Source organism: Garra rufa, chromosome 8 (genome assembly GCF_049309525.1).
Source record: "Garra rufa chromosome 8, GarRuf1.0, whole genome shotgun sequence".
NCBI classification, from domain to species: Eukaryota; Metazoa; Chordata; class Actinopteri; order Cypriniformes; family Cyprinidae; genus Garra; species Garra rufa.
In genome coordinates, this window is record NC_133368.1 from 1973286 (window position 1) to 2036905 (window position 63620).

The 63620-nt window shown below is 38.2% G+C and overlaps 3 protein-coding genes and 1 long non-coding RNA gene across 4 annotated transcripts in view; 2 read left to right on the forward strand and 2 right to left on the reverse strand.

Annotated features, from left to right (window-relative positions):
* lims2 (LIM and senescent cell antigen-like domains 2) overlaps nucleotides 1-5698 on the reverse strand; it is a 13640-nt gene extending 7942 nt beyond the window's left edge. The window contains exon 1 of the mRNA XM_073845208.1: nucleotides 5502-5698. Coding sequence (XP_073701309.1) covers nucleotides 5502-5632 — 131 coding nt within the window. The 5' untranslated portion in view covers nucleotides 5633-5698. The remainder of the gene's footprint in view (nucleotides 1-5501) is intronic.
* Nucleotides 5699-11704: 6006 nt separating this feature from the next.
* LOC141340486 (GRIP and coiled-coil domain-containing protein 2) lies at nucleotides 11705-39493 on the reverse strand. The gene is made up of 23 exons (XM_073845478.1): nucleotides 39358-39493; nucleotides 37825-37881; nucleotides 36428-36512; nucleotides 36277-36344; nucleotides 35496-35600; nucleotides 33317-35287; nucleotides 33174-33237; nucleotides 32988-33088; nucleotides 32477-32575; nucleotides 32260-32379; nucleotides 31074-31238; nucleotides 30799-30903; nucleotides 27609-27771; nucleotides 27396-27496; nucleotides 27202-27279; nucleotides 26986-27123; nucleotides 26471-26592; nucleotides 21500-21676; nucleotides 15426-15643; nucleotides 15136-15330; nucleotides 14067-14206; nucleotides 12388-12589; nucleotides 11705-12236 (listed from the first exon to the last, which is right to left on the reverse strand). The coding sequence occupies exons 1-23, from the start codon at nucleotides 39361-39363 to the stop codon at nucleotides 12163-12165; spliced, it is 4554 nt and encodes a 1517-aa protein (XP_073701579.1). The 5' UTR covers nucleotides 39364-39493; the 3' UTR covers nucleotides 11705-12162.
* A 3008-nt stretch (nucleotides 39494-42501) lies between these two features.
* Nucleotides 42502-46192, forward strand: LOC141340825 (N-lysine methyltransferase KMT5A-A-like). Its single transcript, XM_073845912.1, has 5 exons — nucleotides 42502-44016; nucleotides 44284-44440; nucleotides 44901-45093; nucleotides 45245-45340; nucleotides 46085-46192. The coding sequence occupies exons 1-5, from the start codon at nucleotides 43908-43910 to the stop codon at nucleotides 46190-46192; spliced, it is 663 nt and encodes a 220-aa protein (XP_073702013.1). The 5' UTR covers nucleotides 42502-43907.
* Nucleotides 46193-49474: 3282 nt separating this feature from the next.
* Nucleotides 49475-60600, forward strand: LOC141340276 (uncharacterized). Its single transcript, XR_012356547.1, has 4 exons — nucleotides 49475-49573; nucleotides 50814-50930; nucleotides 55265-55363; nucleotides 59951-60600. It is a non-coding gene; the product is annotated as an uncharacterized lncRNA (long non-coding RNA).
* The last annotated feature ends 3020 nt before the right edge of the window (nucleotides 60601-63620 follow it).

Sequence of the window (63620 nt, forward strand, 5' to 3'; positions counted from 1 at the left end):
AACAAAGTGCCGACTGATTTACTCTTGTGTTTTGCTAGGAGGTGCTTATGCAGACGCCATTGTTGTTATACACTTTTGCAACCTTCGTGAACGAATTACTGACTTACTGCTTGTTCTCCCTCTTCTTCTTTAACTTTCAATGCTGGTTATTTCAGTGACTGACTTGTTGCACGCCAGTCTGTTGTTGTGGGGGCATTTCCACGCCCCGAAACGTGACGTTGAACGAAACGAACTGTGATTGGTTGTTTGACATGTCGGTCAAACGGTCTTATGGGCGGGCCTTGGCCAATGAAATCTGCCATGAATTCCAGACCTTCAGCCATCAGTCTGAAGGTCTGGCTATGCGAGACTACTAATTACCTGTCTGTACCTAAAACATGCTTAAACTGGCTTAATTCAGTGATTGTAAAACGGGGTGCTGCCCAGCCCACTGCTCTACAGATGTCTATTAGAGAGGAGCCATTTGTTAGAGCCCAGGAGGATGTAACTTTTCTTGAGGAGTGTGCTTAGATTCCAACAGAGCACAGCAAGCCTTAGGCCTGGTATACCAAGACAATGGCATCCACAATCCACTTGTCCAGCCTCTGTTTGGAGACAAGCTTTTCCTTCTGCTTGCAAGTTCACCACTTGGTACCTAAAAAGGGGTATTGGGAACATTGAGCACGTAGCCTGGCTGGGGTCTCAGGATCATGTAAGAGTATTTCCGACTGAACTTTAGACACGTTTCACTGACAGAGAATGCATACAGGTCCACATCCTTATCGATGAATGTGAGTATGGTCAGGAGGACCATCCTAAAAGAGAGGGTCCTTGGCTTGGCTGACTCCAGGGACTCAAAAGGAGCTCTCTGTGGGCATGGGAAAATTACAGAAAGATCCAAAGATGGGATAAGAGTTGGCTTTGGATTATTTCTCCTTCTGGCAGCTCTGAGGAACCTGATGATCAGGTCATGCTTCCCTAAGAACTTGTCATTCACTGCATCATGTTATGCGACTACAGCGGACATATACACCTTCAAGGTGAAGGGGAACAGCTGTCTCTCTAACCTCTCATGCAGGAATGAAAACACTGGCCTGACTGCACAAGTCTATGTGCCCGTCTCACAGAGGGATTCTAGACTGAGTGATAGTCTAGTTAAGTCTTGCATGTCCGGTTCAGGGGCCAGACATGGATGTTCCAGAGGCCGGGGTGTCAGTGGACAAAATTCCCTTGGATTTGACAGGGAGGAGCATGAGCTCTGAGAACCATGTCTGGATTGGGCAATATGGTGCAGCCAGTAGGACCTGTTTTGTTCACCCCTCCGGGGGTGATGCTCTGCTGGCGACTCAGACATGTGTAGATCGGCCAACTTGTTTGTTTTTGTTGTGGTTTTTAATGTTGTTTTTAAATTAAGCTATACAGCAAAAAGGCCAGAGTTAAATTAACTATCTCAGGAGTTTATTTGCATCCACTCTCAAGAGTGTCAAGTGTTAAATTAACACTGAAGCAGATAATTAGTGATTAATTAAGTGGTGATTGATCATTATTGAAGACACCTGATGTTAATAAGCAGAATCACCAAAGGAGAAAATCACATTTTTAAGCAACCATTACAGTGGTCAGTGTTTGCATTAGTTGGTCTCTTGACCCTGACATCTTTACCATTAGATCTTGCTGGGCTGCTTTATTTGGGGGTAAACAACCAGACAAGCCAAGACCACAAGTCATCAGGGGGTGATGATTATGTTTTAATGTAATCGTTGCTTAACCTGAATCAATGAACTCAACTTAGAGTTGAGTCAATTTCAATTAAAAGGAACTGTAACTGAGAGTTAAGTTTCTAAAGGAGTTCAGTCAAACAACGGTTGTAAATATTTAGTCTTGTGAGTCCACGACAACCAATCCTGTCCATCTTTCTTTAAAATACATTCACAAGTCTAAGCCTTGTAAAGTAAAATAAATTAGACAAAACAAAGACAATTCAGCCCATAATTTATTAATGCCGCAATGCATGATGGGAGTCATAGATGAGTTTCGATTGGCTACAACATGCTTCTCCTCTAACCAGAAAAGAGAGTTGCTACTGCAACGCTGCCACGGTCATGTTCTCACAGTGAGAATATAAACCAACCAAATATGCTTTTTCAGCATTGGCACAGCCCAAATTAGGCAGAGATTGTGGCCATCCGATACTTTTCTCGTTTGGGGCTCCCATGTGTGACCCCTAGTGTCAGGACATCACCACAATGTCAAAGTGACTGGAACAACAGTAACCAAAAGCAGTGCCCGTCAAAGCATATACAAATCAATAGAAATCAGAAATGTGAACTGCACATGCAAATGCATCATTATTTGTCCAAAGGTGAAGATTAGTATTCCTCATGGATTTGTAAGGTCATCATATCTCTTGCCATGTTAACATGGTTTTGCCTACACTTTTTAGTGTTTTAGTCAGGTGGACAAGTGAAATCATGACCTGTCAACTTGCAGTGTCTCAATAGGGTGAGTTATAACGACCTAAACTTGAAGATTTAAAAATTTAACTAACATGTTTATATAACAACAAAACATAGGTTGGGTCAGAGGTGGGACTTTCAATCACAGGCAAGTCTAAAGTCATATCCCAAGTCCTCAAAAAATTAAAGTTAATGAGATTACTCAGACTAATTAAATGAGACACTTGATGAATAATTAAATGATGATTGTGCATTAGCGATGAACACCTGCTGTTAATGAGAATTACAGAGGATCAGATGTTGGTTTTATTAGTTATAATGATGCTACCATCATAGAGATCAGTCTCTGCTTTAGTTGGGCTATTGACTCTTGACTTCTGTTTAATCTCTCTTTATAGCAATGCATGTTGTTTTGTAAAGCAGAGAGACAGCTGTTTTAACATCTCTGTGTTACCTGACTGCCTCTTTTAATGCTGGTTAATAATAAGCTTCCATCAAGAGCATGTGTCATAAAAATAATTGATCAAAAAGATGAAGAAATAAAAGACAAAGTCCTGAAGGAAACCAACAATGTAGTTCTCACCAGCCTCGCAACAAAGTCATACCTAGGGTGATGTGTTATTTTCTTAGAGAGGATTGGGAAATTAAATATTACAATGTCTTTACAAGACAGACACACCGCTACAAATGTTACTGAGTGGCTGGAGGAAGTCGTAGCTAATTTTGAGTTGCCCCCTCAAAAGGTTAAAGCTGTTGTTCATGATAATGGATGCAACATTGTAGCCACAGTGAAGATTTTGAAGGAGACGTATGGATGGGTTTCAGTGCGATGTGTAGGCCACACATGAACTGTTGCTGGTCCACCATGCATTAAAGAACCAGACTATCAGCAAAGGTTAGGGTGGTGCTCTGCACATTGTTGAGCTCTTTAAGAAAAGTGAACTGGCTTGTGTCAAGCTGAAGCGGAAACAGCAAACTGGAACAGCTAAAAAAAAATACTAGTTGATTGCTTGATTAATCTATATAGAATAATCAACCGATTACTCGATATCCAGAATAATCATTAGTGACAGCCCTAGACTGAAGCATTTCTACGTCACTAGATCCAAGTCTACTCTTTCGAAGACAGTCCTGTTTTTTCAAAAAACTGAAAGCAGAATCTTGTTCCATAATATGCAAAAAAAGCATACTTCTAAACACAAAAAACAGACTATCCAAATAACACTTCCAATATGCCCACCAATACACAATTACAGTCGAAGGAGAACAGACAAGCCATTCTATTTGTACAATCTGCCCATTACGCATTAAAAGCGTGAACAAGGTTTTGCTCAAAACAACCCTCTTCTGGTTGTTGTAGAATAGCTCTGATGCTTGGAATGGTGTGTCTTTATTTTGATATAACAGGGATGCTTTTCACGCCCTTGCTAATGCAGAGACAATACATGTTTTCTGTGATAGAATCCATAAAGCTACATCAGTGGATGTAATATGTGTTTCTGCTGGAGAAATCTGTTGGCTTGTTTCGGTCAAACCACCTGATTCTGAAGTGTTGTTTGACCTGATAAACGGCACTTTATTTTTTTTTTTAATTGTATAAAAATTTCTTTTTTTGCTTTAGTTCCTCTTTTTAGCACCGATGTCATATTTTCTGATGTTATTGGTTCGACATGTTGTTGAGGCAACCTTTGGGTTACAAGTCTGACTAGAGAGTAAGCATTAAGCCATGGCTGTCCCATTTACTGTAAATGACTCTGTAAGTCACTGTGGCTAAAAGCATCAACTAAATACATTTTTATTAGGCCACGTTATAGAGAATATGCCAGTTGTTCTTCAGTGTTTGGCTGTGTGAGTGTGTGTGGCCTGCTCTTTGTAAAGCTCAGACCAGCGGCATGAGGAATGTGTGATCTGCTCTCTGGAGACCCATGTGAGGCATGTATATTTGTGGAAGTGCTGGATTCATCTGTCAGACGCACAGCTGTCAGAGTCACTGTTAACTAGTCTGAGCCTCAGACGTCACGTCCATGCAACGCAGAGTGACTGATACCTCACAACAAATCACCCTACAGGCTGGAAGATTGCAAATCATGCATTTATCAGTAATAGCCTCGTCTTATTTAGATTCACAGTTTTGGAGTGCTTCTTTGAGATTGTGAGTAGCCTACAGAATGACGTGTCAGTGTGTGAAACATTTCTTCTGTTATTGCCTGGGGAAAAAAGGCACATGCTGACCTATGGCAGGGCATGAGGTCACAACATATGAACTTTGAGGTATGAACTAATCTTTTAACTATCTTTTAACTTTCTCGCAAACTGTGAGCTATCCTACGAACCCTTTAGCAAACCTTCAACAGCTAAAGCACTTCACAAAGCAGAAACATGTAAAAGGTCATGCTGTTTTGGCTGTCAGTATTGCAGTGAATCAGCTGCAAGGTATCACTAGTATTTCCACTGCTCTCTCTGTCACGGCTCTGACAGAATGAGAAGCTCTAAATTAGCACAAGAACATGATGCATGTATCGTCATCAGTCTAAGTCAAGCTGAAAGGACAGAACCACATCACAGATTTTACAGAGCTGGTCCTCGTCTCTACACATTTACTGTTCTTTACTGCTGAAGACCCATGTGAAATCCATGGACATTCATCAAAAATTGACATTCAAATTAGCTGCTTTCAGGACACCTATGAACATTTACGTTTAGCAGATGCTTTTACCCTTCTGAAAAAAACAGCATATGCTGGTTAGGTAGGTTTCAGTGCTGGCATGCATGAGCTGGTTTATGCTGGTCCTTGACCAGCAACATGACCAGCAATGGACCAACCAGCTAAAACCAGCATCAAAACCTACCCAACCAGCATATGCTGTTTTTTTTTCAACAGAGTATCTATTATAATCCTACTATAATCATGCAGTGATTTACAAATCTTAAGGGCAGCAACACTTGAGTACAGTTGTCATGAGCTTATGAATGCCTTCTTTCACTTGAAACATTTACTAACGTATTGTAATTAAATACCCAGAAGCCATATGAACCCAAGAGGAAATGTTTTAGCCTCACACTCACAAGCGAACGTAGAAATCACAGAACTCCTTGTAGACTTTGACATCGCTGCGTTTGGGAACCTCAGGCCCCTCACAGATCTCTGTGTCCTCCTGATGTCCGTTGATATTCCTCGCCTGAATTTCTACTTCCATGATGATTACAGAATGAAACTGGACAGACTCGTGAGAGAGAGCTGCGGCTGTAACAGACTCAGAGCGAGTCAATAATAGACTGAGAGAGTCTCTCCTGCTGCCCTCATCCTCATGTGTCCAACTCAAGCCAATACACCACACTTCACTCACTAGAAATGCTTAGTTCGTTTGCAATTTAAAAAGAAAAAAATGCTAACAAACAACTACAAACCGTAACATTCCTCATAACAAATATTTTGATTAAAGTCATGTATTTACTAAAAAAAACTGATGACAGATTTTTCAAATAGACGGTTTCTTTTTATTCGCTGATTAACTAAAAAACATACGACTTTCAAATCATAATGTAGTTAACAAAACAACATTTTTTTTCTCTTGCTCAAGCAAAGATGGTGTTTGATCTCATGCTCTTTAGCCAATCACAAGCCAGGGCAAAAGTTTTATTTAACACTCTTCAAATTGTGTAATGCTTAACATTATACAATTTGCTTTCAACCAAGAATACACAACAGGCAACAGAGTGTTTGCTCTTCACCCAGACTCTCAGCTTGATTTTCACAATAAGTAGAAGTAACCGTTTAGCATGCTGTTGGACACTAAACTTGGTACGTAACAGCACACAGTTAAGTGGCACTCTACAGCTCTCTGTCTCTATAAATAAAGTTTAGCACATTTCCAAAGCTGGCAGCTGCCTCTGTGGTATGAAAACAAACTGAGCTAAATTGGGAATTTGGCCCATGGAAGCTCTTGACCTCTTTGAAATATGTCCTTCTGCTCTCTAGTTGTTGTGTGGCGAGAGTCTACCACTAAACCTACTCATTCTCTTTAAACTGTGCCATTGTACTGGAAAATCTCATGCTTTTTTATTTAATAAAGGTGGTTCCCTATCGAAAGGTAACTCGCGTTGCGTCGTCATTTTTGACGACTGCTTATGGGGAAACTCCTGTTTACTCCGATACTGAAGCCTGATTTGTTAACATTTGTGAAGTTGCACAAACCAATGGCACTTTAGCCCGCCAAGAGGGGCGGAGCTGACTGCTATATAAGTCGGCGAAAAGCACCATTTCATCAGAATCTTCTCCTTCAGCGACAAGACATCTCTCCGCTGACTCTGCTGCAAGAAGCCGAAGAAGCAAGAAGAAGCTTACCTGTCCACTCAGCGCTCTGCTATCCCACCGTGGAACTTGCCACCTGCCACCTGCCACCTGCGGCTATCCGGCCAGGAAAAAAGAGCTAATATGAGCATATTTCCAAGCGAGTGTGGTTCATGCAAAGAGCCTTTGAATGAAACGGTTGGTCACAGTGAGTGCGTCGCCTGTCTGGGGACTTCCCACGCAGAGGCTGCGCTCGTTGAGGCTTTATGTTCTCATTGCGAGAACATGAACCTCTCCTGGCTTCGCACGTGGATCACCTTTTTTCAAAAGTGCGGTCCCCCTCGCCATGTTCTCCCACCTCTCTCTCCACAGCAAGTCGTCCAAAGACGGCGTCCACACCGCGGCCTGCAAAGCCAGTGCAGCCTCGGCTCTCACAAAAGCTGGAGCCTGGCCTGCAACAGCACCCCTGAACGGCAAGGAAATATCCTTTTCCAATGTGCCAATGTCCCCGCCCTCGCATAGTGCTGGAACCTGAGGCTCAGAAGCCATCCTGATATGCGTGCAGAGAGGAAGAGGAAGGTTCTCGCAGGTGCTGGAATCCCCTTAAAGAGAGCCCGTACTTATTTCCCGCTACTTCGAAAACTTCTGGGTGTTGGAGGTTTTCTAACCAGGCGCGTCCTGCCAAGGCAGCGTGTGCCTCAAACTACCACTGTGATAGCGGACCCACTAACTATAAAGAGCAATTTTCCTCTCCCTACACTCACACATGTCAGTGCGCCCCCGTCGGGCGACGTACTGACATTACCAAAAACACTCAAGAATGCCAAGTGCTCCCTCTACAGGTGGCGAGCTAGCATCAATAAAATTAGAACCCCTTGCCACTCGGCTGTTGGCTTGGATTGGGATCTAAAGACCTGTACTCAAAGGTATCGTTTAGACTTCGGTTCCGGATAATGAATCACATGTTCTTTGGGCCGAAGTGCAGACAATGCTTGCAAAGGGTGCCATGGAAAGGTCCCCATAGCGAACAGAGAGTCAGGCTTTTACAGCCGATATTTCCTCGTACCAAAGAAAGATGGTCGACTCAGACCAACTCTCGATCTTAGACATCTGAATCGAGCTCTCATGCGACGGCCGTTCAGAATGTTAACTTTGAAACAGATCCTCGTGCAAATTCTCTCCGAGGACTGTTTTCTGTCTGTGGATCTGAAGGACGCGTACTTTCACATCCAAGTAGCGTCCCGTCACAGACCATTCTTGAGGTTCGCTTTCGAGGGAGTGGCTTACCAGTATACAGTCCTTCCTTTTGCCCAGCCTTCATGTCTGGTCGCTCGACGGGAGTCTAACCAACTCCCTGCGAGAGTCTAACCAACTCCCTGCGAGAGTCAAAAATACCATTTTAGAAGCTAGAGCTCCGTCTACTAGACGTCTCTATGCTCTTAAGTGGTCAGTCTTCAGTGACTGGTGTTCAGTACGTAATCAGGATCCAATATCATGCGATGTGTCCCATGTGCTGACTTTTTTTACAAGAGCTACAGGACAAGGGCCTTTCCCCGTCCACGCTCAAAGTTTATATGGCAGCTATTGCAGCGAACCATTCTCCCGAATCTGGCCATACGATTGGCAGCAACAACTTAGTCATTAAGTTCCTTAGAGGTGCTTGACGGTTGAACCCTCCTCGCCCTAAAACTGTGCCTACATGGGACTTGTCTGTAGTTCTAAGAGTCCTCAAAGGGCCCCCCTTTGAGCCGCTTGCATCGTTCAGCTTGAGGGCCCTGACATTAAAAACTGCTCTGCCCTAGGCTCTAGTGTCGGTCAAGAGAGTGAGTGACTTGCAAGCCCTGTCTGTCAGTGCTGCCTGTCTTGAGTTTAGGCCTAATGACTGCAAAGTCATTCTTCAGCCATGCAGTGGCTATGTACCAAAGGTGCTCTCAATGTCATTTAGAGCCCAGGTTATTTCCCTTCTGGCCCTCCCTACAGTGGATGGCAAACAGGATCCTAACTTGCTGTGTCCTGTAAGGACACTGAGAGTCTACTTTGAGTGTTTTGCGCCTTTTAGACGATCAGAACAGCTTTTTGTATGCTTTAGAGGCCGCTCTAAAGGGCTGCCAGTTACAAAGCAAAGACTGTCACGTTGGATTGTTGATGCCATAGCCTTGGCTTATGCCTCGACTGACCTACAGTGCCCTATCGGGGTGAAAGCCCACTCCACTAGAGGGAAGGCCTCATCCTGGGCGTGAATCTCTATTGGGGAGATCTTTACGGCCGCCGGCTGGTCATCGCCGTCTACCTTTATTAGATCTATGAGTTCTTGAGCTGAGCCGCTGAGCAGACTAGTTCGGTTCTTGCTTTTAGCATGGCATGACTGGATACGTTCCCCATAAGCAGTCTTCAAAAATGATGACGCAACAAGAGTTACCTTTCGATAGTGAATGCTCCAGTTTCTCACATAACCTTCCCTGAGATAAGGAAACGAGTGTTGCGTAAGCTGCCATGCTAAAGTTGCACACGAGTCAATGGCTGTCGCTTTAGTCGTTTGATTCTGATGAAATGGCACTTTTTGCCGACTTATATAGCAGTCAGCTCCGCCCCTCTTGGCGGGCTTAAGTGCCACTGGTTTGTGCAACTTCACAAACGTTAACAAATCAGGCTTCAGTATCAGAGTAAACAGGAGTTTCCCCATAAGCAGTCGTCAAAAATGACAACGCAATGCTCGTTCCTTATTATCGTTATCTCAGAGAACCGAGGTTACGTGAGTAACTGGAGCGTTTTCCAAACAAAATGGATTTTAGAAAATAACAATGACCATAAAAATATTTGTAATGATGACAAAAGAAGGGGATACAAACCAGGTAAAGTCCATGAAAAAGAACATAACACTAGAGCTTTTGTAGGTAGGTATCCCGCTAATTAAATTAGTAGTAATTATTTTAATATTAGTAAATTAGTTTAATAATCACTGAAGCTGTCAATCATCTCAGTTCTGCACTTCCACAGATTCCTGATATCAACCCTGTTGAAAAAAACACATGGTTTATGCAACATGACCAGACTAGCATAAACCAGCAAAGCACCAGCAAAAGCCAGCTAAAACCAGCATCCCAGCAACAAAAACTCAGGTGTGCATTATCAATAGTCATAGTTTTTCACTAAACACACCCAAACCACAAAGAATGGAACCACAGAAGTCTCTGTTTATGTGATAAACAGAGTCACAGTGATGTGTCATGTCTGTTTCAGTAACACTTTAGAGTCTAGACGGTTGCCTTTATGAGTGAGTTTAAACATTTACTGTGGCTCAAAAGCACTAATTGATTCAGGAACAAAACATCACCACTATCATGTTGCTGTGTGATGTTTAATGGTTAGTCCTGCTGTCTTGGTTCGGCCGTTTTCACTGCTGTAACAAAAACAGACAAGATAACTGGCAATACTGTGTAGAAAATATAAGCTATTCAATATTTCATTGTTGTTTATTGAACTGTTGTAAACAGCAATATCACAATCACAACTATGCTGTTGATCTGCACAGGATTTTGGCTTGTAGGATATTGCTCAAATTAATACTTTATGTGATTAAAGTAATATTGCTGTAGATGTAGATCTATCTGTTTATGTAATTCTGGTGTTGTTAATGTTAAAACACGGTCAGCAAATGTCTGTAGTAGAGCAGATTGTGTTTGAATCACATTTAGCTCTTGTCCTGTAAATTTATGGCTTGGGACAACTAATTTTGTCATGGTAAAAATATCCGCAGCTCTCTGCCGAAGCAGAAGCTTCCTACAGGACAAAATGCGATAGTTTGTTCATTTCAAACACACTGAGAATGATACACGATTAGAGAAAGGTTTGCGAGCCGTGTGTTTGCAGAGGCATGTGTGTGTAGAGGTGGGAATCCAGTCCTAAACATGGACGAGGAGACAGGACGTCTCAGTCATGCAGCACACTGAACACACAATCAGTCACTGCGGCACTATGACGAAAACTTTTGTTACGTGAAAACTCAATAGATAGCTTGACCTTTGCATATTACTAATTCATTTAATTCCCATTTATTTGTATATTCATTTGGCGAGAAAACAAATCAATACATTATAAGTGTTGTCTAAAAAAAATATTGAAGTTTTAACAATAAAATATCCCCCTTAACCTAACCTAATAGATTTAACAGGACATTTAACATAGCACTACTGTAAAATACTGGTAATTGTACAGATTTTGGAGGTAAAAATAACAAGTCATCTAAAAATTTATAACGGAAAAAATGTAAACTGGCATTCCCAGAATTGTGATACTTTACATGTTTTCTTATGAACTTTAGAGTTTTACATTACATATGTTGTTTAATGAAGGTTTACAGCATTATTTTAGTATGTTTTACCATCATGTTTTGTGTTCGTGACACTGTCAGCACCTATAGTAGCGCAGGGGTTCTTGGGCCTCATTTATAACGTGTGCACAGGCACAGATTTGATCTTAAATCCACACCAACACTCATATTTGTAAAATCAGCCTTTGAAGTGGAAAAGTGCTTTGTGTCACATACACACTGCAGGTTTTTGGAAATGTAAGCTGTTCTAAATTAAAGAATATCTTAGTAACTTTCTATCGATCCTGAAGACATTGATTGATTGTTCAGGTGTGTTAGCAGAGTTTAGCTCCAACCCTAATCAAACAAACCTAAACAAGCTAATCAATGTCATACAATGAAATAATAGAGTCGAATGATATGATTATCACTATTATTAATTTCATATTTAATGGATCACACTATGTGTAGCGTGAGGACCAAACCAAATCTCCTTTCCCTGATCTGAAGAGTTCCACATTACTTTGAGTGTGATTAACTTGCAATTACCATTTGTGCGTAAATGAACTCATGGCACACACAAACGCACAAAAGGTACTAATAGAACAAGGATTAGGCTCAGCTTAAATCTCATCTTCATTTCGAAGAAACTTAAACCAATAAACAGAACAGCTCTGAAAGTAGTTTAATTAGATGATATTCTCTGACAGACAGACACATTTGAGACTGACAGCCCATATTTACACTCCTTCATGTGAACGTTCATTCAATGAACCTCATAGACCAACGCAGCCATAAGACAATTTGTGGAAAACTGGTAATGATATAATTTATAATAAAATACGATAAATACGTCCCAACAGTTCTCACGTGTGATTTACAGCGCAAAACAATCTTCAATAGCCCAAATCAAAAAATCTCATTAGGACTGATAGTTCTAACTCAGTAGAAAAGTAAGAAGGCATTGATTTAGAGATGATCTGCTGATATGGTTTGCTGTGATACTCTGACCGGACAGCAGCTCGTCCTCCAGCGTTTGTGCGTCCAGACTCGAGGAATTAAGCCGCCGCACAGCCGGACGCTGGACTGAGGTCAGTGTGTGACTGAGGTGCGGTCAGGTCCTGGTTTCATCTGATGCCTGACCAGCTGTGCAGATACGACGTCCAGCCTGATCCCCGTGAGAGCGCCGACTCCTCCTCACCTGCAAACAGACAGGAAACATGCATGATCACAGCTGAACCCGATCACCTGAGAGCTCCTCGCCTCTACTATAAAGACGGACAAACCCTTCTCCATTCAAACCTGGTGAACATGTACACGGCTGTAGAGAAATGACAGACAGGTGAACGCACCTTGAGCGATGGCGGCCAGCTTGCTCTTCTCCTCTGGGCTCAGTTGCAGCATGGTGTGAATGACAGGAAGTAAAGCCTGCCGCTCGCTGCCGGAGCGCAGGAAGATGAACTGCAGCAGCACGTTTTTAAGGTACTCCAGGTTGGCCACGGATTTCTCCCGCTCCTGATTGCGCTCGAGTCGACGCAGCTCACTCTTCAGAAGCTGCAGAGACAGTGTTCAGACAGATGTGAGAGAGCTGAACCACAGGGGGTGTGTGTGTGTGTGTATTAGGGCTGCGTGTTCATTTTAAGCATTAGTCGACTATTGGTTGCACGTTTATTAATAAACCATATAAATCATTATAATGAGCATTTAATTGCCCACATAGCCTAATTCATCGCATTCTGTATTTTATTTTAATGAAAAGTCTGCATTGTCAAGTTAGCAATGCTTTACTGTGTATGTGCGTGCAACGCCGGCGCAATCACTTGATTTTTCCCCTACTGTGGAATAAGCAATAGTTTGTCTAATGTTTCTAAAAGTAGCCTAATTCCAGTAGCCTAGGATTCTAAAATCCTGTAAAGATTGACCGACTTTAGAAAGTGTTTCTTTTATTAACTCCACTAAATAATTCTTTAAGTGCATTTCATATTGTGTGTGCTTTTCATGGGCCTGATAAGCAAGGTGTATTTTGTGCAATTTTATGTGCATTTTATCTTGTGTGTGTGTGTGTGTGTGTGTGTGTGTGTGTGTGTGTGTGTGTTGATGTTTGAAATGCTCTGGCATGACCACCGCAAGTGACTTTTAACAAGATTCACTAGTTAAAAACACCCTAAATTGTATTAACATTTACTATATAGCCATTATTTCGCTAATATACATCTGAATAAATACAACTCTATGGAAATTAATTATTTATATTATACATAATATATATTATTATTTATATTACTGAGTATAGTTCTGTGTAAATGCATAGATAAACAGCGCTTTGTCAGAATCTAGAACGACAAAACATTAGTAATTGTGATATAACATAGCAGTTGAGAAATGCAATAAAATACAATGTTTTGTTATATTCCAATATTCCAGAGAATACAATTGAGTGAATTAACATTATCCAGTCATTTATTCTTCAGTCTGTATAGTAAACAGCTTAATGTTCTACGAAAACTGTAGTTTAAAATGAAGTTGATATGACTCCTTCTTTATTTATTTTCTCCATTTGAAAACATTATATATTTTACATTTATTTAGCTTGTTAGTGTAGCAGCTGATGTTTTTTTATAAATGAAATGTTTTTTTTGTTGTAATATAAATATGAAAAATCTGGCCTATGGATTTACTTCACTATTATTACAAACAGTAAATAAATATCGGTTACTTATGATTATCGGTTATCGAGCACATAAACATGCAAATAATCTGTATCGTTATTGGTTCTAAAAAAATCAATATCGGTCGATCACTAGCCTATATGCATGTTTCATACATTGCATAATCTGAGAATATTTGTTTTCTACTTGAATTGATTCATTTAAATGTAGACATTTCACTTACTGTAGATATTTTTTCATGTCTGTAAGGCAAGTATAAAATTTTGGTCAACCAAGTCTCTTTTCGTCGACTATTAGGGGGCAGCCCTAATGTGTGTGTGTGTGTGTGTGTGTGTGTGTGTGTGTGTGTGTGTGTGTCTCACAGTGATCTGCTCCATCAGGACAGCATTGGTGGCCTCGGTCTCGTGCAGCAGACTGCTCAGGTGATCAACGCTGCGGGCGGCAGTGCTCAGCTTCTGACTCAGCTCCTCTTTACTGGGCTCCATGTGCCAGACTGCAGGCTCTAAACACACAGGAAGAAAGAGTCATGCAAAGCTGATGTTTGGATCATTTCAATCTTATCTTACTAAGACATATTATTGAAAATATAGACTGATATTCATATTATTTTATGTAAATATCTGCTTTACTGTTATAAAGATCTCATTGATTTACATTACAAAGTGTCAGAATTTCATCATATATATATATATATATATATATTGAGTCTAAATAAAACTGAGACATTTTTTTCTCCATATTCTCGCTACAGACTGATGGATTAAATATGATACTCAACATTTTTTACAAATTTTCTTTTACATTTTGTCTGAAGGTTAAATAAATTGTTGGTTACACTTTTACAATTTTGATGGTCCACTTTAAACATTCTTCTAACTATAAGTAACTTTAAAACTACATCAATTAATTCTTATTCATTTGCAACTACATGCAATGAGTAGAGTAGACTGTTAAATTAGGTTTAGGTTTAGGGTTTCTTATGGTCAGTATGTTGTGGACTATCAAATAAAAATCAATGTGTTCATCCGTAGTTGATGCAATGTTGAAATACGTCTTGAACCTGAAATGATTTATGTAAATCCATTGGTCAAATGCTGTGTCACCACCTGACTAATGACTAGTCTATGTGTGAATGTCCACAAAACTGGACTTTGAGTGTATATAAGCAGTAGATAATTTTAGAAAGGAAATTTTAAAAAGATGAAAAAGAGGAATTAGGGACAATCAATAAAGTATTAATAATAAATTAATCCATTGTGTAAATAACATGCAATCATGTAATCCATAAAAACGTAACTGTAGTCTGCTTGCAAGCATTTCAAAATGTAATTTAATCTAATTACAAGTACTTAATTTTTTGGAATCTGATTATGTAATCCAGATTACATGTAATCAGTTACTCTGCAATCACACAAGTAAAGAGTGCTGTACCGTGTTTGAGGTCTGCGGTGGTGAGGAGCTGCTCCAGAGAGGGCAGTGTGGTCCCGCTGGACGACAGTGACTCCGTCTCGGTGGTCTCCATCCCCTCTCCCTCCTCTCTAGCCATGCCCTGCAGATCCACCTGAGGAACGTCAGCAGGCTTCCTGTCCATATGACTCTTCCTGCTCTGCTGCACAAGCACTGCGCCTACAGCAGACAGAAACACACTCTCATCAAAACATGCTCCTGCAACCAACGTCTACGATTATCAGTGTCAGTTATACAGCTGCTGTTCCTCTGACCTGTGCTGATGGGCTCTTTCTGCAGCTGGAAGAGCTGGGCCTCCAGTCTGCTGATCTGCTTCTGCAGCGTCTCTACGGTGCTGCAGTGCTCGTCCTGCAGGTGGCGCGTTTGCTCACGGAAGCTGCTGCGCAGCGCGTCGGTCTGGGCGCTCAGATGAGCCGCGCACTGGCCGTGTTCAGACTTCAGAGACACATTCTCAGACTGCAGCGACAGCAACCTGTCAGAGACACAAAAACTCAGATTATGAAAGGTACATATACTTTTGAATAAACTCTCTGAAATGAATCAAATAAAACCATCAGTTTCAGTTTGTCAATGGATTTTTAGAGCTTTGCATCAGTGGCTAGGTAATGTATGGTGCAGTATCTTTATAGGACAACAGATGTGATAGACACAATAGAACATATGAATAAGTCAAATATTAAACTTAAATATTGACTTTTTAAAACTATCATAGTATGAATGATCAATAGTGTAAAACTGAAAATTAATGCAGACTCTGATTATTACAGTTCAAGTAGACTGATAACTAATATTTTGAGCTGATATGTATGAAAATGAATGGCGATGCCAATACTGATTATTACAGATCAAGTAGACCGATAACCGATATTTAAAACCGATATATATGTCTGATGTAGAAATGAAAATTAATGCTAATGCCGATTATTATTAATCAAGTAGACCGATAACCAATATTTTAAACTGATAAATATATGTTTGACGTAAAAATTTAAATTTTCGCAAATTCCAGTACTGATTATTACAGATCAAGTAGACCGATAACCGATATATGTCTGATGTAGAAATGAAAATTAATGCTAATGCCGATTATTACTAATCAAGTAGACCAATAACCAATACTTTGAACTGATATGTATGAAAATGAATGGCGATGAAAATACTGATTATTACAGATCAAGTAGACCGATAACCGATATTTTGAACTGATATGTATGAAAATGAATGGCGATGAAAATACTGATTATTACAGATCAAGTAGACCGATAACCGATATTTTGAACTGATATGTATGAAAATGAATGGCGATGAAAATACTGATTATTACAGATCAAGTAGACCGATAACCGATATTTTGAACTGATATGTATGAAAATGAATGGCGATGAAAATACTGATTATTACAGATCAAGTAGACCGATAACCGATATTTTGAACTGATGTGTATGAAAATGAATGTCGATGACAAAACTGATTATTACAGATCAAGTAGACCGATAACCGATATTTTAAACCGATATACGTTTGATGTAAAAATGAAAATTAATGCTAATGCCGATTATTACTAATCAAGTAGACCGATAACCAATATTTTAAACTCAAATATATATGTTTGATGTAAAAATTACAATTTTCGCAAATTCCAGTACTGATTATTACAGATCAAGTAGAACGATAACTGATATTTTGTACCGATATGTACAAAAATCAATGTCGATACCGATTATTACAGATCAAGTCGACCGATAACCAATATTTTAAACTGATATATATGTCTGGTGTAAAAATGAAAATTAATGCAGATGCCGCTTATTACAGTTTAAGTAGACAGATAACCAATATTTTGAACAGATATGTATGAAAATGAATGCTGATGCCAATACTGATTATTACAAATCAAGTAGACCGATAACCAATATTTTAAACTGATATACGATAGATGTAAAAATTAAAATTTTCGCAAATTCCAGTACTGATTATTACAGATCAAGTAGACCGATAACCAATATTTTAAACTGATATACGTTTGATGTAAAAATGAAAATTAATGCTGTTGCCATTTATTACAGATCAAGTAGACTGATAACCAATATTTTGAACCAATATATACGTTTGATGTAAAAATTTTAATTTTTGTAAATTCCAGTACTGATTATTACAGATCAAGTAGACCGATAACTCGTATTTTAAACCGATATAAAAGAAAAAAATTATATCAGTTTAAAAATTAAAATTAATGCTGATGCCATTTATTACAGAACGATTTGCCAATATTTTGAACTGATATATATGCCTGGTTTTAAAGTGAAAATTAATGCTGCCTAAAGACTGTAATATTGAGCAGCACAAATTAATTATGTATAAATAAAATAATAAAATAAATATCAAGCCACATGTCTGTGAGCTGAAGCTGAAGTACAGCATCATGCAGCAAAACCATGATCCCAAACAAACAAGGCAGATGAAAACAAGAGAACAGCCTATATTTCATGCTCCGAGGAAGACAAATGTCAATGAGCTGAACCAGTTGTGGAAGGTGAGGCACTGAAATACTCACAGAAGACTACAGGAAGCTTTTGTTACATGTAATGATGTTAATAGGGCTAAACCTGTTATTGACACTAAGATGAAGTCATTTTGTATATAACTTTCAGTAATAAATGCATGAAAGATGCATTTCATTCCGTTTTGTGTTCATGATTTATGTATTCACAGGCTTTGCTAAAACAGCACAAAATAAAGCACTTTGTTTGCATAAATAATGTGAGAGTCTATATTACTCAGACAGACACTGTCTGGTCGACTGAAAGTGGCTTTGTACAACAATAGCAGCATTGTGTGCATGTGTCTGTCAGACGGTAATCATTCTGAGTGTCATGCAGCGGGTGGGACGCGTGCTCTTCGACAGCATTCATCTATAGTGTGTCACTGAGCCACCACAGCAAAAACAATGACCAAACTGCTCGTCCATTCAGGATAAACTGTCCCACCACTTCTATCAATACTCTGAGCCAGAGACAATGCATGAAAATAACAGTCAGACACAGGAAACTCAAGGCTCAAGTCGAACTGTTTTATAACGGTTACAGAGGTTTTAAAGAAAACATTTGCTTTCAATCCCATGTTTAAAAAAATATTTTAAAATATAGCTGCAAGCAGCGATTACCAGGGTTCAAGCACTTTAAGGCATTCAAGCACACATGAAAAAATCCAGGTAATTTACCATAGAAATATTATGTTTTTAACATTTAAGACTGTTATAGCCCCAGCTGTGGTCTGCTCTTCTTAAAACTTTGCATGCTTGTTTAGAGGCCCCTTTTCTAAACGACCACATTATAGCCTCCCAAAGAATACATTTCAACATTTTTTTGGATAATAATTATTGACCTAGAGAGTCCAGAGAATTGCACAGCAGTGTTTTTTTTTTCCAGACTGAGCCAAAAACCTAGGACTAGTTCACAAAAGTAGTTTTTTTTTTTTTTTACATCTTTGACTGCAGTGGTTCTAGAGGCAAAGTTGTTCAGAATGAGGAGTTCTATCAAATGATATGAATATTGCGTGTATGTGTGAAAAATCGTACAATGTACAATCGTTTACGCCCTTAAAAAATGCGATATCACCCCACCGTGGCCGATTTCTTTCAAAGTTTCATTCTGAACGGTTAACCTTGTCTAACAGGGGCTCAAATTTTGTCAGCCAATGGTGGCAACCTTTTTTTAGATACAATGTCCTTATAGACATTAGTTGCAATTTGGACCAAGACTGTGCACACCAATTTTCATGTTGAAAGAACAAATGGTTGCGCAATTATAGACATTTTTATGTCTAATAGTGCCAAGTGGCCAAACTCCGATTTTTGTCCTGTGACCCCAGATTGAGCTCTTACATAAGTGTTCTGAGTTTGGTGAAGATCTCTCATTCCGTTCAAGAGTAATAAGCATTTTACTAAAAGTGGCCCGGACCCTTTCGAACGTTTTGACGCCCCTTTTGTGACGGTGAGTCAAAAAAAAAAAAAAAAAAAAAAAAAATCAACTTTTTTTCGATAATTATTAATATTCGCTCTCTCAAGAATCGAAACCTAGGACTAGTTTGCATATGTAAAAAAAAAAAAAAAAAAAGAAAGCCAAATACCTGGAATACATGGATTCCTACCACATTAGACACTTGAGCCTGCGATTGATGATTTAGGAGTTATTAGTGATTTCATACTTTTGATCGCTGTTGCGCCCCCATCGGGCTGATTGGGGTGAGCCTTGGTCACGTTGGTCACATTGTCAGTGGTGTGAGTACTACCATCTCTCCTAGTTCCTAAGTAAGTCTCTACGACTAACGGTTTGGTCTGCACAATCAGTTTTATGTGGATATTGCTGATGCGTGACCATTCTAACAATTACATTAGAGTTTCAGCGCTACACGCTTGAACCCCTAATTACACGAGATGTGCTTAGGCCTTGTCCACACTATGTTTTTGTGTGAAAACTCATCGTTTTCTTTCCATTTTAGCCTTCTGTCCACACTGAGACAGCGTTTTTGTCAAGGAAAATGGAGCTTTTTGAAAACGCTCTCCAAAGTGGATAAGTTTGAAAAAGCAGTTTCCTCGTTGTATTGTGGACTGTTTGAAAACGATGACGCATGTTTGGTCATGTGACGCATATTGTACCAATAGATATCGAACGTTTATAAAATTGTGCCTGTTATGTGCTATTCACTTTCACACAGTGACTGAGCCAGGATGTTTTCATAGGGCTGGCCAGGGAGGGTCATAATCTTCATTATTTCAATATAAACATGTGTTTTACTATAAAGTACTGGACTGTTTTAGTGACTAAAACAAAACTTAATACAATTAATTTTCACTTAATTGTAATTGAGATATTTATTTTTTTATTAGACCAAGCAGTACTGAGTGAATTTGACTATTTTTGTAGGGGCTCAATATTGCGCAGTCAGCTTGGTTATGGCTCTCAAAAGCCCTAAAGCTTGTTCTCCTACATTGCATACTCATGGATGAGACATGCAAATAGTGATAAGAATGTGAAAACCCGGAAGTCAAAAGCACATAAATGCCAGAATGTAAAATTAGTTATTTTATGCATTTAAATTGTTTCATTTTAGTTTGTACTTTACAAAATTAATGAGAGAAAAACAATTTGGTGCATATTTTCTAACATACATGCACTGTGCTCACATTTACTTGTGCACTAACTTACAAAAAAAATGTACATAGTCTATCAGCTTGTGCCTTGTATTGTGATCTGGAATTGTAGAATATATTTTAGTGCATGCATTTGAGAAATGTTCTTTAATGTGATGCATATACGTGCGTTCACAGTTTGCAGCTTTAATCGCGTTTTTGGTCATTTCATGACTAAACTGACGACAGAACTATGCTTGTAGTTTCTTGTGTGCTTTATTTTTGATAAAGCTTTTGCGGGGCCTCATTTTCGCATAAAGAGTTGAAGAGCACAGAGAAATACTGACAGGACAGAAAAGTTTGTTTTACTGACATATAGCCAAACGACATCTCATCAGACCACAGTTCACTGCTGTTCTACTGAAGCTCATTTGGCTCCTGTATCTTTTCCGCGCACGTTTGAAGTACGCGTCTCAAAAGTTTCCCGTTTAATGTGGTCGTAAAGAGATGCGGCAGTTTCACGTCTTAATAAATGCACTTCTTGTTAAGAAAAAAAGGCAGTTTTGAGTGGGGTGACCAAAGGGGTGGCCAAGCCCTGGCTGTACCACTGCTTTCACACTTTAGCTAAAGCGATGTTACTTTGTACACTCTTCATATCAGTCCTGCAAAGATGACAGAAAATATACTCACAATTGCTGTTTGTAGCAAAAACATGAGGGCAGTTGCTTTTTAGATCAGACATACAATCGGGAGTGATTGTTGTGAGACTTTCCCAAATAAAATGATCCTGCCAGAAGAATTGCATGAAAACGCATCGTCTATTTCATTGGTATCGTCTCGGCGAGTTTTTTAGTTTAGGCGGTGCACATGCGCATTAAGCGAATTCAGCGTTTTCTGATGTTTCAGTGTGGATGAGAAACTTCTGGAAAATGCCTAAAAATGCTAGTGTGCATGGAGAGCATTTTAATACGAAATTGCCAATTTCAAATGTATCCGGATTAATGCAGACAAACAGAGAAAGTCCTTGAGAAACTGGTCTACCCTTCAGTGCCTTAACTATCTGCAGCTGTGCAGTCAGGAGGTGTTTTTACTAATCAGAGACGTTGAAATGTTGAAATCAAATTAACAAATTAACAGAGTTGACCTCATGTGACCCCTATGCAGTTTGAGTGCAGGTTCACGTGTGTGTGCTGGTACCTCTCTCGCAGCTCAGCCTCTTTGCTGACGGTCTCCTGCAGGATCTTGTTGTGTCGCTCCAGCAGCATGTCATGCTCCACCTGCAGCTGCTGCAGCTCTGATGTGCTGGACTGGAGGCTCTGCTGCGTCTCCTGCAGACGGCTGCGCAGCTGCTCCACCACGGCCTCCAGGTGCTCCCTAACACAACACAAACACATCAGCAATGAGCGCTTACACACCCAGACAGTGTGAGCTACAACCCTACACTTGCACTAGACAGAATAACACTAATTATAACATAAACACTCACAGGGAAACAGTAGCCACATGTAATATTTGGCATTTGAATTTAACATGTACGAACAAGAAACACTATTTTTTTAATTAGACTTAAATGGAGTCACAGTAGTCTGGAACGTAACTGCATTACGATGTTCTTATGGAGCAGTAGCTCTCTGAAACTGATGCTGCTTCCTGATTAAATTATTCAATTACTGATTAAATGTAATCGATTATTCACCATTAATGACACTTTCATCACTGATCTTATTGATGGTTTGGATCTATTGTGGATTAATCAATTCCAGCACTCATTTGTATTTAGGGGAGCAGACAACAAAAAGTCTCACTATGCAGTCATCAACACTAGAGTGTGCACTAGAGCTTGTGTGTTGTGTGCTCTTCATGTCCACAAAACAAACACAGAACCCTTGGCTTGCAATTGTTCACTACAAACTCAGATTAAATCACTGAAGACGTGGTTGGTTACAGTCAGTTTGATCACCATGGTAAATTGATACGCTGCCGTCATTGTAGTTCATGCACACATAGTCAGTCGCTTACACACACACACTCACTCACTCTCTATTGAGAACTATAGTATTTGTGATCAATTTTAGGATTGAGGCCCTATCATAGCACAGAGACTGCTCTTATGCACTTATTCATCCATTCGCACTTTATTTAAACTAAGAAACGTCATATCAGTCAAGTTAAGTAGGGTGTGCCACAGGGCTCAGTGTTAGGACCACTACTTTTCTACTTGTATGTGCTTAACTATGGAGACTTTGCCTGGAAACATGACTAACCAATTATGTCAGTGACATTCAGCTTAATAATTCCTTGAGATCTGATGAAATTACTGATGGCTAGTAATTTTCTTCTTCAGGCATTAATTACTGGACTAAAAAACTGGACTTTTCGACTGAAAGTCACATTTCCAGTGTTTGTAAAAGTGTTTGTAGAACTAACCCTAACTTATAGTAATCACTTATAAAATAGTTAATATCACACCATAGTATTAGTGTACTACAGTTGAAGTCATAAGTTTACATACACCTTGCAGAATCTGCAAAATATCAATTATTTGAACAAAATAAGAGGGATCATACAAAATGTATGTTATTTTTTGTAGTATACTGAGAAGTTTACATAGTCCACAAGAGAAAATAATTGTTGAATTTATAAAAATTACCTTGTTCAAATGTTTACATACAACTAATTTGTAATATTGTGTTGTAACCTGAATGATCCACAGCTGTGTTTTTTGTTTAGTGATAGTTGTTCATGAGTCCCTTGTTTGTCCTGAACTGTTGGCTGTTCTTCAGAAAAATCCTTCAGTTCCCACAACTTCTTTGGTTCTTCAGCATTTTTGTGTATTTGAACCCTTTCCAACAATGACTGTATGCTTTTGAGATCCATCTTTTCACACTGAGGACAACTGAGGGACTCATATGTAACTATTACAGAAGGTTCAAACACTCACTGATGCTCCAGAAGGAAGAACATGCATTAAGGGGGGTGAAAACTTTGAAGCATTTGAACCTTCTGTAATCGTTGCATATGAGTCCCTCAGTTGTCCTCAGAGTCAAAGATGGATCTCAAAATCATGCAGTCATTGTTGGAAAGGGTTCAAATACACAAAAATGCTGGAAAACCAAATAATTTGTGGGACCTTACCTTCAGGTAACAACACAGTATTAACAATCAAGTGTGTGTAAACTTTGAACAGGGTCATTTTTTTAAAATTCAACTATTATTTTCTCTTGCGGACTGTATGTAAACTTTTATGTGAAATATGTTATTCAGGTCAGTACTAAATAAAAAAAACAATGCATTTTGCATTTTGTATGATCCCTCCTATAATTAACATTTTGCAGGTTCCGCAAGGTGTATGTAAACTTCAACTGTATATCATGTTGCGAAATGTTGGTCAGGTGATAATACCTAGACTATAAAAACCCTCTGCAGGAGACAGATCCTTTTCCTAATTGGCTCAGATTCAGATTCAACTCTTTAGTCAAGCATAAACCTTCTTCCATTACCTAAACGCACGATTATGCTGCATTAATAAATTTGGCCAGAAGCCCAAAACACTTCTCAATTAATATAAATCTAAATGATTATATAAACGGTAACAAGTGTCTGTTTAGTTTTACTGTCTTGAGGATATGAGAGACTGACTATGTGACCAACCCCATAGTGGAGGAGTCCCAGTAATCGCTGCACAGATCTGTCAGTCTTCATTCAGGAGGAACTGCTGCTGAGCTGGACAGCTGTCATGCCATCAAACACACCTTTGGACTTTGCCAACAGCAAAATCTACATGCACCTCGGCAAACAATATGGCATAAAGCTTTTAAACTCTTAATTACTACTTTTACAGTTTGATTAATATCCGTCAGCTAAGGCTACATTTTTCCTGAAGTGAAATTAAACAGTATGCTGGAAACGTGAAAACGTTTGTGATTCTGATGCAGCACTAGATCACATTATTTTGTGTAAAATAATTTCTCTGTAAAAGTAAACAAAATCACTATGGTTTAAATCATTGTGCTGTTGAACTGCAGAACGCACTCTATTCTCCAGCTCTATCCAAACAATAAAGTTTGTTTGTTTATGGGCGTTTCTTCAACTAGGTGCACTTTTAGCCTTGAGAATTTGAAGAAAAAAAAAATTGTTCAAAAGTCACATAACAGTCTCATAAGTTTAAATAATTTGTCTAGTTTTAAGGTCTGTAAGAGGACAAACTTAGATTACAAGAGAAATAGTTAATATTTTACTTTTTATTTTTGACCTGCAATGAACAAATGTGCATCTCAATATACAGCTGTTATTTAAAAAATAGAATAACTTTGGTTTTTATATTAAGTAGAGCATGGTTCATAAATTGTGGATCATTTTTTTAATGTGTGATAAGAACCTTTTAAATATTTTTTAAAAAATGTGTGTGTGGTGGAAATGACATGGTGGTGGTGGAAATGACAGCGTATTGTGGAAATGACAAGAAATTAAGGTAAATATAGAAAAGCTTCGTCCCTATGCTGGAACATGACTGTTTCTGGATTGAAACATTTGCAGATCATGCAAATCTATTTTCACAATCCATATAAATTGTACTTTGTAACCATAAATGTCATTTCCACCACAGAGGGCAGTGTGGTGGAAATGACTGTGGTGGAAATGACATTTCTGTAGTTTTTTGTGAAAAAATGGAAGATAGCTTCACTGACTGGCTTTGAATTATTACTTAGCATTTTGTGTATGTAAAATACTCTTATTTAACTTAAAATTTTTAGCTTTTTAACAACACCCTTGATGGTACAGTATGTGGTGGAAATGACGTAGAATAAATATATTCACTGATCAAGCAATATTTACTTTGATTTTTCTTCATTTGTTGTTGATGAAAATTTAAATTCCCTCCATGTCCAACATGTGCTCTGATGTCCCTGAACATTTCCATTGAAACCACCTAAAAAATCTTTCACACAAACTTTTTAAAGATACATTACAGTGCTGTGGTGGAAATGACACCAATACTGTGCGACAGCTATATTTTGTATAAAAAGAAATATTGATAGAGGTCTCACATTAAACACTATAATGTATTTTAATTATTTTACTAGTGCTTAATTCAGGTACATTAATAGTTACCAGATAAGTCATATTTTTAAACTCTATTTTCATTGTTGAAGTTTAAAAGTCTGGGTGTGCGACAAGGAGAAAACAGTGATTTTGACACCTATAAGAAGGTTGAAAAGTATGAAAAAATCATAATAGAAAGGTAGTAAAATTTTTTTAGGTTGGTTTTATTGTTAGCTTGACAAATAAAGAGGAATTTGTCCAAAATTGTATGTATTTTTAAAAATATGACCAAAGTACATAAAAGTGCCCATAGTCTAAGAATCACCCTTATATGCAAAAGTGCCGTAGCACAATATCATAACTGGACTGTGAGTGAAACTGTGAGAGTGAATCTGCCAAGAGAAAGAGAGCGAAAGTCTTAAAGAAAACTGGAGCTACTTCTATGTGCAACTCCTAAACAGCTGGAGAAAATAACATGAGTGTAGTGTTGCTTTCATCAACCAAAATTATGACTAAATATCACTGTGAGACGTATCGTTTTTGGTTCAGGAGCTTCGAAGCTTCTGTGTCGAACGTCACATCACTCATTTTTAGTATGTTATTGTAGCTCGAGCATCCAAACAGCTCGTTTCTCTTTGTTAAACTTGTGTGTATTTTTTTTTTCTGGCATTGTCATGTGATGCTATTTTATTTCAATCTATGTGTGTGTACTTCTAACATGTTTGGTTGGTAAAATAAATGTTGTAAATTCAAATTAGAGCATCTTCTGTGTCTGGAATGGATGTATTCTTGAGTCTATAAGGTAACAATAATATAATAAGACAACCTTGTTTGAAATGGGTTTGGCTAAAAGAAAACTTTAGTTTCGTCTATACTAGGTACTTATACTATATTGACTGGGTTAAATAAAATTGCATTACTAAAACTAGACTAAAATAGTCATGGGTAATCCTGACTAAAATAAGACTAAAATGCTCAGATTTGTAGTCGACTAAAACTTGACTCAACTAAAAAGAGTGTGAACGTGACTAAAACAAATACAAACTAAAATGACAGCTTCACACAAAGACTAGACTAAAACTAAAATTAAAATCGGTGCCAAAAACAAGACCACATGAGCGTCACCTCTCCTGTTTGAAAGCATCGCCGTCGCTCTGGGCTGAGCTCTTGTGTTTCTGCTGCTTGAGGACATTGTGGACTCGCACCTTATAACTCTCAAACTCAGTCACGGTGGTCGCAAGATCAGCCTGCAATCGAGAGACAAACATGAATAAGTAACAACAGCTACAAGCTGACATGAGCTCCAGAAGCTGAAGGTGCTCAAGCAAACAGCGCTCTATTGGATAAAATCATGTGCGAGTTTCCCCTGAGCAGGAAAGCATTTCCTCTCGCTTCTGTTGCGCACGATTTATTAGGAGCCGCTGGGGCTGATGGCCGAGCTATAATTGTGTTTTGCTAACAGGACTGCAGACTAGAAGATGGCGACGGAAATGGAAAATCTATAGCGTCCTGTGGAAAACATCCCGCTGTCAGAGCTTCAATCTGTCTGCTGGAATGAGCAGATCAACATGCGGCTGAATCTAACAGAGATGCAGCACACAGAGAGCATGAGGAGGCAGTTCTAGGGTTCGTTGAAGCACCTTAGCGGCTGTGCACTCGTCCTGCAGCGTGCTCAGACTGAGCTGGTAAGAGCTGGATGTCCGCTGGTGCTGCTCGCTCATCAGCTTCAGCTGCTCCTGCAGCCGGTGACGCTCAGCCGTCAGCTCACTGCTCTGGATCTGAGACACACAAACACACACCCCAGTGAGCCACAGCAGAGAATACAGACATCCAGAAGACCACCACAACTAACACACCTTCAGCTCCTCCAGCTGCTGCTGATGGGCCTCCAGATCTCCTCTCAGAGCCGACTGGGAGATCATCTGCGCCGCTTCCTGTGGTGAACATACACAACATCATAGCTCATATCGTTCCCTTCATCTTCTTAAATAAGAGCAAGGCGACTCCTGACTAATTAAAGAATTAATTAAAAAAATTTCTCAAGCCTCACTTTCTGTTTTGCGTCTGCCAGGTCTTTCTTGGTTTTGACCAGCAGTTGTTTCATCCTGGAGGCTTTGTCTTCTGTCTGATCCACCTGCAGCTTCAGAGACTCTGAGAGAATAATGAGACTCATCAGCGTTTGATCCTGTAGAGCTGGAGGCAGACTGTTTCACACAGATTACAACATCAGCCGGCTGCAGACGGACAAAACTCTTATTAGTACCGATTTCCTCGTTCAGACGCTGCTCTCGTTCTTTCTGCGTCCGGATCTGCGACTCCTGCTCCTCCGTCTGCTTGTCTTTCTCACAGAGTTTGAGATTGAGCTCTTTCACCAGCTTCTCGTAGTCCGCCATCTCCATGTCCAGCAGTGTGTTCTGCTGAGCGTCCTACAGAACGACACGAGGGAGGAGATCAGCACTCCTTACACGCGTCACAAACTCAGCTCAGCACTAATGAGTCCGCTGTTTGGGCTAGCGGCGTTTATGAATGAAATGACTTCATTTAACTCTTAAACATAACCTGCATCATGCAGGAAATGCATCAATATAGTAAAATGGAAGTGGAACAGACAGTGGGCCATATCAGCAACACATAGTTAGAAAATACCACTTAAACAAAAACATCTTCAGTACTTGAAATAATTTCATGAATTTAAAAAAAAGGTAAAGGTTTGAATATATCTGCCCCCAACCACTAGAAATGTTCTTTACACAATGAAAAAGTGCTTTTATTACTTTCTCGCTTAGATTGTTTGTCTTGTTTCCAGCCAAAATATCAAAAAACTCTCAAATCAAGAAAGATTTTGGTAACACTTTCTATGAAGCCTGTATTTATAATGCATTATAAGAACATTCTTAATGCATTATAATGCATGCATAATGCCTTATAAACAACATTATAATATGTTATATCATTTTATAAATAATCATAACAACAGTTAAAATGCACTATAATACTTACCTTTTTGTGCTTATAACTTTGATGAGTACAATGCATTATAACACCAGATGAAGTCTGCATTTATAATCCTTCATACGGGTATTATTAATGTATTTTAGTGCACGTGTAATGCCTTATAAACACAATTATGATTTGTTGTATAATCTAATTAATAATTATAAAAACAGTAACAACGCATTATAATACTTACCATTATAACACCAGATGAAGCTTGCATTTACAATGCATTACAAGGGCATTCTTAATGTATTATAATGCATAATAAGAACATACATATAAGAACACCCTTACAATGCATTGTAAATGCAGTCTTCATCTGGTGATATAATGCATTGTACTCATCAAAGTTATAAGCACAAAAGGTAAGTATTATAGTGCATCATAACTGTTGCTATGATTATTTATAAAATTATATAACATATTATAATGCTGTTTATAAGGCATTATGCATGCATTATAATGCATTAAGAATGTCCTTGTAATGCATTATAAATACAGGCTTCATAGAAAGTGTTACCAAGATTTTCTAGACAAGTAAAAATTATTCAGCAAAAACAAGTCAAAATTAGAACAAGGAAAATAATCTGCCAGTGTGGTAAAGAAAATTTACTTTGCTTGTTTTATTCTGAAAAATATTTTTTACTCGTCTAGAAAATCCTCCTTGATTTAAGAATTTGTAGATATTTTGGCTGGAAACAAGACAAAAAAATCTAAGTAAGAAAACCATTTTTTTGCAGTGTACTTTTGATCACATTTTTGTCTTGTTTTCCAGTGCATATGTTTGAAGATTCTTAACTCTCTAGTATTGTTCATTTAGGAGTCACACTCGTGTTGTTCACGGTCAAAAATGACTGAACACCTGAACTTTTTTTATTTTTAGTAAAATCAGTGTAATCATTTTTTTGTTCCATAATATTTTTTTTATTTTGAGAGAATTTTATGGCACTAATTAATATTTACACAATAATTGTGATCGATTTTTATATTATTTTTTAATTATGGCAGTATTTCATATTAAAATAGAGACAATGCCTTCAAAATCCAATTTTAAAGTCAGATTAGTGCCATCTGGTGGGAGTAAAAAACAAAAACATCTTCAAATCCATAGTTTAGCCATAGATTTCTATATAGCTATAAAAGGCTTATAAAAATTATCTAGTTGTTTTTATACATAATGACTTATTTTTATTAACTTGTGGATTTGGATATACATTTAGACATTCTTAAAGACAACTTTTTAGTTTAAATTTAGTTTTGAAATGTCAGTTTTTGTATTAATTTTACACCAGTCAATATTGCTTTGCACTTTTTTCTGCATTGTGAATGATTTGTAGATTGCACACACAAAAAACATATTTTTGTGTGTATTTCTCATTTTTGACCACAAAGGTCCACTAATTTTTTTGTGGTCACATAGTGACTGCCATAAATGTAATTGAGTTTCATACCATTCCATTCTAATGAAGTAGCGATTTTAGAAATTCAAAAAAATTATTCTTCTGGTCTACAAAAATACCAGATAATTAAATCAAGGTGCATTTACTAGAGAAGCAAAATGACTGAAGATAAGAAGTCTTGTTTTCTCAGAGCTTGCTCAAAATTAAGAGAGTTTATGATTAAAACAAGAAAAATATCTGACAACTGGGTCAGAAAAATTACCTAATTTAAAGGAAAAATATGTTTTCATACCTTATTTACAGATATCTTTTCTTGTTTTAAACATTTACACAATTTTGTTCAATTTCTCAAAGAACGAGACTTCATATCTTAATTTTCCATCTCAAGTAAATGTGTCTGATTTAAGTATGTTTAGATATTGTATTAAAAAAACACTGCCAAAAATGCTTTTCTTAGATTTTTTTGTCTTGTTTTCAGACAAAATATCTAAAAATTCTTAAATCAAGAAGCAGTTTCTTGTTTTAGAAAAAAAAAAAAAAAAGTCAAAATAAAATGTGTTTTAGCTTGAAACGAGCAAAATAATCTGCCAATGGGTAAGAAAAATAATCTTGTTTGCTCACCCCATTGGCAGATTATTCTGCTTAATTTTGACTTGAAGAATTTCTAAAAATGTAAGAATTTTTAGATAATTTGGCTGGAAACAAGACAAAAAAATCTAAGTAAGAAAAGCATTTTCTGCAGTGAGAATACTGAGGAAGATATTCTTGTTTTGCAGTGCATGCAAAATTTTACATCATGACTTTATGAATTTAAGGCTTTCTGCACTGATTCCAACTTTTTAAGACCTGCAGAAACCCTGATACTGTTTTCAAACCATGACAAAATGGGCAGTGATATCGAGCTAAATCCAGACTCTAGCCAAAACACTGCCCATAATAATAATAATAATAATAATAATAATAATAATAATAATAATAATAATAATATATCGGTCTATATAGTAGTTCAGGTGTTAGGATCAGGATGTGAACTGAGTGAAGAGGTTTTGATCATGCCTTTCGTAGCTGCTCGAGCTCCTGAGCGGTTTGCTGGAGCTGATGTTTGTGTTTGCTGAGCTGAGCCTGAAGCTCCTCCACCTCCCTGACTGCAGACTGATGGTCCTGGAAGAAAACACACGCACACAGATAAATTAAGAAGCCAGTCACAGCTTTAAAACCTCTTACAAACCTCAAAAATGCTGTCACAATAGCAGTGACAGAGATATATACATAAATATACACAGAGAGAGAGAGGTTTTGCTGCAAGGACGCATCAGAAAGCTGAGCTGTACCTTAGACTTCTGCTCTCTTAAAAGCCTTTCTGCCTCCAGGTCTCGCTCCAGCCCACATTTCAGCTTCTGCATCTCCAGTATCTGTGCCTCCAGCTGAGTGACGTTATTCTGCAGCGTCTCTATACGGGCCGCGAGATCCTCTCGCTCTGACGACAGCAGCTCGTGCTGAGACACAGTCACACAAAACACTTGAAAACACAACCCCTGTCTCTTTCAGCTCTCACTCAAACCACTCTTTCTGCTACTGTTGTCGTTATAAACGTGTGAATCTCTTTAGATACAAGGGAAGCAGTCACAGGCTGCAGAAGCTGCACTGCAAAAAATGCTTTTCTTACTTAGATTTTTTTGTCTTGTTTCCAGCCAAAATATCAGAAAATTCTTAAATCAGGAAGGATTTTCTAGACAAGTAAAAATTATTATCTTGTTTTTAGTAAAAACAAGTCCAAATTAAGTGTGTTTTTGCTTAAAACAAGCAAAATAATCTGCCAATGGGGTAAGAAAAAAAAAATCTTATTTCAAACAGACAACTAGATTATTTTTCTTACCCCATTGGCAGATTATTTTGCTTGTTTTAAGCAAAAACACACTTAATTTGGACTTGTTTTTACTAAAAACAAGATAATAATTTTTACTTGTCTAGAAAATCCTTCCTGATTTAAGAATTTTCTGATATTTTGGCTGGAAACAAGACAAAAAATCTAAGTAAGAAAAGCATTTTTTGCAGTGTGTTCTCACAGCTAGATTCACGTCAGTCATTTACAGTGTTTTGCTGATTTTTAAAGACTGTATGAAGTCGGTTCTTCTCACGTTCACACGGGTGTCCAGCTGAGGAATCACTATAACACTTTTTGTCTTTATGTGTTGACTACACATCTATTCTGCTCATAAATAACACACGATTTCACATGATAAATGGACGGATCACTGCAAAAAAAGTCTTAGTATTTTTGTCTTGTTTCTAGTCAAAATATCTAAAAATTCTTAAATTGAGATTAATTTACTACATGAGCAAATTGACACAAGATATTTGGTCTTGTTTCCAGGGGGAGAAACTAAATGAAGTAAATTTGGCTTAAAAGAAGTAAAATGATCTGCAAGTGGGGTAAGTAAAATATTCTTAGAACAAGAGTATTTTATTTACCCCACTGGCAGATCATTTTACTTTGCAGTGATATTACTGAAGTACCTGCTGAACTGCATTTTGAAGACGTTTGGTTAAATCCTCGTTGTGTTTATTGGCCTGTTCCAGCTTCTCTCGCTCCTGATCCAGCAGCTCAGTCTGCTTGTCATAATCCACCATCAGGTTCTGGAAAAGGGTCATTTAAAAAAAGCATTATTTTTACACTAGTAAATCTCTATATCTACAGATGAATTCAACTAATATTTGAGGAAGGAACTCAAACCTTATAGTCCTCTGCGCCATGGATTATGCCCTTCACAGATCGTGATAATTTGTCTCTTTCGTCCTTCAGCTGGTCCAGTTCCTCTCTCAGAGAGACAACCTAGTGTGTTAAATAAATAACAAATATATTTTACTGTCTTAATGGTTTAAATTATTATAATGGATTATCTTCTTGTCAATCCACTAGTTCACATTTGCATGTTTGCAGCATAAAAACATGGGTTCATTTTCACATTGGTTTGAACAAAAACAGCAGACATGCTTATTGAAAAAAAACATTCTCTGCCAGCAGGTGTCGCTTTTGGGACAGCAAATCAGCATCTTTTAAAAAATGAATTCAGCCTTTTGAAGTTCAAAGGTCACATTAAGCCATATCGCAAATCTCGTCTTTCCATCCCCAAATTTAAGACCTCTTGAAATCAAAATGAGGACTTTCTTACACAATACGGTTTTTGAGTTCTTGTTTAGGACCTGTCGAAACCCTGTCTTTAGGAGTAAAAGACATGTCAAACCTCTTTCTTGCTGTTGTCCAGTTCCTTTTTAGCCTTCACAGCAACAGCTTTGATTTTGTTCATGCGTTCATCCTTATCTTTGCTTTCTTTCTTCAGCAACTCTACATGACAGAATCATCAAGAATGTAAAATAAACAGTTCAGACATTACGAAGAGAAATTTTTAAAGTAACCTAAATGAACATACCAATTTCATTAGTTAACTCCTTCAATTGTTCATTTTCATCAGACACCGATGACTCTTTGCACATCTGAAAATGGACAGATATACACTCATCAGCATCTACAGAAAAAAATAAATCATTCTAGTCTGCTATAAACACATGATACCTGTAAATGACCGACTTCTTCTCTGAGCTGGGATATTAGAGTGTCTTTGTCTGCAAGAAGCTGCTGGAGCTCAATGGCCTCGTCAAGCGGTGCATCGGTTTCATCCGGTGACTCTTTTTCCTTTTCCTCAGGCGCCTCCTTGTCTTTTTCCTCTAAACTCCTGCTCAAGTCAGCAACTTGAGTGAGCAGACTGTGGTTTTCTGCCCTCAGCTTTTCATTCATGGCTTGTATTTCTCTCAGGTCCTTCTGCAGTCCCTCAGTGTCTAACACCACATCATCCAGACTGGCCTTCAGGAGGTCCTTCTCCCGGAGGAGGTCGTTGATCCGCGCCTGCAGCTCAGCCGCCCGCTCCTCACCCGACCGCCTCACGCTCTCCAGCTCAGCGGTGAAGTGCTCGACTCTCTCATCCAGCTGCTGGCTTAAGACTGCTTTCTCCTCCTGAGCTTTAGTCCAGAGGCCGTCTATGAGGGTGGAGATATCAGACGTGCCATCGACCTCAGTCTCAGAGAAATTCTGCTTGAGGATTTCCGTGATCTGGCACTGAACAGCAGAGAGATGTTCCTGATTAGCATCCATGTCTCGCTGAAGGGCGTCTCTCTCTTCAGACAGACTGGTGATCTGAGACTGGAGGAGTTTGATGGTGTCTTGACACTCCTCCTGTCTGGTTTGAAGAGCAGTGAAGTCCTCCTCAAGGGTCTTTATGCGCTCATCCTTTTCTTCAGTCATGGAGGACAGTTGATTCTCCAGGTTGCTGATCTGCTCGTGCTCTGATCGAGATGCAATGAACTTCAGCATCTCCTTGAACTCTACCACAAGAGTCTCCTTGTGTTGAATATTCACTAAGATTTCTTCATTTTTGTTCCTTAGGTCCTCAAAAGACATCTTCAGTCCCTCTGCCGCTGGGTCTGATGTTTCTTCTGCATTTCTAATCTGCTCTAACAAACGGTCCCTCTCCTGGAAGACGCTCTTGAGTTTCTCCTGCATATCCTGCAGCGAGGCAGCCGTGCGCTCCTTCATGGCTCTGTACTGCTTTATAAAGTGCTCCGCTCGGTCTCTGAGATCCACGTCCCGATCTGTGATGATGCTCATAGTCTGCTCAAAGGTGTTGGCTGTTTCTTCAGAAAGAGCTGAGTGTCTGTCTCTCTGCGTTTCTTCTCGTTCAGCACTAGAGCAGGTTTCCTTCAGGTCGTCGTTGAGGGACTCTTGTAAGGTTTGGACTTCTTCAGAGACGCTGCATCTCTCCGCACCTCTGTCCACAGATGCGTCTTTATTCATCTGAAGCTCGTTGATTCTGAACTCCATTTCTTCCTTTTCCACGGTGAAGTCCTCTCGCACCTGCTTCAGCTCAGACTCCAGCTCCACTTTCACATTTCGCAGGAATACAAGCTCTTCCTGAAGCATCATGTTTTGAGACTGCAAATCCTCCAGGGCCAGTTGCATCACGCCACCCTCGTCACCAGAGTCGTCCGATGCCGGGACGTCTGACGTCTTGGCATTTGGGGATTGTTTCGGAGGCCCTGCTCTATTTGCATCCTCTTCTTCCTCCTGGACGTCCTGCAGGAAGCCCTCCTTCAGTGCCAGCTGCTCCGAAAGCTCGTCCTGGAGGAGAAGCAGCCGCTCTCGCTCCCTCTCGAAGTCTGCCGTATTCACCTCCAGCTGCTCCTCCAAGTATCGCAAGTCATCTTCGTACTGTTTGGTCAGTTTTTCGATTTCCTTCTGGAGGTTCTCAACCTCTTGTTGGGATTCGGTGAGGCTCATCTGGTGAGAGTCTTTGAGATCCTCCGTCGCTGCCATCCACTGCCGCTTGGCTTCTGCCAGCTCTTCTTGAGTTTGAGATATTTTGGTCTCATATTCAGTACAGGTTGCCTTGAGGTTCGCAGTATGCTCAGATGTGTGTTTATGCATTTCTGCATACTCCTTATTTTTCAAGTCTAGCTCCTCCTCAAGAGCTGCTAATCTTGCCACTGTCTCCTGTTCATACATGTGAACTAAAGTCAGTTACTTATTCACAGTGAAGTTCATGCAATATTTAAGGTGCTGTTACTGAAAGAACATGTCAAAATCATGGATTCATAACTGTAAATCTAAACACAAGTCTCATCACCTCTAACACTTACTATAATTAGACGTCACACATAATTAAACAAACGTTGCACAAAAACCCATGACAGAAGGTTACCTGTGCTTGCTTCTTCAACTCCTCATGTTCTTTGCGCAATAACATAAGGCTCTGTTGACTCTCAGCTTTCTCCAGCAGCACAGCGTCCATTCGCTCAGTCAGTTCCTGTTGAAATGATGAACTCAAACTCTCAAACAAATCATTTTCATGTGCAAACAGCCAGGATTTCCTATTGATTCCATGCGGATTCCTCTGAACTGTATCTGTTCTGTATCTATTGCTCCTAGTTAACTGTCTGAGTATAAAGTTACTTTCCACCATCAGGTAAAACCTTCACAGCATGATGAGGAACAGATGCAGGAACAAACCAAATGTGCTGCTATATCAATATTTTACTGATATGTCTGTTTGTTATAACTATAAAACTATAATATTCCACGACAATCCTATAATATGTCAACAGATGTCCTTTGAAGCTAGTGTAGGATTGTTTACCTTTCTGTATGACATTCTACTTCAGCAATTCAGGTCATCATATCATCACTGCTTCTCATTTAATAGAGCAGAGCAGCATGGTTTCTCAGTGAGAGCTGTTTGGCCCGATGGAGGGAAGATGCTTTGGAGTTCAGTTCAATGAATCTGCTCTTTTAGCATCATATATTTTAACAAAAGTTGTTATAAAATAACTGTTATTAAAGCTATATAATAGCTTAAACCTGTCCTTACTGAGCACTGATTGTGTTAAATATGTACAGAACAGATTATTTTCTAACAGAAGAAAAATTAAACATAAGGTTAATCTCGGAGAGTGTTTCAAAGGTGGTTTAGTAGAGCTACTAACCTGGATAACTGAGGAGTCTGACGTGTCGCTCGGAGGATGTTTTAGCTCTTCAACCTGCTTCTCTAAATCTGTTTTACAAAGTTGGAAAGAAATATTAAGCATTTACAAATCTTTTTTTTTTACAATTAAGAAACAACTATTATAATCTTACCTGTGCATTTTGACTTGATCTTCTGCATGGCCACCATCTGTTTCTTGGCAAACTTTATCAGATCTTCTTTAGACAGAGTGTCCAGCTTTACAGAGACAGAGAAACAAAACATGACCCAACAATGACCATCTGCCATCATTTACTTCTGCTCTTACAAACCCTTACTAGACTTTGACTTTATTTTTTTCTGTGAAACTGGAAAGAAGGTATAGGGTTATGTTTTAGCTGTTTAGTCCATACAATAAAAGTCAATAAGGTTCAAATGTTTCAATCTTTTGGACACCATTGACTTCCATTGTAAAGACAAAAACAGCTGAAATGACATGAGAGTCAGAAAACAACATTTTTCTGAATAAACTAATCCTTTAAAGACAAAATCTTAATTTAAAATCTTAATTTAATCATGAAACGCCTTTTATGTATTTAAAAATAGCCTCCAATAACAATACAACAAGATTCTTATATTTTGTATTTCACTGTTATGTATGTACATAACTATACAAAGCAATATCTTAAAATACACAGCATTATTTTATCCTTAAATGTTACACTGTTGCATCTAAAATAAAAGTTTTTGTTTACATGTGTGTATGCTGTGTATATATTTACACACTCTCTCTCTCTCTCTCTCTCTCTCTATTATAGATAGATACATACATTACATACATATATATATATACACACACACATATATACACATATATACACACCCACATATATACAATATATATTTTGTAAACATTTACATGTATATATTTATATTCAAATAATTACTATTGAATGAATGAAAATATTTTATAATATGATTTTGATGTACAATTTCCTTGTTAATGCAATATCTGATTTTAAAATGGTTTTCAAAGGATGAATTTTGAGATTAAGTTTTCAATTGATATAATTTCTTATGATTCATAAAGTGTGATAGGGAAAAGGCAACGAAGAAAATCTTCTTGTGAAAAAGGTCAGAACTCCTGTTATGATGTATATGTTTTGAGGTGCTCTCTTGTCATAAATTAAACTTACTTTTCCTACATAATTTGTAATGCAAAACAGTGGTAAAATATATATTTAGGAGTCTTAGACATTTCCAACGATTTATAGTTTGTCAGGATTAGATTAGGATTTATTTGTAATAAACTTAAAGAGACAGTTAAAGGGCCAAATTATGTTTCTTATTACTTTTTTCCCCTCCATTGAACAATTTGGGAATATTAACTACCCTGGGATTCTAGCATAGATGAGCTTTTACAAGATAAATAATGAAAATTAAACTGTAAAATGTAGCTGCAGGTAAATCAGAAGTGCTCTTAAGTGTTCATCAGTTCATGTGTTAGGAACATCCCGTTTCTAACCAAACACATTGACTATATGAGCTGTCAAGCAGTGAAGGATCTTACCTTGGACTTGCCGGAGCTCTGGCCCGCCGGAGACGCCATCGACTCGGGGTTTGTGTCCTGTCACAGGTGAGAGATGTTATTATAACAGTCCTAAAGTTACACATGTTTCTTTGTTCATTACTGGATCGCAGTCCATTAAAAAAAAACACATTTTACAACAACACACACACTGCCCTCCAATGTCTGATCAAAGACTCTAAGTGACTCTAAGTACACTAAGGTGGGATTACCACCCAGTTAGCACATATTTGTCTGCAAGATGTCTGTTAAAGATCTCTTGATCTGGAAAGCATCTGCTGTGTACAAACATCTGGCAGACGTCTGTAAGATGTCAGTTTTACATACATTCTACATCATAAACATCTTAAAGACATCTAATAGATGTCTATTTCACATTTGATAGGAAACATCCAATAGACGTATTGCAGATGAGCACACTACGTCTTGCACATGTCTTGCAGATGTAAATGCAGACATCAAATAGATGTATGTGTGCCATCAGGGATCTGCCGTGTACAAATGTCTGTCAGGCGTCTGTAAGATTTCAGTTTTACCTACATTCTGATTGAAGAACATCTTAAAGACATCTAGGGCATGTCTGCAAGATGTCTGTTAAAGATCTCTTGATCTGGAAAGCATCTGCTGTGTACAGACATCTGTAAGATGTCAGTTTTACATTCATTCTAAATAATAAACATCTTGAAGACATCTAATAGACGTCTATTTGGCATCTGATAGGGAACGTCCAATAGACGTATTGCAGATGAGCAGACTACGTCTTGCAGATGTTTCGCAGATGTCAAATAGACATCTCCGAGATGTCCCAGATAGCCCAAGTACGTCTGCAGGATGTCTGTTAAAGATCTCTTGATCTGGAAAGCAGCCTCATTTACATCTGCAAGATGTCTTTAAGATGTTTATGAATAAGAATGAATGTAAAACTGACATCTTACAGACGTCTGTACAGCGGATGCTTTCCAGATCAAGAGATCTTTAACAGACATCTTGCAGACGTACGTGTGCTATCTGGGTAATTATTCGGCACCAATGTTACACAAATCTATAAAACAAGTGTATGGCATCCTCTGCCAATTCACATGCATCTCTAGTCCAGTATGCTAATTCAAAGCTCAACCATACAGTGTCATTTCTGCAGCAGGACTTTTTCTATTCCAAAATGACAATCCTTGTGCCCTAAGCAGGGTTCATAAACACACAACTGACTGAATGGTTGATCTAAACTGAGCTGGTTTGGCTTGAAGTGGAGCAGCAGGTCAGAAAGCATCATCATCACCCAAACAAATGACCAGAACCAGAAGATCTGCTGGTCAGGTGCGCATATATGTGTGTTTTACCATGGTAAAGCTGGAGTCAATCGATCCTTCTGTTAGCAGCGCCACAGAGGTCACTCAGCAAAATAATTTACCCGTTCAACAGTGATAAGACTCATTTACATAAATAAAGGCATCAGATGATCGCTCGTTTAACTTAATCTACACAGCAGCTTCATCTGCTTGAACTTCAGCCACTGACCTCCATTCTGCCGCGGGGTCACTGAAACCTCCACAAACCGTCAACCGCTCAGAAGAGACCAATTATCCAACAAATCCACTGCGAGTACTTGAGAATAAATGCCTAAACATATGTAGGCATCACTGTGCTGCTTACTTCCGCCTTCGTTACTTCCGTAGACACGCGTCAGCTTTCACGAAGAGCGAGAGGAACCAGCCAATCGCGTTCGTCTGCAGTCCACGTCACTGTTTATTTTGGTTGCCACGGTGGTTTGAATGACGTCTCAAACACCCAATCACAGGCGGCTCTTCCGTTGCTCCGGCTGACAGGATTGGTTAGTCCAGGAGGAGGGCGGGGAAAGGATTAATGTGTTTACGAGACGAAGTAGCGGCAAGAGACTACAACAAAAACGCGGAAATAACACTTACAAAGCAAGTCCTGTATGTGGTGAGGATTAAATCAAGCAGGTCATGTAACCCTAATGAGGCTATGAAACTGCCATATAACTTACCGGAACATATGAAATATAATTTCAGCCACGGAATAAAAAATATTAAAAAGTTAATTGTGACTTTTCATCTCACAATTCTATCATGAAGAATTCTGAGGGAAAAAAAAGCATAATTACAAAATGTAAACGAACAATTCTGTGAAAAAAATTGGAAATTGCAAAACAAAAACTCACAATGGTGTATATTTTTATTCCGTGGCAGACATAGGCATAAAAGAAAGTGTAAGTGGGGGGTGTTTCACAAGTTTACCAAATAAGCCATTTCAGTTAGTCTGACTGATTGTCACTTTATTTGGATCAAAATGAGTCAGACTAACTGAAATAAGCCTGGCTTATTTGGTGAACTTGTTTTATGAAACACCCCCCAGCTCTCATGCTTTCTTTGATTGGAGGTGTACATCTTTCCACATTGTTTCAAAACAAACAATCTTTGTAATATGTGGCCCTTGACCACAAAACCAGTCATAAGGGTCAGTTTTGTTTCATTTAGATTTATACATAATCTGAAAGCTGAATAAATAAGCTTTCCACTGATGTATGTTTTGTTAAGATAGGACATTTGGTTCGAGATATACAACTATTTGAAAATCTGCAGGCTGGGGGAAAAAAATCTAAATATTGAGAAAATCGCCTTTAAAGTTGTCCGAATGAGCATATCACTAATCACAAATTAAGCTTTGAAATATTTACGGTTGAAAATTCACAAATAATCTTCATGGAACAGGATCCTTACTTATTATCCCAATGTTTTTTGGCATTAAATAAAAATAATTTTTACCCATACAATATTGCTACAAATATACCCATGCTACTTTTGGCTGGTTTTGTGGTCCAGGGTCACATATGTAATGAGAAAACTGGTTTAACCACCAGAACACAACAGTATGATCTGTAATTTAGTAACAATCAGGGATTTCAATATAAAGCACACAAGATACATGGTTTAAAAGGGTCACTGGATGCAAAACTAACCTTTCCATGTTGTTTGAACATTATTGTGTGCACAACCACCCTACAATGATAAAAATACACCAAGTGGTATTTTTTATCTTTAAAAATAATGTCCCCTTTTTAAAATCAGCTCATTCTCAGCTTCTTGTCATTGTGATGAAACACAGACAGAGGCCCCTCCCACGATAGTTGATTGACATGAGCGTCTTACCTTAGCCCCGCCCTCACCGAGCTGAAACTGTCCAAATCCGATTGCCATTGTGTGACTCAGGTGCAGAGGAAGACAAGAATGTCTCCGATTGAGGTGTTCTGATGTAATAATGAACATAGCAGTCCTCATTTACCCAAAAAGAGTGTTTTTTACACTACCATTGAGAAATTTTAACCAAAGTATGTTTTAGACTTCTCATTAAGACCCTCATGAATCATATCAACTTGTGGAAATAAGCTAAAGTTGTAAATAAATAAATCAATGTTTAAAGCCCATTCATTTGCCTGGTGAAAGCAGATGCACTTTGAAACGTTACACTCATTTGTTGAGTCTCAGAATCTGAGTTGGGGCTCAGGGTTTCAAATTCACTTCTTATTGAATGAATCAAACTTCAAAACTGTTCAAATGGAGCGGAGAGTGAATGTGTCAGATATGAGAGATCCTCAGAGCAGAGGACGACGCTGAAGCATCTGAACATCAGTGTTAGGCTGCTGTCCATGATGACGCTCTGGTTCACGAAGCTACGGAGATACTTGAGTTAAAGATGAATCCTTAATTCATCTGTTGATTGATCTACTTCCCCCCTTAATTGAATTATCAGTCTTATCAGTCAGACTTCAACTGAATTAGTGGAAATGACATCCCAGGCGTGCTGCTCGAGATCCGGTGCTGAGCTTATTTTTGCAGTGCGATGAACGCTGAACACTGCTGGAGCTCATCTAACAACACCTTAAGATTTACACCATCTAAACCGGCTTATTCACACACAATGCAGGACGTAAATTAACCATTGAAACATTTCACTAATTATCCATCACTGAAACATTGAAGTTAATGAAATTGTTATGAGAATGAAAATGTATTTCCTTGACCATGTTTAATATTTTCCTTATTGTTTTTATTTTTGACTTTATTTGGCAGGACAGTTGAGGAGAGACAGGGAGCGTTAAATGAGGAGCTGCTGGGACTCAATCTCAGGTGACTTAAAGTCTGAGCACTACCCAAGACTTCAACATGATGGCTCTCATTATTTCTTAATCAAGACATTGTCATAAACCTGTATACCGGTGCACATAAAATATGGGAATTTATGCATCATTGTAATTGTTTTAAATGTTTTTAATTACTCTCAGGAACACAATACAAGAACAAACAAACACACACAACAGGAAGAGCAATGATAAAGTGAACAGTCATGTTTGAAATGGTGTCAGATGTGAGGGAGGAGCAGAATCTGTGTGTGTGTGTGTGTGTGTGTGTGTGTGTGTGTGTGTGTGTGTGTGTGTGTGTGTGAGTGCGTGCGTGCGTGCGTGCGTGTGAGTGTGTGTGTGTGTGTGTGTGTGTGTGTGTGTGTGTGTGTGTGTGTGTGAGTGCGTGCGTGCGTGCGTGCGTGCGTGCGTGTGAGTGTGTGTGTGTGTGTGTGTGTGTGTGTGTGTGTGCGCGTGCGTGCGTGTGTACTTGTATTTCTTACTTTGTTGGGCCCGGTGACAAGGAGCCCACCAACAGTGTGGGGTCCAACAGCCTTGTGGGGCCCAAAATAGTGGGCCCCACACCGATTTTCATTTAAACAGCCTCATAAGCCTCTCCTGATGTGTCTCATGCCTTTTTTTCACTTTCCCCACAAGGTGACAAAGTATGGTTCTGTGTGTATGTGTGTTTGCGCTCTCTATCGCCCCCATATCTCAAAGTGCGGTAGTGCCGCAGATACACACTACCGGAAGTGTGTGTTATTTTAGCTCACGGAAAGGGAGGAGCTGTTTAGTTTCTGTGATTGACAGTGTTAATTCCTTATTTTACATCTATAATTTAACGTGTTTCAACTCTGTACCAAGGGAAAAAATACTTAATGTGAGCAACAGGTAGGTTTATATTAGTTTACTGCATTTGAGTTTCGTGTCAATTACTACCCACATCAACAGAACGATGCTTAATGAAATACCTTTTTAATCACACGGCTAATTGCTAATAGTTCACGGAAAGGAAGGGGTCGTTTATATTCGGTTACGCGCGTTATCAACCGGAAGTTCAATGCGGTTTAACGTCGAACAGACGAACTTCACTCTTCTTGAGAGCAGTAGGTAAGTTAGGTTTATATTATTTGACTGTACATTTGATGTAGTTTTGTGTCAATTCCTACTCATATCAGTAGAATGGTGCTTAATGAAGTAAAGTGACCATTGTACTGAGATCGCTCGTTGTTAATAGCACATGGAAAGACGGACTTTTCTGGATTTCTGCATTTTCAAGTGGATGTAAACGGAAGAATCTCTTCAGGTGAATAACAGGTAGGTTTATGTTATTTGACTTTGTACATGATGTAGTTTCGTTCAAATGCTTTCTCCATTTTGTAACGTATGAAATTGATGGTTAATAATAATGATGTGCTAGTTTATTCAGATCGCTAGCGTTAGCTTGCTAATCTTAGCTCTAGACTAATAATGGTGTTGACAGCAGAAGAAAGAAGCATGTTTTATTGCAGTTGATAATTTGACTACGTATTTGTTGGTAACACTTTACAGTAAGTTTCATTAGTTAGTTACTTTTGTTAACATGAACTAAGAATAACAATACTACTACAGCATTTATTAATCTTAATGTAAATTTCAATATCTACTAATGCATTATTAAAATCAAAAGTTGTGCTTGTTAACATTAAATAATGTTCTGTGAATTAACTTGACCTAACAATGAACGACTGTATTTTAATATAATTAACATTAGTTAAGATTAATTAATGCTTTAATATATGTATTGTTGATTATGTTAGTTGATACATTAATGCCAGTGACAGCTCCACTTGAATATTAATGACTTGAATTTGCTTGTTTCTGTCTCTCATGCTAAATTCATACTTTTTCTTTGTGGATGTGTCTGTATTTTATTTTATAAAAAGCTATAATGTCCAAAAGAAGAAAGAGGATACGGCCTGCTGACGAAGCAAGGACCTATATTTTGTCTTCATGTGACAAACCAGAGTTTGTGGAAAGATATATAGATAGAAACAAAGGTATGTTGATGTGAATTTATCAGTACCTCTCATTTGCATACACTTACATAATAATGTATACCATTGTAGTTGTAAATGGTAAATTAGTAGAGTTTTCTTTCTTTCTTTCTTTCTTTCTTTCTTTCTTTCTTTCTTTCTTTCTTTCTTTCTTTCTTTCCTATTTGTTTACATTCGGTTAATACTCTGAATCCCTAGTTTCACCTCCAAAAGTGTCAAGGCAACAACTTTTTCCCCAAATTAAGTGTCTTTCTAATTATGTCTTTATAGGTAGAGGAGTATTTGCTAACCAGCCTGTTGAACCGGGAGCTTTTGTCTTGGAATACAAGGGGGAACTCGTTGCTGCAGAGGAATTCCAGGCGAGACACTACACAGAGTTACAGAGTACATTTCTATTTGATTTTGAGTGGCAGCAACGTCACTGGTGGTAAGTATGTACAGATGCATGTTTTGAGACATCTGGGAAACATGTATGCCATGCAACACACTTCTGAATAGTTAATGAGCAAAAGCATAATCAGCAGTTAATTCCGATAATACAGCCCCTGTGTACTCAATTCTATGGGTGATTTTAATGTTTTTCTGCCTGTTCTGTGGTACTCGGCAGTTTTAAGTTAATATACTCCGCAATGGTATTTGGAGCAATACGCTGTACATTATCAACATTCAAAACTTGAGTTTCACTACAGGGCGACTTTAACATTTTAGGCTGATGATAAGCACTTTTGTTGATTAGGACTTTCTGCTTTGTATGTCTTACAGTTACAGTTGATGTGTAATTTAAATGTCTCTTTCGTGTAATCTGACCATTTGTGCACATGATATTTAAATATTTAAAGGGTTTTTCTTTAAATGAACTTACAAAGTTTTTTTTTTATACCTTTTAGTATTGATGCATCCAAAGAAGATGGCTCTCTGGGAAGACTATGCAATGACAATCACAAATCTCCCAACTGCTCTATGAAAAAAATCATAGTAAATAACAGGCCCCATTTGTGTCTATTTGCCATGAAAAGAATTGAAATCGGAAGTGAAATTGAATATAACTATGGTGATGCACAATGGCCATGGCGTAACAAGGTGAGTTAGACTAACACAACTACTTTTTTGGGTGTGTGTATATGTATGTATGTGTGTATGTATATATATATATATATATATATATATATATATATATATATATACACACACACACACACAGAAATTTACTTTTTTTTTGTCTGATTTGCAGGGTCCAAAGAAGCAGTCTTCTGCTCTACAGACCGACTCGTCCCCAACAGATCACCCATCCAATGATGACCCCAAAATGGATGATGAAATCACACAGGTAAAAGAGTAATGTAGACAATCATCTCAAACTATTGAGCTCTTAGATTTCATAGTTTCTATTAAAGAAACAGGTTTACACTAAGTTTATCATCATTGGGTGATATGTTAGAGTTCTGATTGAGGAAACAGTTAGTGTGCAGCAGGACAGTAAAACTAGAAAGGTTTCTGTCAGGTTAAGCGTCACACACACATTTCTAGTCTTGACCTTATGGGGCCCTCAACCCAAAGTAATGATTTTACAGTTAAGTTCACACACACATTTCTAGTCTTGGCCTTATGGGGTCCTTATACACACACACATTTCTAGTCTTGGCCTTATGGGGTCCTTATACACACACACATTTCTAGTCTTGGCCTTATGGGGTCCTTATACACACACACATTTCTAGTCTTGGCCTTATGGGGCCCTCACGTATGGATCTCATTCAAAGTGATTTTAATTAATTGGAACAGCACCTGTCATTATTTAAACTGAACTTATTGCAGGTAGAATTCAACACTTTACAAGCTGCTACATGTTCAGGTTGAGTATTTGAGATGTAATCCATTGCACGATATTAAATGTTGCTGTGACACTAGCTGTTAGCTCTAGGAAGGATCTGTAAATGGGTTTAGATTTCAACTATATGCTAGTTGAGAGACTGTTTTTACATGAGATAACATGTGTCTCTTGTAAATGCCTGAATACATTACAATTGTCAGTTCTTCACAGGTTCTTGTTCTGTTTTTGTCTGATTTGCAGGGTCCAAAGAAGCAGTCTTCTGCTCTACAGACCGATTCGTCCCCAACAGATCACCCATCCAATGATGACCCCAAAATGGATGATGAAATCACACAGGTAAAAGAGTAATGTAGACAATCATCTCAAACTATTGAGCTCTTAGATTTCATAGTTTCTATTAAAGAAACAGGTTCACACTATGTTTTTCATCATTGGGTGATATGTTAGAGTTCTGATTGAGGAAACAGTTAGTGTGCAGCAGGACAGTAAAACTAGAAAGGTTTCTGTCAGGTTAAGCGTCACACACACATTTCTAGTCTTGACCTTATGGGGTCCTTATACACACACACATTTCTAGTCTTGGCCTTATGGGGCCCTCAACCCAAAGTAATGATTTTACAGTTAAGTTCACACACACACATTTCTAGTCTTGGCCTTATGAGGTCCTTATACACACACACATTTCTAGTCTTGGCCTTATGGGGCCCTCACGTATGGATCTCATTCAAAGTGATTTTAATTAATTGGAACAGCACCTGTCATTATTTAAACTGAACTTATTGCAGGTAGAATTCAACACTTTACAAGCTGCTACATGTTCAGGTTGAGTATTTTAGATGTAATTCATTGCACGATATTAAATGTTGCTGTGACACTAGCTGTTAGCTCTAGGAAGGATCTGTAAATGGGTTTAGATTTCAACTATATGCTAGTTGAGAGACTGTTTTTACATGAGATAACATGTGTCTCTTGTAAATGCCTGAATACATTACAATTGTCAGTTCTTCACAGGTTCTTGTTCTGTTTTTGTCTGATTTGCAGGGTCCAAAGAAGCAGTCTTCTCCTCAACAGACCGATTCGTCCCCAACAGATCACCCATCCAATGATGACCCCAAAATGGATGATGAAATCACACAGGTAAAAGAGTAATGTAGACAATCATCTCAAACTATTGAGCTCTTAGATTTCATAGTTTCTATTAAAGAAACAGGTTTACACTAAGTTTATCATCATTGGGTGATATGTTAGAGTTCTGATTGAGGAAACAGTTAGGGTGCAGCAGGACAGTAAAACTAGAAAGGTTTCTGTCAGGTTAAGCGTCACACACACATTTCTAGTCTTGGCCTTATGGGGTCCTTATACACACACACATTTCTAGTCTTGGCCTTATGAGGCCCTCAACCCAAAGTAATGATTTTACAGTTAAGTTCACACACACACATTTCTAGTCTTGACCTTATGGGGTCCTTATACACACACATTTCTAGTCTTGGCCTTATGGGGCCCTCACGTATGGATCTCATTCAAAGTGATTTTAATTAATTGGAACAGCACCTGTCATTATTTAAACTGAACTTATTGCAGGTAGAATTCAACACTTTACAAGCTGCTACATGTTCAGGTTGAGTATTTTAGATGTAATCCATTGCACGATATTAAATGTTGCTGTGACACTAGCTGTTAGCTCTAGGAAGGATCTGTAAATGGGTTTAGATTTCAACTATATGCTAGTTGAGAGACTGTTTTTACATGAGATAACATGTGTCTCTTGTAAATGCCTGAATACATTACAATTGTCAGTTCTTCACAGGTTCTTGTTCTGTTTTTGTCTGATTTGCAGGGTCCAAAGAAGCAGTCTTCTGCTCTACAGACCGACTCGTCCCCAACAGATCACCCATCCAATGATGACCCCAAAATGGATGATGAAATCACACAGGTAAAAGAGTAATGTAGACAATCATCTCAAACTATTGAGCTCTTAGATTTCATAGTTTCTATTAAAGAAACAGGTTCACACTATGTTTTTCATCATTGGGTGATATGTTAGAGTTCTGATTGAGGAAACAGTTAGTGTGCAGCAGGACAGTAAAACTAGAAAGGTTTCTGTCAGGTTAAGCGTCACACACACATTTCTAGTCTTGACCTTATGGGGTCCTTATACACACACACATTTCTAGTCTTGGCCTTATGGGGCCCTCAACCCAAAGTAATGATTTTACAGTTAAGTTCACACACACACATTTCTAGTCTTGGCCTTATGAGGTCCTTATACACACACACATTTCTAGTCTTGGCCTTATGGGGCCCTCACGTATGGATCTCATTCAAAGTGATTTTAATTAATTGGAACAGCACCTGTCATTATTTAAACTGAACTTATTGCAGGTAGAATTCAACACTTTACAAGCTGCTACATGTTCAGGTTGAGTATTTTAGATGTAATCCATTGCACGATATTAAATGTTGCTGTGACACTAGCTGTTAGCTCTAGGAAGGATCTGTAAATGGGTTTAGATTTCAACTATATGCTAGTTGAGAGACTGTTTTTACATGAGATAACATGTGTCTCTTGTAAATGCCTGAATACATTACAATTGTCAGTTCTTCACAGGTTCTTGTTCTGTTTTTGTCTGATTTGCAGGGTCCAAAGAAGCAGTCTTCTCCTCAACAGACCGATTCGTCCCCAACAGATCACCCATCCAATGATGACCCCAAAATGGATGATGAAATCACACAGGTAAAAGAGTAATGTAGACAATCATCTCAAACTATTGAGCTCTTAGATTTCATAGTTTCTATTAAAGAAACAGGTTTACACTAAGTTTATCATCATTGGGTGATATGTTAGAGTTCTGATTGAGGAAACAGTTAGGGTGCAGCAGGACAGTAAAACTAGAAAGGTTTCTGTCAGGTTAAGCGTCACACACACATTTCTAGTCTTGACCTTATGGGGCCCTTATACACACACACATTTCTAGTCTTGGCCTTATGAGGTCCTTATACACACACACATTTCTAGTCTTGGCCTTATGAGGTCCTTATACACACACACATTTCTAGTCTTGACCTTATGGGGCCCTCAACCCAAAGTAATGATTTTACAGTTAAGTTCACACACACATTTCTAGTCTTGGCCTTATGGGGTCCTTATACACACACACATTTCTAGTCTTGGCCTTATGAGGCCCTCAACCCAAAGTAATGATTTTACAGTTAAGTTCACACACACACATTTCTAGTCTTGGCCTTATGAGGTCCTTATACACACACACATTTCTAGTCTTGGCCTTATGGGGCCCTCACGTATGGATCTCATTCAAAGTGATTTTAATTAATTGGAACAGCACCTGTCATTATTTAAACTGAACTTATTGCAGGTAGAATTCAACACTTTACAAGCTGCTACATGTTCAGGTTGAGTATTTTAGATGTAATCCATTGCACGATATTAAATGTTGCTGTGACACTAGCTGTTAGCTCTAGGAAGGATCTGTAAATGGGTTTAGATTTCAACTATATGCTAGTTGAGAGACTGTTTTTACATGAGATAACATGTGTCTCTTGTAAATGCCTGAATACATTACAATTGTCAGTTCTTCACAGGTTCTTGTTCTGTTTTTGTCTGATTTGCAGGGTCCAAAGAAGCAGTCTTCTGCTCTACAGACCGACTCGTCCCCAACAGATCACCCATCCAATGATGACCCCAAAATGGATGATGAAATCACACAGGTAAAAGAGTAATGTAGACAATCATCTCAAACTATTGAGCTCTTAGATTTCATAGTTTCTATTAAAGAAACAGGTTCACACTATGTTTTTCATCATTGGGTGATATGTTAGAGTTCTGATTGAGGAAACAGTTAGTGTGCAGCAGGACAGTAAAACTAGAAAGGTTTCTGTCAGGTTAAGCGTCACACACACATTTCTAGTCTTGACCTTATGGGGTCCTTATACACACACACATTTCTAGTCTTGGCCTTATGAGGTCCTTATACACACACACATTTCTAGTCTTGGCCTTATGAGGTCCTTATACACACACACATTTCTAGTCTTGGCCTTATGGGGTCCTTATACACACACACATTTCTAGTCTTGGCCTTATGAGGTCCTTATACACACACACATTTCTAGTCTTGGCCTTATGGGGTCCTTATACACACACACATTTCTAGTCTTGGCCTTATGAGGTCCTTATACACACACACATTTCTAGTCTTGGCCTTATGAGGTCCTTATACACACACACATTTCTAGTCTTGGCCTTATGGGGTCCTTATACACACACACATTTCTAGTCTTGGCCTTATGAGGTCCTTATACACACACACATTTCTAGTCTTGGCCTTATGGGGCCCTCACGTATGGATCTCATTCAAAGTGATTTTAATTAATTGGAACAGCACCTGTCATTATTTAAACTGAACTTATTGCAGGTAGAATTCAACACTTTACAAGCTGCTTTGTTACAACGCCACGTCCATCTCTCCTGAGTAAGCGTTCGGCATCAGTCACGTCACATGAGCACGCGCTCTGTGGTAGAATACGCAAACGCCGGAAGCGATCTGTCGCATGTATACGACACTCATTGTTTACGCAGAGCACAGAGATTGTGGATATAGCGGCTATTCAAAATGGTAAATACTTGCGCTTATCCTGATTGTTTAAACTGATTTAAAGCTAAAAGATTACATTAGTTTGCTCAAACTCGTCCGGGACTTTTCACTGATTTCCCCTTCCGGCGTTTGCGTATTCTACGCTAGAGCGCGTGCTCATGTGACGTGACTAATGCCAAACTCGTGCACATTACAGATGGACGTGGCTGTGTATCAAAGGTAAAAAATGATATAAATACTGTTCAGTTTCTCTCAAAAACCGATCGTTTCGTGTCTTAAGACATCAATGTATCGTCACGAGTCGCAGGGTGTAATTTGGATTTGTCTGTGCATGTTTTTGTTTACTTTTAAAGGTCTGGTGCCCATCCACACCCATGATAAGGCTGGCAGACAGCACCGGTTTTCGTAAAAAATCTTCGTTTGTATTCTTCTGAGGAAACTGAGTCACCTACATCTTGGATGCATTGGGGGTAAGCAGATAAACATCAAATTTTCATTTTTGGGTGAACTATCCTTTTAACGCCGATAACGGCCCACCACTAAAATAAACCCATTATAATAAGTTAAATATTTAGCTACCTGTGCCCTTCAGCAGATATGTACAAAAATTGTATAAAGTTATCAAATACTAAATTCTAAATACATTTTTAAAGAAATCCTTAAAGCTACAAAAGTTAATGTCATTTTTAACACATCAAAACAGCTGTTGTTATTTAAATACGGCTGCTGTACATGACCTTTTAGTTTTTTTTTTTGGTTGTTTTTTTTTACTTAGTCTCTATGGAAGAGCTGAGAGTGTAATGGGGTGATTTAGATGAGGGAGATGATGCTGGGGAGCCTCAGGACAGTTTTTACAATTTCATAGATGTTTTTAATGTGATGCATATAGAACTTATGTCATGCACAGTTTTAAGGCAGCTTAATCCCCTTTTTTGGAACTTAATTCCTTAACCGATGACATATAACATTGCATGCACATAGTTTCTTTTGTAGTTTGATATGAAATGATACAGGCCGAGTCGAGCCTGGCGTGGAGGCGAAGTTAGTGTGCGTTTGAAACGCCTCTCGTTTGATGTGCTCGTAAAGACGTTCTGCATCTCATAAAATAAATAAAATAGACAGAGGCAAAAGTTGTAAATGGGGATGGCTAACCCTAGCCCTGCCCCTGTTTTTATTGCATTAAATATTTTTACTGTGGTAATCTAGAAAAAATGAACCACATGTTATTTTGCTAATTTTGACACTACTAAAATATACCATTTGCATCTCATCTTCCAGCTTTTTCAATGTCTTGTGCTCCATACCCAGCTTTTACATTCATCAGGGCTGTGACTCGACAGCTGGCTTTCCAAGTACCACCATAATGACCAACAATATTTATTATTGTCAGCCACTTTAAACATTGTAAATGCAGTTTAAGCATTAACACTGCACTGTGCTTACATCCAGGTAAACAAAAAAACTAACATAATTGTATACAATATATTTACATGTAATCTTTAAGTACTAACATCTTGGATGCTAAGGTGGTGAAATATTACGCTTTCCCTAGTAATAGCTGTACACAAAGCAGCATTAAGGCAGTTTTACCAGGGATGGTAATTAAAATGGCAAAGACTACTGATCTATATAATGATGATATAATGTTCTTCATTATAGATCAGTGCCCACAACACGTTTCTGAGGACAGTTGGTTCTCTTCAGATATATTCATATAAAGACATCCGTGCCGCGTTTTGACTTTGAAGTGTGCATCATTGCCTTTTGAAGTTTTATCCAGCCCTTTGTGATTCTAGTCTTTCCATCCCCAACTGTAAGACCTCTTTAAATTATTATTAATTATTAATAAGTATTTTCATATTCTATTAAAATTAACAAACTTTTTATGCCCTTAAATTTGATACAACTAAATTAAGGAGTTAAGCCCTCTACTTTATGATAGCCTGTCGGGCAGTCCGGTCAAACATTTTGGTAGTTGACTAAAATAGCCCAGGGATGTCGGACTGGCGGTTTTTGTGAGCCCAGAGTTCTCGTTTCAAACATAATTTGTATTTGTCATGCAACAACCTCCCGCCATGTTTTATCTCTCGCTCTGTTCCATCAGAGGCATTAAAGCATAAGCATAACAAAAAATAATTGTTTAGAATGAAAGCGAATTAATATGAAACCAATGCAGCTGCACTTTCAAGCACTGTATCCAAAATCCAAGCATTTTTCAAACCTTGAAAACACTACATTTAAAATTCAAGCATTTTCAAGGAATTCAAGCACCAGTACGATCCCTGTGTGATTTTGTTAGCTGACTACAAATTGACAGTGATTAGCGTTGTGTTTTACCCAAAGTTGAACATTCTTCAACTCTCTGTGCCAGGGGAAAAAAACAAAAAACAACACCTGAGTGCTCAGCATTAAAAAAAAAAGTTACTCTATAAAACGTGGCTCTAATTTAAAAAAAATTGACAAAATGTGCTAACCTCAGAGAAAAAAAACAAAAACAAAAAAACTGGTGGACATTTGGCCTAATTTATATTTAACCCTTAGGTTGTGTTCAAATCTCTAACACTTGTTGCATTCTCGGTTAAAAATGGCCAGGGCACAAAAAATAGCTTAAATCTCTTATGCAATATTCTCAGCAAATATTGGTATCAATCTTTTTGTCAGCTTGTTTTCATTCAGTAAGGACTGGTTTTGTGTTTATTTTTGAAAATGGTTGTTCGTAGGCCTCATTGATCTGAGCCTAGGGTTAGGGTTCTTATCACTGTCTGAAATCCTCAGAATCGCTGTCAGACCTTACATTGGTGCAGGGTTCCTTCTGGTGCATGATAATGCTCCACCTCAAATGGCTAGAGTGTGCAGTATTTAGATGACCATGGCATTGCCCTTACGTTCCACAGACTTGAATCCATTTGAGATTCTGTTGGATATTATGTATCACACATCCGATGTTGCTGTAATTTAACTTGATGCAAATTGGATCAGCGTTTAACTTTCAGTGTTTTATTTTTTGTGCGGTGTATTTAATACAGAATACAAAACCAATCATAATTGAAAGAAAATAAGTTGACAAAAATATTGAATCACATTTTTGGTGGTAATGGCTACGGGTGCCGAATTAGTCCTTTCTACGAAGCATCGCCATGCGGACGAGGACGATTCGGTTGTCGGTTCAGTAATGGACCATAGCCGATAATAACACTCCGTCCCGGCACCAGGACTAGCTACTGGGGGGCCTTGTGTGATTCTGACGGGGTAGTTTTCTATATGAATAAAATAGGCTGTCATATTTTAACAAGGTATTGTTGCTGTTTTCTTTATACACCTGCATTTAACGGACTAACAAACATCAGTGTGCCTTTAACAAATGTCTTTTTGTTAGTAATTGATTTAAAAGACAAACATTTATTTAACGTGTAAGTCCATTCATTATTTGTAGCATGCAAGTCTCAGCCTACAAAAAATTGTCAACTTGATGATAAAATAAAAACAGTAAATGTGTTTTTACACTTTAATTTGTAGTGTGGTAACTATATTCGCCTTAGATCAAGCAGCATGTGAATCAATGATCTTTTCATTTTTAATATTTCCAGCATTAAACATGAAGAAAAATACTTGAATTCATTTAGAAAAACCATAATAGAAACACAATGTCTCATGAAATGATCGCTCAGAGTTTAAAACAAAAAAAGAAAAAATAGTCAATAAAACATCTTGTGAATAGGTTATAACATTGTTTTATTTTTCTCATAAATCAGTTAACTCAGTTGGAGTCTTAGTTTTTATTGCTTTAAGTATTTATTGCTGTTCTTATGTTCAATTTGAAGACAGGTTGGATGCCACAGACTTTTATTTTCACTTTAACTTCACACAATTTAACATGGTTGTATTACATTTAGTTTCAAACTAATCCTAATGTAAAGCATTCTACACACTATATATATATATATGCTACAAAGCGAGATTGACACAAATATTAGGTGATAATATTGATAAGAGATTTATAAGCAATTTTATTTTTTTTTATTAAATTAAAGCTTTTCAAAACACAATTATTGGTTAAACAGAACATGCTATTGAAATAAACAGTGCATTTTAAATATTTTATTTAATATTGACAAAATGATCCACAATGTTTTTGTTTTTTGTTTGTTTTTTACAGAAACAGTCTGGTATATAAGCTCAGATAGATGGGGCCTACAATAAAAAACAAAAGTCCTGAATGAAAGAAAACAAGCATTTATTTAAAAAAAAAAAATGTATAAAAAGATTTATATAATTGTATCTTATTTTTTGTAAGCTGGTAATTTTTTTACTGTTAATACCATAATGTAACGAGGTTAAATACATTTCCTACCGTAAATTGCTTGTTCCGATGATATAACTTTACTTTAAATTATAGACACACACAAAAAATGTATGACACCTCTCTACTTCCACTATAGAAAAGTAAAACCAAAAGATCCCAATATGGCTGCTGTCATCTTGGACTGATTACGTCATTTGGCTGTTTGCACAGTAGTGATTTTTTTTTTTTGGAGCCCTAGTCTAAAGTAGTCAAAAGTCCTTAGTATCAAAGTCCTGCCTAAACTCCCACAGACTAAACTGGCAAGTTCATTGTCATGATGCCACACCTGTTTTTGTAACGTATCTCATGACTAACTAAAAACTTGTAAACAAACTTTAACATCTGAACATTTAATGGGACGTACCTAAATGACTGAAATTTATGCGTGATTGATCATAATCTTGTGTTGCTTGCAGCTAATGTATATGTTTTATTTCATTAAATACTTCTTCTTGCACTCAGATGAATTCATTCCAGAAGCTGAGGACAGTGTGACATCCATTCAGGAACCTACTTCCACAGTATATTTGCAACCGCAAACAAAGTCGGCCAAAAAGAGAGGTGAGCTTAGAAAAATAAAGTGGATTGATGGTACAGCTGATCTTTAACTGCGGTCCTGATGCGGGTTCCCGATCTGTGTCCGTTCTCGAACAGTTCCGTGTATTTCCATAAAGAAAAGGTTGTTCTGGACTGTAACTGACTTTTCTTTTATATTTATTGACCAATATGCACGAAATATGTCAGTAAATCATCATAAACAGAGTTTTTTGGTCTTAAGTAGGGCTGTCAACATTAACGCGTTAATGCAAATTAATTTTAACAGCACTAATTTTATTAACGCGCGATTAACGCAGCGCGCATTTCTGTTTGACCCACTATAGCCCATAGTTAAATGGATGCAGTGCTGCCAACCTAGCGAAAAGTGTCTAGCAACAATACACAAACACATAATTGGACAAACCCAATTTAGTTTCTGAGGCTCTTCGGTTTTGCTGAACGTGCGTGAGGTCTCCCAATGAATGCGCGCGCACCTCCCTCTCTTCATATCTGCGTCTGCTCTGTTCAGCGAGCGGCAGTGGAGCAGCGCTTTCGGTTAAAACAGATGTTATGTTCATTCCAGTGCTTGAAGTGGGCCGGTACGCAAGTACTTCTGTATTTTATCATTTTGCGTACACCGGCACTTCTGCCATATTTAATGAATGCAAGCGGAGTCGGGCTACGTTAGGATTGTTGCTGTGGGGTTGATGCGTAAAGCCACATACGAGCGAAAACGGTGTATTAAATGCACGTCAAACACATGCATAATTGCATTTCATATGTACGCCAAAGTTAATTTCAGCTTGTTAATAGCACGCCAAATAGATACAGAAAGTCGTGCTAGTGCGCATTTGCATGAGACCAGGCTCTCCAATCAGTACAGGCCAAACTCCTAAAAAGTCAAAGGATCCTGAAGGCATTCAAACAGGAAGTTAAAAACAACGATAATAATGCAGGGAATAGTGACTTATGTCCAGATGCCGGTAAATGATTCTTTTCAGTGATTGAATCATGATCATAATTCAGGATTTTTTTTCAGTTATTATTTCATATTACTTTGGTTGTCTGATAACAGAAATATTACATCAAAACAATGGAAACAGTTTTGTTGAGAACGTGGCTGCATCAAATGACAGTATGTGGGCACCGAGAGGCAAACAAATGTAATAATAAATGTAGATTTTGCATGTTCAGAAGAAGTGAGCTGCCCTGTCCTGCAAATAATGTAAACAGGCTTGTGTAAGTAAATTGCTCAGTGCAAAGAAAGAGAAGTAATGGGAACCAGGTGTTTCTATGTTCTTTTTTTCATGTGTCTAATAGACATGAACAAGTTATTTGAAAAACATCTATGACATTGGAAACGAGTTAGTCTAGTCAAGTATGGTTTCACTGATAATAAACACATATTTGCTTAAAGCATCCATGCCAATGTTGATTAGAGTACTAAAAACTTAAAAAAGTGTTAATTTAAGGTACATTTAGAACAGATAAAAATGTGCGATTAATCGCGAGTTAACACAAGACAACCATGCGATTAATCGCGATTAAAAATTTTAATCGATTGACAGCCCTAGTCTTAAGTGAACGTAAACAGGTGAGAAAGAAAACGCATGTTCAGTGTTAAAGAGACAGCCATCTAATAAACGTGCCGTCTGTCGTTAATGTTAATCAAAGAACAAAAGAAAATCATTAAAATTACGAAAGATATTCAGTCAGTTAATGTTTTATTAACAAAGTTCGGGAGGAGCGCGTCAGATACTTAGCCTAATTAACACAAGTGGAACGCACTCAAGTTAATCTACATCAGATATAAATACAGTTGACTTGCCTCTACCAATTTGATGGTTTATCAGCATCCCTCCACCACCTTATCTCCTCATTCCGAGTTCTTTTTAAACCTATACGGGAGGCTACTCTAGGTTCGGGCCATTCCCGAGCTCGGAGGCCTTCCCTAGACAGCACGCCAAACATGCTTTACGTACTTCACCTAATTATATGCAAGTGTGAACTCATGAAATGAGGGCTAATCAATATTTTATTTATGAAAGATAACCATTGCCTGGGTTGTACCTGGCATTTGATCAGTTTTGTTTATGCTATTGCTAATTGATTTGTTTGTTTCCATTTTATTACTAGTCTTTAACATTTTAAGGTTTTACATTTATATTATTCTAGTTGTTGTTTTTCTGAAGGAAAGGAATAAATACATTAAAAAGACAGAATATACATTTGACATCTAAATGTTTGACATAACTTTTTAATGGATTTTTATCTTATTGGAATCGGCGTTAGGAATAGATCAAATTCAAACGATACATTGCAGATAATGAGCTCAGACGGTAGCAACTACCTCGCCTTGGTTCCGTACGGATTATTTTATCAGAGAATATTTGTTTTTGACATGACTGACTAAATTTCAGACTACACACTTAAAATATTCTATACGAATATTTCTCATGTCTGTGTCAAGCATATTCTAAGAATCTATACAGAGTATTTTTATTTTTATTTTAGGGAGATCATGAACAAGGCCACCAATTCAAACACTGCATTGTTCTTTTGTAGACCCATGAATAATGTCAAATAATGCACCTTATTAAAGGGGAAGTGTCGTTGTACAATGTTAACTCAATGGGTAAAAAAAAAAGGTCAGTTTTTTTTTTTGTATTGTTTTTTTATTTTTATTGCAGTTCCGCACTCCCCTTAAACGGTATTCCTGATTTGTAAAACGTACAATACAAAATAACCTGCACCAAATATGTTCATCTGTATATACAGGTGCATCCCAAAAAATTTTAATATCATCGTAGTTGGGTTTTTTTTTTCACTTTTTTTTATTGTAACTTAAAAAAAAATCTTTCATATGTTCTGGATTCATTACATGTAAAGTAAAACGTTTCAAACGATTTTTCTATTTTGATAATTAGAGCGTACAACTCATGAAAGTCAAATTCAGCGTCTCAAAATGTTGGAATATTTACATTTGAGTTTCATTAAATGACCATACCTACAGTATAAATTCCCGGTATCTCTTGTTCTTTGAAACCACACTAATGGAGAAGACTGCTGACTTGGCATTGGTCCAGGAGACACCCATTGACACCCTCCACGCAGAGGGTAAGTTACAGAAGGTCATTACTAAATGGGGTGGCTGTTTAGAGAGTGCTTTATCAAAGCATATTAAATGCAAAGTTGACTGGAAGAAAGAAATTGAGTAGGCAAAGGTGCACAAGCAGCAGGCATGACTGTTAGCTTGAGAATACTGTCAAACAAAGCCGATTCAAACACTTAGGAGAGCTTCAGTAGGAGTGGGCTGAAGCCGGAGTTAGCACATCAAGAGTCTCCACACTCGGACATCTTCAGGAAAAGCACTACCAAGCCACTTCTGAAACAGAAACAACATCAGAAGCATATTACCTGAGCTTAGAAGAAAATTAACTGGAATGTTGCTCAGTGGTCCAAAGTCCTCTTTTCAGATAAAAGTAATTTTTGCATTTCATGTTGAAATCATGATCCCAGAGTCTGGAGGAAGCCTGGAGAGGCACAGAAGTCCATTGAGAAGATTCTGAAGTCAGTAATACTATGGGGTGCCTTGACGTCTGCTGGTGTTGGTCCACTGTGTTTTACAGTATCAAGTGCAAAGTCAATGTAGCGTCTACCAAGAGATTTTGGAGCATTTTATGCTTTCATCTGCTGACAAGCTTTATGAAGATGCTGCTTTCCTTTTCCAGCAGGACTTTAGCACCTGCCCACAGTGCCAAAACCACTTCCAAGTTGTTTTGCTGACCATGATATTACCGTGCTTTATTGGCCAGCCAACATGCCTGACCGGAACCCCATTGAGAATCTGTGGGCTATTTTCAAGAGAAAGATGAGAAACAGTGGATCCAACAATATACAGGCGATCTGAAGGTTCAGTAGTGCCTCAGCAGTGCCACAGGCTGATCACTTACACGCCACACCTCACTGATGCTGTCATTTGTGTGCTGCTGAGCAAGAATTGAGTACATAAATGAACATACTCTAAAGAACTTGAACTTATGTTTTGCAAATCCTTTTTTGTTGATTGATCTTTGCAAGTATTGTAATATTTTGAGATACTGGATTTTTGACTTGAGCTGTACGTTCTAATCTTCAAAATTAAAACAAAAAAACTTAAGGAATGTTTAACTTTACATGTAATTAATCAATAAATCTAGAATATATTAAAGTTTCAGTTTTTGAAATAAGTTGCAAACAAAAACCTTTTAGGATATTCCAATTTGAGATGCACCTGTATTTTAACATGCATGTTCCCATCTGTGTCATGTTGCTGTGTTTATCAGTACATGACAAAATCATTGGTAATACTATATTGATGGTCCTTTTTGAACATTATGTTGACAATTAATGTTACACTTACATGTCAACTAACTTATTAGAAATCTGTCTACTTAATATCCTCTAACTCTTTGTGATGGTCTCCCAACAAAGTTAGTAGACATGTAGAGGCAATGTTACTTAACAATGTTGATTTTTTTTTTCTCATATAGCTGTCTGTTTGTCTTTCAGATTTTAGTTTTCTTTCAGTTCTGATGTTTTAACTATTCTTTTTTTTTTCTGTATACTTAGGCAAACAAACTGCAGTCAAAAGAAGCTGGACATCAGATGAATGTGCTGCAGTCGAAAGGCACCTAAGGAAATTCATTGTGAGAAACCAAGTTCCAGGGAAAATGGACTGTCAGCATTGCGTTGATGCAGAAGCTGAAGTTTTAGTAAATCGAGACTGGAAGGCAGTGAAATAATTCATCAAAAACCGCATTTCTTCCATAAGAAAAAAAGTACATTAAAATGCGGGTATTTCAGCCTTCCTACAAGCGTTCACCTCGGGGAAACAAGTTCTAATTGTTTTCAACTAAAGGTTAGTTCCCCAAATCAGCATTTTTAGGGAATGTGGTGGGAAGAGCAAATGACAGACACAGTGGGTGTAGAGTCAGGCCTTGGAGAGGCTTTTATTAAACATAAAAGAAAATTAAAGTGTCCAAAGGAGGGGAAAGTGTCCAAAATAAACAGGGAATTTGGTGTCCCCTTCGTGCAGGGGATTCCTTGAAGAAGCGACAGTGTTCGATAGGGAAGGGTCCAGTAAGGGATGAAGTCCAGAGGCCGCACACGCTGCCCTCTCAGGACACTAGCGTGCAGGCACAGGGAAGAGACCGGTCTCTCAAGGAGAGGCACGCCTGGCATTTAAGCAGCGGCGGTGATGAGGCTTCATTCACATCAGGTGTGCCTCATCACATCAAGCTGTTTTGGTGCCACTCCCCACCGCCCCCACCCCCAAGCGACATTCAGCCTCCACCCACACGGTGCGCTACCTTCCTCAACTAGGCTCCAGCGGTTGGAGTGGGTGGGGATACCTCTCTGAAGCAATGCTCCCTCTCGAAACGCACTGAAACAGGGACAGAAAAACTGGGATTTAGTCGACAGCCTCAACCAACCGCAGGATAAGTGATACTAAATTAAACGGCCTCCCAGCTGCAAAAGGGGCAAGTGCTATCTCCTTCAAACTTTTGTGAGCGAGAGGGAATGACATCATCAGATGTTGCCCTGCTGTCTAAGCCACACTGGTGGAGAATGCAGGCAAGGCGGAGCTTAGTCGACGCAACATCCCTCCCACAACTCATCTCATTGGTTAGTGAAATGGATTGACGCCAAATGCAGTTGGAAACTATACTTATATAAACGCTGAATCCTTTGCTTATTTATTCAGCTTTCAGATGTGTACAAATCTTAATTAAAACGTACGCTTATGACTGGTTTGTGGTCCAAGATTACATACATTTACAAGCATGTTATGCAATGTTATGCAATGTTAACCAGTGGTGTTTATTTACAGCTTTTTTTTATTATTGTCTTAATTGTTAAGATACATAAATGTGGGAAATTATCAGCAAGAGTGTCCACTATCCTTATGTTATTAAATTAATTAATAGAAAAGTGTTGTTAAACATCAGAGTTGTTTATAAATACAAACATTTATGACACATGAATGAATTATGACGACACATTTATGAATTTCACTGTTATTTATTTAAGATAATAATGTTCACAGTTATTTCTGATTCTCCCTCCCACAGTCTAATGACACGCGAAACAGCAGTCTGTGTCCTCTGTGCTCAAATACATTAATTTCTCTAAGAAATTGAAATAACACCTTATAACCATCTGTTGACCCTTCCCGAAGTATATCTACTAAATTGAAACATATTTTAATTTCTTCTAATTTCGCTATCAATTTACCATATCGGATAACTTCCTTGTTTAGTCAAGCCAGCTAAGGCATTACTGTGCCGTAATATGAGCGTACTTTGTTCGTTTTCTCTACATAATCCATTCACAATCGAAGAAAAATGTTGTTTGTCTAAGAGGACCAAACGTCCATGTATACCGTTTCAAGAATGACAGATGCCAGTTTAAAAAAATAGAGTAAATATGCGCGATTCATTGCTATGATTGACAGTAATAACTGGACCAAACATCTGACAAGCTGATGGCAAAAAAGAGCTTAAATGATTCAGACTAAATTTAGAGTAACAAAACTACAGCGGGAACAAGTATGGTTAATAGATCAATAGATTTTAGAGTTCAAGATAAAAACTTAAAAGATGTTATTAAATTTTATAAAATATTTAATATTCCTATCTATTCACATTGACTGCATTATTTAATTATTATACCATAATTATTTAATGTATTTGTAGTGAACTATATATTAGTGTTTAAATGATTTACCCTTATAGGCTGTTTGTGTGTGAGCTTAATGATTTTCTGCACTTCCTATACTATATACTTAAGGACGGTAAAAGTACTACAATTTATTATACTAGTAATTTTAAAATAAATCGAAAAGCAAGACGTCTTGAAAAATTTAGGGAGTTTAAAAGGCAGCTGCATAATAAAAAATCCCGTGCTGCCATCTTTTGGTTATATGGGTAATTCCATATTACGCTCCGTGCATAAGGTCAATTGTCTTCTTTCAGTTTCATATTTTCTGCACTCTAATATGGGGTGTTCCACTCTTTCTTCATGCCGGCAATATTCACATTTCCCTGTGCCATGTTTACCTATTTTCAGTAATGTTTCATTTAATCCCGTGTGTCCAAACCGAAGCCTTGATATTATTATCTCTTCTCACCTATTCCTCTCTGTACACCTTATTTCTCCCACTCTCCTTTGAATCTTATGAAACCATCGTCCTTTCCTATTTTCTTCCCATTGTTGTTGCCATTGTTTCTTTAATTTATTTTTAATAATAATTTTTGTTCCTCTAATAATAACTGTAAAATCAATTTGATTATTTTTAGTAACTTCCTTTGCTATTTTATCTGCTATTTCATATCCCTTAACTTCATAATGTATTCAACGTCATTACTTTGCCACCAAGGAGATGAGTTGTGGGAGTTACGTTATCTCGACATTATTCATTTACCTACAACAAATGAGAAGGCATGTGGGCGGGGCGACACGTGCAGCCCCGCCCCAAATTCAGTCCCGCCTCGATCTGCAGGCTGCAGACAGGGGCTTCTCGACATTGGAGGCATGCCCATCCATTGTTACGCATACCACTCGAATGCCCCGTGCATGCAGCTCCTCCAAAGCATGACTGAGAAGGACCCTTTGCGTTTCTGGAGAGAGAGACTTGGTCAGGAAGTAAGCAATGGGAGCCTTCCAATGTCCTTGTAGGCCAACCACCATGAACACAAAAACCTCAGTAGCAACATCAGTCTCATTACTTCCATCACCCATGTCTACAAAACCAGACATTGACTGGGTATGTGGATTGTATTGCACTTGTTTTCTGATGGACATGGCATCCAACATAAGTGTAACACGTCCATATTTAGCCTGGTCTCCCTGACATTTTCTCTTTAGCATGTCTAGCATCATCATGTTCAGACCAGGCTTGGCATCCACCGAACGCAGCCACCTGTACAAAAATTGAGAAGAAGCTATTTAACTTGTTCACATCAGTAATTTCCACAAATTCCACAAAAATCGGACAACATTAAGCCCACCTTTGTAATGTATGTGGATGTGGGAGGGGAAAATGTTGAATTTCTCTTAGGTATCTGTACGCCTTTGGACCATGTAAATGGAGTGTGAGCGCGAACTCTCTGTACTCCTTTGTGTACTCATGGCCCTGCTTTGCCATGAAGTCTAGCTGAAGATCTGAAATGTTATGATTTAAAATGAGTAAGTCCCCTTGCAGACATGGGACCAAGTTCTTCCCCTTCTACCCCACCCC

What these genes read in the sequence shown, in the direction of transcription:
- LOC141340825 (XM_073845912.1), top strand. Translation starts at nt 43,908, where the DNA reads ATGTCCAAAAGAAGAAAGAGGATACGGCCTGCTGACGAAGCAAGGACC. An exon ending in ATATATAGATAGAAACAAAG is followed by an intron (nt 44,017 to 44,283) that starts GTATGTTGATGT and finishes ATGTCTTTATAG; the next exon opens with GTAGAGGAGTATTTGCTAAC. An exon ending in AATGGCCATGGCGTAACAAG is followed by an intron (nt 45,094 to 45,244) that starts GTGAGTTAGACT and finishes TCTGATTTGCAG; the next exon opens with GGTCCAAAGAAGCAGTCTTC.
- LOC141340486 (XM_073845478.1), bottom strand. An exon ending in AAGAAGTCGGTCATTTACAG is followed by an intron (nt 33,238 to 33,316) that starts GTATCATGTGTT and finishes GTCCATTTTCAG; the next exon opens with ATGTGCAAAGAGTCATCGGT. An exon ending in CACCGCAGACCTCAAACACG is followed by an intron (nt 14,207 to 15,135) that starts GTACAGCACTCT and finishes CTGTGTGTTTAG; the next exon opens with AGCCTGCAGTCTGGCACATG.